Here is a 72,089-nt window from a genome sequence, read left to right as displayed (position 1 = left end):
TAAAATTACCGGCAACTCACCCAATCTCTCATTTTAAAGTTTTTTTTTTTCATTAGACATATATATTTCTCAATTGAAGAAGAACTGCAACAACAGTTTCAGAAGGAAACGCACGGGCACAACAACAATGGTGTTTTCCGAAGAAGACATAACAAAACTCTACAGAATCCAAAAAACCCTTCTCCAAATGTTATCCGACAGAAACTACCTCGTTGAGGAAACCGAACTCACCATGTCTCGAGAAGATTTCATCTTCAAATACGGCAAACACATGAAACGAGAACAGTTAGAAATCAACAAAACACATAGAAACAACCCATCTGAAAAAATCTGCGTTTTCTTCTCTGACTCTGATGATGCTAAACTTGGTGTTAAGATTGTTAGAGGTTTTATTACTAGGATATTGCAAGAGAATGTTGATAGTGGGATTTTGGTTTGTCAGAATAAATTATCTCATTATGCTAGAAGTGCTGTTACTGAAATGAGTTACATGTTGGTTCTAAGCGTCTTGAAGTGTTTATGGAGGATGAACTGCTGGTGAACATTACAAAGCACGAATGTGTACCTCCACATCAGGTTATCACTGAGGCTGAGAAGAGAGCTTTGCTCAAGAAATACACTGTCAAAGATACTCAGCTATCTAGAATTTTGACGTCGGATCCTGTTGTGAGATATTATGGACTAAGGCCAAGTGAGACTGCAGGCACATATATTACATACCGAATTGCTTCTTGAGCTTATCGGCTATAATATTTGCAGTATGTTATTATACCTAAAGTTTATGCCAAGGATGCATAGTGATTATATAACCTTTATTTTTGTTATTGCAGAACAACTACGTACAATGCACTCAATTATGCAGTGGTAGTTTTAATTTTCAGTTATGGTTTTCCCGAGAAATAAGGAAAGAGAATAAGGAAATATTCTTTTTTTGCTTCCTTAAAAAAAAAAATTATATATATATATATATATATATATATATATATATATAAGGATAAGATCAAATGACATCATGGTGTCAAAATTAGTTTGACGCCAAATCTTATCCATTCATTTCATTTAATCCAAAGGCTTAAAACTATCACCAAATTAATTAATATACACCAAATACTCTCTATCACCTAATTAAGAAACATATCTATCATCATTAATTCATAATCAAACAATACCTTCTTGTTTTTGTTCAAACCCTTTTTATTATCCCCTAATTTTTTTCTTTTGGCCATAAGCACAAACTCAAACTTTATAATTTTTATAAAATCATGATAAATCTTAATTCAGTTAAACATGAGACGCAACTGAGTCCTCTAAAAAAACATTAGACCTATGAGTGACAAAATAATTTAATTAGCATGAGCAATTCAAGAATCATTTGTCGAGCTTGTTGGTTTTTTTTAATACAATTTAATTAATTATTAAAAAAATATGAGTATATGAGATAAAGACAAAGAAATATCATTGATGGTGATGATTACTCAAACAACCATAGGTATATGAGTTCAACCATTCATTTTATAAAAAAGTTTAGAAAAAAAGTTTGCGTATGATTATAGAAATCTGGGAAAATTTATAAATTTGGAGAGAAAAAAAAAAGAAGAACAAATAAATTTGGGGAAATAAAAATGGAATGTTTGATTATAAATTAATAATGATAGATATGTTTCTTAATTAGGTGATAGAGAGTATTTGCTGTATATTAATTAATTTGGTGATAGTTTTAAACCTTTGGATTAAATGAAATGAATGGATGAGATTTGGTGTCAAACTAATTTTGACACTATGGTGTCATTTGATCCTATCCCATATATATATATATATATATATATATATATATATTTCTCAATCTCAAGTTTCTTTTTCATCTTCTTTATTTTTCTAGTTTTCATTTTTAGTTTCTCATGAAAGAAAAGAACATAAACCTCCTATATTAAATTACAATCAAATCGCTATTTTGACCATATTGTGCTTTCGTTTGATCTTACTTGACTATGTCACATTATCACAGACACGGAGAGTCGCACACTTGAAAGAGAGATGTTAATGTGTCAAATTTGAGTTTAATTTCTACAATGGATGGAACAATAGATGTTGAATAACATATAAATAAGATGATCATATACATAAACCTAAAGAATTCAAATAAAAATGTGGTGTCAATCTGAAATTTGATAAAATATGTATTAGATTGAGTCGACGAAATACGTGCTTATTAGATATTTGAAATTGAAGTTGAATTTGTTTAATGAGTTTAATTTGACAAAATATGTCTTACTAACTGCTAAGTTATATGGTATATCGGCTATTATGAAAACAAAGTGAACAAATAACAAAGTAGTTTGTCAAAAAAAAAAAATAACAAAGTAGTTAGCAATTATTTTTTTGAAACCGGATAAGATAGCATCTAAACACAAAAGTGAAAACAACAAAAAGAGAGATATAATTAAGCACACATTGTTTGATTGATAAACCAACAATAGTTAAACAAACCTATAGTAGAATAATATGTTAGTTTATAGTTACCACAAATCAACCATACACGAAAATAGAAAAAATAAGCAAAACCAAAAAATCAATTATCAACTATCACTAAAAAAACAGGTTGAAATTAGTTAGCAAGACATATAAAACTGGTGGAAGATAGATCACTATTCTATTTCTAAAATTGTGGATTAGTTAGCAAGACATGATTTGTGGATCGTAGAATAGAAAAAGTGAGGGAATCTGCTAAAATTAAAGGCTAATTAGGAAAGCTAATGCATTTATTAGCAATTAAAATGTACATAATACATTTAATTATTTCATTTTAAATAAATGGAATGAATGTAATATACACAAAATGTAATTAAGGCAACTTTCTCGATCAAATGTACAATGCATTGCAACATTTTTGTTAGAAAAGCAATAAATGCTTGAGAGAAACTTGAGACGCCACGTGTACTTTTGCTCAAAGATGTAAGCTTTTGTATTATATACTCCCTCCGTAATTTTTTATAAGCAAAATTGACCAAATCACATATTTTAAGAAATGATGTCTTTGTCATTTAATTTAAGTCAAAATACCTTATTTGCCCTTATGAATTCTGATTTTCTGTAACCGTTGATGTTCTCACCACATTAATTAAGGTGCTTGGTTATTTTTCATGTTCTTTCATTGAAGAGAGGAAACACGTTGCTCAATAATACACCAAAATTCAAGCCAAAATTTATTTGCCTCTTCAACTTCCAAAACTGCTTTACTCCTATAAAAAATTGGCGCAAATTTTTCAAGCTTTTCTTTCATTTTATAAAAAAATTGGCGGTAACAAAATGGCACACTAATTCATCTGAAATTTAAATTTAGAAACTGGAGTGTCACTTTGATTTCTATAAATTGAAGGTAAAAAATGCAAGAAAATTGGAGCTTCACATTGTTAATTCAAGATGACTCTTGATATTGATTTAAACACCCCTTTGAATGATTTGAACACATTTAACCACCTCTCAAATGAGCCTCTCAATATTGATTTGAATATCCCTTTGAATGACTTGAACACATCTAACCACCTCTCAAATGAGCCTCTCAATATTGATTTGAACATCTCTTTGAATGACTTGAACACTTCTAACCACCTCTCAAACGTGCCTCTTAATATTGATCTAAACATTCCTTTGAATGATTTGAGCACCTCTAACCACCTCTCAAATGTACCTTTAGAGATTAGTTTGAACATCCCCTGCAGTGTTTTGAACACTTCTAATTTGAATGCTACTTATTCAAGCAATGATTTATTCGACTATCTATCAGATGAAGAAGAAGATATTGGATTTGAGTCTGAAGATAGCGTCTCCGAAGATGAAGAAGATGTAGCTGAACTTTTTTACAATAACATCGAAGAAGATATAGGTACATGGAGTTTTTTTTTTCATTTTGTGAATGTTTATTTATATTAGTTTTGCACTTGTCTTTATTATATTGTGCCACTTTTTGCACTCAATATTCTCCACGTTTTATATGAACTGCATGTATATGACGTAGGAGTACACGTTTTGTTGCAACATGGTTACATGTACTCCACCTTGTTATTCTTTTTTATCAATGGACCATGAAATTTATGGCATGCTACTACTCCTGTCAAATGTCAATGGCATGCAATTTTATGTACTGAAACCAATTTCTATTTTTATATTTTTTATAACTATTTTGATTTTATATTTAATGAAACAGGAAACAACATTCATAGTGAGCCACAATCTAAAAGAAAGCGAACTTTTTTAGACAACTATCAGCGGCAAAATATTTGTGAGGTTTTGATCAATTCAAGCTCTGGTAGAAAAATTAATAAGGGGGTTGTTAAACGGTTGTCTTCTTCCTATCAAGTATCCGTAGATGTTATTTATGCGATTTGGAGGCAAAAAATTGAAACAGGTGATGTTTGTCACAAGAAAACAAAATGTGGTCGGAAAAAAAAAGTCATAGATATCGAAAAAATACGTGAAATACCGCTACACAAACGTAGTAGTCTTCGATCTCTAGCAGAAGCATTAGAGTGTACCACTGGACAACTAATGAGGTTAATAAAAAAAGGTGTTTTGCGTCGGCATTCAAGTGCACTAAAACCACACATGACAGATGATAATATGAAAGCTCGTCTTAGATTTTGTTTGTCCATGTTGGAGGAAAGTAGCATTCCATTTGAGCCAAAGTTTAAGTCAATGCACAATGTTATTCACATAGATGAAAAGTGGTTCTATGTGACCAAAAAATCTCAGAATTATTACCTTCTTGCAGATGAGGATGATCCATACCGTCCGTGCAAAAACAAAAATTATCTAATGAAGGTCATGTTTATAGTTGCAGTGGCTAGACCTAGGTTTGATTATGCAGGTCATGAAACATGGTCGGGAAAAATTGGAGTGTGGCCTCTAGTTGAAAAAGTGCCTGCAAGAAGGTCCAGTGTCAATAGACCCGCAGGGACACTCGAAACAAAACCAATCGGTTCTATTACTAGAGAAGTTAGTCGAATGTACTTAAGAGACAAGATTTTACCGGCCGTCAAAGAAAAAGTGCCACCAGAACTTGCATCGGAAACAATTTACATTCAACAAGATAATGCACCGTGTCATGTTTCTGTTGATGACGAAGAATTTCAAGCAGCGGCTTTTGAAGGTGGATTTGACATCCGTTTGATTAATCAGCCACCTAATTCTCCTGATTTAAATGTATTGGATTTGGGATTTTTTGCAGCCATTCAAGCATTACAACAAAAGAAAGTGACACGGACGGTTGATGAACTTATTCAAGCAGTGCAAACTTCGTTTGATGAATTTTCTAGTGTGGATTCAAACAAAATATTTCTTACACTTCAGTCGTGCATGATTGAAATCATGAAGGTTAAAGGGTCCAATAAATACAAGACTCCTCATATGAAGAAAGATGTCATGCTTAGACAAGCTACACTACCCACTACACTAAATTGCGATCAAGAATTGGTTGCTGAAATTAGTGAACTCTTGCAGGGTATGGAGTGAATGACTTGTGGAGTTCAAGAATTATTCATGTCACTTAACCATTTTTGTGTTTTATGCATTGTACGTGGCGTATTTTATTCTCATATCTCGTAGCTATCTTTTGTGTTTTATGCATTGTGTACGTCAAGTATTTTATTCAATAGAAAGCAATTTTGTTTTTGGTGATAGAAACTTCTTTATATTATTTTATGAAAGGCAAAAAAAAAAAAGGAAATATTAAAGTAACCGATTGGCATAAGCTAGTACATGGATAAAGACAAAAAAGAGTACTTCACGTTGCTTCTCCAAATTGTTAACATAAGCTAGTACATTAGGGGATAAAGACAAAAAATAAAAGCAGCAGCAAAAGTTGTAGTTTTTCACTTGTTCTTATCATTGTCGAAAAAAATCATGGAAACCCAGCTATATAAATCTTCAGCATATCATGAACCCATTTCTTTAACTTTTCATTTTTCTGAACCTCATCCTTTTCATGGTTTGCCAACTCCTCTTCAATCTCATTTTCAACATTCACGTTGGGCATTTTGTTTAGATCTAAATCAAGTTCAGCTTCAGCAGCACCTTCAACTGGATTAAGAACTTCATTAACATCATCAGCTTCAGCAGCACCTTCACTTTCATTAGGAATTTCGTTAAGATCAAAGTTGTGTTTGAAGCTTCTTTCTCCACCTTCAACATGATGGTGAGAATTCACTTCACCCTCAACATTTTGAATCTGTTCAACCTCCCCATCTTTCTCTAGCGAGTCTTCAACAATTCGATTCAGCAGATCCTCAGAATCTGAGTCAATTCCCAAACTAAAAGATGGTGCTTTTATAGCCATTTTCTTGAAAGCCATTTTCTTGAATTATGCAGAAGAATAGAAGGAACACTAAGTTTCTCTCTGAACAGCCTTTTTATAATAAGTGGAAGAAAACATTGGCTTGGGCTTCGTGGAGTTACTATAGAGGGAGAGGAGTATAGAGAGCCGTTTCAGTTTTTCAATACATTCATTAAAACCTGGTTTGGAGAATTGCATTCGTGTGGAAAACTGTGATGGAAATTGGAGTATTAAACTAAGGGCATTTTTGGTATATTAGCCTTAAATATGATGAAAAAAGTCAATTTTGCTTATATTTTGTCACAAGTAAGATAGTTGAATTTTGCTTATATTTCGATACGGAGGGAGTAGATTTTTTATAGAATATACTATAATGTTGCGCAGCAGATATGAATGCATTGAAAATTGATTTTCATATTTTTGAAAGCTCATTTCCTTGTAGACTTTCAAATATTTGAATTAGTATCATTAATTGTAAAAAACTTAGAGTCATGTCACGTGTACTTGAGAATATAAGAAGTCTCATTTGTTTATATTGTAGATGAGTATAAACAAATTTATAGCTTGACCAAAAAAAAAAAAACAAATTTATAGAACTACTCCCTCCGTCCCTATATATAAGATCCTTTTGCCAAAATCACGGGAATTAAGATAGTGGATATTTGTATTAAAGTTGTTTGTAATCACTATTGTTTTTACAATTTTATCCTTTAAGAAAGAATGTTAGTTTATGTTTTCAACATGTTATTTATTGTTGATTGAAGAAAAAGATGTATAATAAATAGGGGCATGTATGTAAAGAAATAATTAATGTAGTTGGAAATAACAAAGGGGTCTTATAAAAAGGGACAAAAAAATTCTCAAAATGGTCTTATAATTAGGGACGGAGGGAGTATCATTTAGTCAATATTGGTTTAAAATAGTATATAGTGAATTTTTAAATTCTGTTTGGTAATATTTTTTTACCACGAGCTTATAACTTATCTCACGAGTTTATAAGCTATTTTTCAGATGTTATTTTAGATAGCGTTTGAGCTTATAGCTTATCATTTTTTATTCCAAATCTACCCTCACTATTTTATTTAAAATCCAAGCTTAACCTTGCTTTGTTGTTTGTTTTATTTTGCAACTGGTCCTTGCATTTACGCTCGTAAATACCATGACAGATGAATTAGCTTATCAGCCACCGGTCATCAGCTATCAACTATGTGTTATCAGCTATTAGCTATAAGCTATCAGCTATTAGTCATCAACTATAAGCTCTCAACTATCAGCTATCCGCTATTTTTATCAAACAGAGCTTTAGGTAAAATACAAGTGGATGTAGCTTGCTAATTTACTCCTTAGTGTTTTCAAATGGGTGTAAATTAGTGGTCCCTATATATATCAACACATCATCGTATCAAACTCATCTTCATATATCACAAATTTACAAACATATTTCTAATTTCAACATCTTACAATTATCCATCATATTAACATCATTAAATGCACATCATTAAATAAACATCATTTACTAATTCGCCAATTCAATTCATCATTTAATTTCCAACATTCACTTTTGTCAAATTTTCATGTTCATACATACTCATTAACCATATACAATATTCTTATATCCATTATCTTACTAATTCAACCACTACTATCAATCAAAAACTTCCTAAAATTCATTCAACTTAATGTACTAGTTCAATCACAATTCAAGTTCATTTTTAAGTTTCACAAACAACCACATTTTACTTCAAAGTAACTCAAGGTAATCAATTCATTGTAAGCACTCATCACTAGTCAATAAATCATCAAAACATAAGCAAAACAGCATCAAATGAATTCCCAGAACCTACCCCAAGCACCCAACGCGCCAAAACAGCGAAAGTTTTCCTGGCTCTGGGCGCCTGGCGCCAGGAAGTGGCATCCTGGGGCACAATCTTTCTAAACATGGCGATGGGCGCTCCAATTGTAGCACAGTGCTGCGACTGTTACAGAAAACATGGTTTGGCCCTCGGGAATACACCAAAATTGTCCGAAAATCCCCTTTTTCGATCCCCATTGAACCCAAAGTGGTAGAAAACATTCTCCAAGGTTATTACACTTCAATTAAGCACTTGTAACACATCAAAACATTTATTATGTATCAATTCTCATGATTCTTACTCACTTAAACATAAAACTTAGAAATACAACATAACCACAATTGAAACATGAATTTAACATATCAACATCATGAATACATAAATAATTACATACCCAAAATCACAAAAACAATTTAGAGCACGGATTCAGAATCAATTCATCATAAGATCATGAAAATAAAGAAGAATTATACAAACTCATTAGTACTCATTTGTTCATATAATGAGTAAGTGAGTTTATATAATCACCAAAGCTAGCCTCTCCTATGTATGGATCTCTCTCCAATTTTCTCCTCTAGCCTCCTTGAGTTCTTCTCTTCATAAGCCTAAGCTTCCCTCTTGTCTCTTCTCTCAAAATGCTCCTTGAATGTTCTAACTCTAATTCTCTATTTCTCTTAAGACTTCACTATATTTATATTTCCTTATTGGGCTCGGTTTTTCTCACATCCCCTTACCGAGCTTACTCTCCACTTAATAAAACACTACTCAATTACTCGCTTAAACATCTTATTTACTAATACATCTTTATTCTCTTTAATTTCTTATAACCTCTTATTTTCCAATAACTAAATAACCTATCTATTTCAGCCATATTATAATGAAAACAATAAACAAATAAATTTCTAAATAATACTAATATTCCTAATATCACATAATAATATTAATAAACTAATAATACAAATTGGGGTGTTACACAGCGCGCTGCCACCGGACAACCGGTGCTCTAGCGTTTATCCCAGTTGTTGACCACCTGCCATTTTTTTTAAAAGAAATTTAGAAGAAAATGGAGAAAATAATATTATTGAAATACACTGCTTAGAAGCGTAAAGGAATAAAGAAGGAGAAATCAAAATGACTAACGCAATCTTTACCAAATCATGACCGGTGAGATCTTTGAGCCATAAATATATAAATTTCACTGTTTACTTCCATTGGCAACTTTTTTTTTATGGTGAAATTATTTCGTCCATGTGTTCATTTCCTAAATTTCCACTTATTCCTTAAATGCTTATTAGTTGTACATACAAGCATTGAGGCAATTTTTCAGTAACTAGATCCTTTTTCGAGTCACTCTTTGAATTATAATATCTTTTCAAACTAAGTTTGAGCTTTCATACGTATCCCTTTATTCGGTGACAAACAAAAAAAATATGAACTATTATAGACCTTCCGAATTAAATGTTCTCCTTATGTTTGAAATTTAGTTGGGGGCTGCTTCTGGAATCAACAATATTATAAGTTAGGGATGGGGTACAAGAGAATCAAAGAATTCAAGAGAGAGAACTAAAAAAATAGGTCTCTCAAAAAGAGAAAAAATAAAGGAAAAAGGCCTCAAAAAATAAAAATAAAATAGGTCCCTTCACCAAAAAGAAAATCATATTCTCTTTGTACCCATTATGAAATGATAAAGGCATAAATTGCTTAGTAGCGGTGGAAATACTTAATAGACCAGGAACAAGTAGTAGAAACCTAAATCTAATTTAACTCTACTTCTCCAAAAAAAAGAAAAAATACACCCATTACTTAAGCCAAATTAGAAACCATCAAATCGCTCTAATCATGTGTGTATTTTATATACTTTGATTCACGTTTAGAATACTTTCAAATTGTATGGTCAATTGGCATGTGCATGTCGACCTGAGAGAATGTCTTTATTGAATGATTAGGAAGTAGATTTAGGTAGAAAAAGATTGTGTTATGCTTCTCTTCAATGTGGTCATTCTTTTGGACCGATTAACTTCAAGTGCGAAGAACCACACTATTTTGAGCAAGAAAATGTATGAGACACCGACAACTACATCATCATCAGAGAGGTAAAGTTATTTTTTGGTATTTCTTATCATTCACGAAGGTGTGTTATTCTATGTGAATTTTAATTTACAAGTAAGTTGGCACGAGGACAAGCAAAATTTCAAGTGTGGGTTTTGATGACAAGAAATCGTATATAGGTTTTAGTCATCTTTTATTGGAAATTTAGAATAAAAGTATATAGTTTATATTTATTTTAGTCGAGTCTTGTAAAGATGCTGTTTAAAAAGTCATGAAAAGATAATGGGAGGGAAAAAGCTTTGAAATCATGGAAATCCACCTGAATTAGATAACTTTGTCACCGAACTATGTTTGTTGGGACATAGTGGTACGAACGTTTTGGTGATAAGAAATCGAGCAAGGAATGAAGATATCAAGGAAAAAGCTATTGCATATCTCACATTGTGGGTTATGAGCCCTGCATTGCATGAATACAATTGGAAATCAAGGTGATCACCATTGTCAATCATACATCATGGGCTATGAGCCCTGCATCGCGAGAATAGAACGTGAGGCCAAAGGGATCAGTTTTAATTTGTTATCCTCACATATCATGGAATAGGCTTTCCAACACTAGTACACTATTGCATATCTCACATTGTGGGTTATGAGCCCTGCATTGCATGAATACAATTGGAAATCAAGGTGATCACCATTGTCAATCATACATCATGGGCTATGAGCCCTGCATCGCGAGAATAGAACGTGAGGCCAAAGGGATCAGTTTTAATTTGTTATCCTCACATATCATGGAATAGGCTTTCCAACACTTGCCAAGTGCAAACCCCCCCCCCCCCCCCCCCCCCCCCCCCCTCTATCCTTTTACCTAAATAATTAATTTTTTTATTTTATAAAATCTAAATATTTGGACTGTTTTGAAACATTTAAAAAAAAAAAAAGTATTAAAAATAAAATGAAAGTTGATATTTTTTTTAATCAAAAGTAAAACTATAAAACATTTCAAAATTAATTTAAACTTTAGAGTATTTAATGATTTAATTTAAAGTTCATTTTGCCTCAAGAGTTTTATGATAATATATATCATATTATTGATGGTCTATCTCAAACACTTAATACAATAATATATCTATTCTGTACTATATATTTAAAGAAAATAACATCTTTCAACATTTTTAGGTTGGCTTTCTTTTATTTCAAAAATATCTTAAATTTTCAATACAAATAATAAATGTAACAAAGATAAGAATAAATTTCTTGTAAAAAAAAAAGAAGAATATATTAAAAAAGAGAGTTTAATAGTGGTGGATTGACGGTCCAAAACAGTTTTGCACATACAACCAATCAAAACATTCTGAATTGTCACATCAATTAGTGATTTTAATTTATGTGGGCCAAATGTGACAATTCAGAACGTTTTGATTGGTTGTGTGTGCAAAACTGTTTTGAACCGTCAACTCACCATAATTAAACTATAAAAAAATAACAAACACGATATGAATATATTTGTCTGATTTTTTTCCTTTATCATTTAAAAAGTGTAACAAACAAGATGTGTATATTTATACTTACTTTTTCATTATCTCAATTATATCATTAAACAATTTTTTCTATAATAAAGATTGATGTTGCTGTCATTAAAAAAAAAAAATTAGATTATAATTTTTTGTTATATTGTCAGTGTCATTGAAATACATAATTTAGTTTGGTTAGTTATAACTTGAAAGCAACAAACATTTATATTTTATATTTTTAGTTTTAATCTAAATCAAAATTTCGTAAAAAAACATCGTTCATAATTTTCAAACGTTAGCGCAATAAAAAGGGCGGGAAGACGGACACGTCTTTTCGCTATAGTATTAAATAATTTTTTTTACTAATATATATTAAATACAATATTATCAACAAAAATAAAAAACAAGATAGGATCAAACTTTATCATAAAAATAAAAACGCTTTTATCTTATTTGTCTCTGTCGTATCTTGTTTCACTATTTATTTATTTTTTGAATCGTAAATAATAATTAATTATTAATTGTTTTTTTGTTCGTGTTGAACCCACAACATCTTTTTTTTAAGAGCCCCATAACATCCTTATCATCTCCTTTCAGAAGAAAACCACTAGGTACAATCCTATATATTCCTCCCCATTATCCATAGTTCATCAATATATAAACCATCAATCAATATTTTTAAAATGGGGTTTAGCCAAATTAAACTCCTAGCTTTTTTTAAAGGTATTTGCCCTAGTATTTGGAATGGAATTGGTTCTTCCACTTGTCCAATATGTGTTGTCAATTATGTCACATCCAAAGTAACTTTAACTATATATTTTTTTGGGTTACAAGTAACTTTAACTATATTGTCTTTTGAGTATAAATAATTTCAATTAATTTAAAATCAATTTTCTCAGGTAATTAAAAAGTCAAACTAAAAATACTGAAAATGCCTATTTTAAAAAGTCAAAGTCAAATCCTAGTAAAACAAGAAACGGTTTCAAGAATTATATATATAAGGTATAAATTAAAATATAGACAAAAAAGTAATTTGTTGAGACCTTACCATAGTTTATTTTTTAGCAAAGCCTCGCTAGAGCTGTCAAAATAGGCGGTCCGGCCCTAACGGGCTTCGGGCTTTAGTGGGTCGGGCCAAAAAGCCCGGTTGATAAAACGGACTTGAAATATACTACCCGAGCCCGGTCCTACATGGGCCGCGGACTAAACGGGCCGGCCCGTATTAAAAATTATATTTTATTTTATTTTTAAAAAGTACTATAAAACACTGCTATAATTTTTTTATAAATAATATTTTTAATATGTTTAAATAATGTCTAGCACAAAAGTAAATTGTAAACATTTTCGTACAAACGTCGTAAACTAAAACGACGAGGAAAATGATTTTAAATAAATTAGATATGTTATGGTTATAGATATTTATATATTCGATCTTTAAAACTATAAATAACGAAATGAATAAATATAATTTTATATTACATTTATATTTGTGTTAATTCATTGAATTTTCACTTTTGTTTTTTACTTTGATAATCATTTAAGTAAATAATTATTTGAAAAATATATATAATTTATAGATTTTTTTTGTTATGTGGGCTAACGGGCTACCCGCGGCCTATTCGGGCCAGCCCTAACGGGTACCGGGCTTCTAAGGGCCGGGCTAAAACACCCTATTAAAATTTGAGCTCAATATTTTAGGCCCAAGCTCTATATTTATTCGGGCTAAACGGGCCGGCCCGTTTTGACAGCTCTAATTTTGATGCATATAAAATATTCTAATTCAACGTTAACGGCTAGATTTTGTGTAAAAAGGAAACTAGTTTAGATCCCTAAAATAAAATAAAAAAAGGAAACTAGTTTAGAGTACACAACTTTTTTTCTAAAAGGACACGTTGCATATTTGAGAGTGAGTTAAAAATATCAAAATTTGTAATATACTTTAATTTACTCACAAACTCTTTCTAAAACATGTTAAAAAATGCTTTTAAAGAAATGTAAAAGTGTTAAAATTATTTTAACCGTCAACAAATAAGATGCTTTTACCCCTAAAAAAAATTATGATTTTACTTGACCAAAAAATAAATAAGATGCTTCTATTGCAGTTGTATATCTTAAATCTATTTTAACACTATAGCACAACTGTTTACAACTATCATATGCAAAAAAGGTCAAGTTTGTGTTATTGTTAACCGGTTTCAATTTTTCCATATACTTCACTTACTCTTACACACTTTGATCATATCAATAAATCTGCAATTATAAGTTATAACCCTGTCAAAAAAAAAAAATTCTACAATTATAAAATTATTTTTTATTAGATACAAGAGTTTGCAGCTGTGAAGTCCCGATACTTCAAAATGGTTGACGTATCGTATCTCATGCGTATCCTGCACTGATACCTTCCCGATATTTTCCGATACGTATCAGAAGAGTATCCGAAGATTAAATTTTAATTTTTTAAAAATAATTATTCGATACTTCCCGATACGTATCAGGAAAGTATCCGATAATTATTCTGCACCTATACCTGCCCTAATAATTCCCAATTAACATTAAATAAAATAACTTAACTCTTGAGTATAGTGCTTCTTTTTTGGATCGATATAGTATAGCACTAACAATGTTTCTTTTGGATATAGTATAGCACTTATGGTGCTTTTTTTTGGGATATATTGTGTATGTAATTGACTAATCGTTACTCTCTTAATCGTCAATATTATTTATATTTATGTTGATGTGCTACGAGCCTATGACTGATTTCTTTTGTTTGTTAATATGTTTGCATATTAAAAAAATGGTTATAATTATATTGTACATTTAATTATATAATTTTTTTATTAACGTATCTCAGCCGTATCGTATCTTGATTTTTGAAATTTTCCCGTATCAGTGCAGTATTATATCTCGTATCCGGGCTTCACAGGTTTGCAGTATCAAATGTGAACTCCCCTTTTTTATTTAAAAAAACAAAAATCCTGATTTTATAATATTAATAATTGTTTTCTTCTCTTGCCTTAATTTGAGTTTCCAGTTTCATTTTCAATAATTTGCTACATACAATGTTTTTGGGTGACTAGACCAATAGATCATGAACGAGAAAAAATATACTGTGTACTAATTAATTAACTTGGACAGTTGTTTTTAATATATAATAATCTTCTTCTTAGAAGAATATATAATAATCTTAATACATATATTTAATATATAACATAATATTTAATAGTTAAAATAATCTTAAATCACGTTATTGCTCAAGCTTGACTTTAAACAAATGGTATTGTATATTTTCCTTAAAAGCTTGTTTGATGTTTGACCCTAAAATATGATTTTAATTTCATGTTTTTTCCTTGTATAAGTGGTTAATCCAATGATAAATACCCCCTCTCTAGCGATCATGAAATCACACAAGTTTATTTCTCACTAAAAACTTTGAAATCTCTTCTTTCTTTTTTTTTTTTTGCTTTAAAAAATGTCTGAGGACAAAAACCTCAAGCGCAAAATGATGGAGGACCCTGTGCAAGAGTCGAAATCGGAGAAGGAGCCAAAGACAACACCACCAACCTCTGGATCGGATGGTGGTGATTTCTTGACCTTGAGGCTTGGCGGTGGCACAAATCCCACTTCCAAACCCTTGGAGAAGGGTGAGCATTCAGGTTCATCTCAAAATGCTAATGTTGAACCTCCACCTGCGCCGCAAGTGAAGGAATTCTCTTGTACTTATTGTGACAAGAAATTCCCCACTTCTCAAGCGCTTGGAGGACACCAAAACGCTCATAAGCGTGAGCGTGTCTTCAAAAAAATGGAAGAACAAAGGAGAGAGGATGTAATCGATTCAGCCCTAAGGTATCAATCTAATATCCTTCCATACCCTTATCAATTTTCAAGCTCTCCACACTACCAAGGGTATTCATACTTCCGTGGTGCTAACCTATCCAACTCAATTGGTGGCCATGTGAATAATTCATTGCCTTCTTGGCTTGGTGGTGGTTCATCTTCTGGTGGCTATGGAGGGATGTATATGCCAAATACACCTCCTGCATCACGATTTGTGATGCCATTGTCAAATTCATCCCTTGCAACACCACAATTTGGGATGAATAATTTATGGGGTGGAGGTCAAAATGCTGCTGCATTACCAACTCCACAAAGATCAAACGCTGTGGGTTTGGCACTTTTAGCTCAAGCTAATCAAACCCCTCCTCCATCTTCTGAGGGTGTAGAAAGAAATTTCATTGATCAAATTCCTTCTCATGATCCTATTGAAGATGAAGATGAAGATGACATAAATGAGGCAAATCCCAATGAGGAGGAACTGAACTTGGAACTCACCCTTTAAGAGTTTTATCTAGCCAATAATAAAGTACTAGGAACATCTTGTGACATCATGTTTTCATGGTCACAATAGTTTAATTTCTTTTTAATTGTTATGTTGTTTTTGTTTTTTATTTATTTTCCGCATATCTTTATGTACTTTGTTTCATGAAATAATCAAATCTATGTATCCTTTATAAGTGTAGACTTTATTTTTCAAGTAGATAGATTACTGTGATCTTTTCGCTATGATTATTCATTTGTCCAAACATGTGCCATCGAATTTCGTAAATTAAGAATCCAATATTACGACTAAATTCATGAACTAATTTCGAGTGAAAGATTATTTTAGGGCTAAATTGCAAGGTTCGTAGCAAATTAACATGCAAGGTTGTAGCAAATTAACAGTAATAAATATAAAAGTGTATTTTTTTTTCATCCTTACTTTATGGCGTTCTCTTTAACGAATGAGGAAATAGATTGAAAGATAATTAGAAAAGAATTTAATTCATTTAAATAATTATCATAATAAATATTTAACATATGGCTTGTATTAAAAAGGAAGAAGTTGGGAAGATTTTTATTCAAACTTTGATTCATCCGATGTTTACTACAGTTTAATTTATTTCCATGAATAATTTTTCATTGTTTTTTATGTTTATAATAAATATAAGTTTGTAGATAGGATCAAATGATGATTCATTTAAATATAATTTTTTGTATATGAACAAATATGTTTAAAATAAAATAAAAACTATATGTACCATATATTATGTGTTTATATCTTATAACTTTTTTCTAATGGCAAACAAACACAGTAGAGATCTCTTAAAACGAGTTCAAACATATACAAATAATGAGTAGAAAAAATACTCAAGTCAAACCAATCAATTGAGTTCAATTGGTTAATGAGTTTCACTAAGAACGAATTGTTCAAAAAAACTTAAGTTTGATATTTTAAGAGAGCAATTTACTGTTAGACTATACTTACATCTCGATCGAAGTTCATACTATTAGAGTTTTTTCCGAAAACCAAGGATAAACACGCAAAAAAAAAAGTACACAAGAGTGAAAATTAATTAATTTTCAACAATTTAATTACTGACTTCCATGTATTCACTTAATTAATTTTCAACAATTTAATAACTGATTTTAATTCTCATTAAATCTTCATCCATCAATTTAACGAATCATTACTTTAGTTGTCTACGAGGAGTATGCCCGTGCATGTGCATGCATATATGTCAGCTTCGTTTAAGATTTCTCTCTCTTATATATTTTATATTCTTTCTTTCACCTTAACACTTTCAAACACATATACTCCATTTGATTTAATGGATCATGCTAGCAAAAATTTTAAGAACATTGTTTAAGTAATGTATAAAAAGAAAAATTTATCTTGAAAATACAGCTAAAAATTTGTTATATTGATAACTAAGTCATTTTCTATGCATGGAATATTTGTCTCTTTTGATTCCCCAAATAATGTCTTAATTATTAAAGGTGTCTATTAGCATTTTCCTAATTTTATATAAAAATATGTTTTATGATAATAAATTTTAAATTAATTAAAAGACTGTTTTAAGGGAAATTAATTTAAAAATTGAGTGTGAATGGAGTATGTCCATAAGGGAAATTATTTTAAAAAATTTATGAAATATTTAATATTGGTTGACTAATTTTTTACTAAATATACAATAAAATGTTTAAATTATTTACATACATAAAAAATCTTTGACTTTGTAAATAATTGACTCATTTTAGTCAATGATACATACCAAATGCCTACAAAATATAATAAAAAAATGTTAACAAAACTTTAAATAAAAAATAGGTTTAAATGCAATTTTGATCCCTTTAATTTAAATTTTGTTAACTTTTGATACCCATAGTTCTAAAACCAACTTTTTGGTCCCCCTATTTAAAAAATCAAAGAATTTTTTTGGTTCCCCTCCTCTCTGGATGATGTGTCACACTCATTAATCATTTGACACGTCATTTTCATGTCATTAATTTAAAAATATCTATTAAACAGTTGAAAAATTAGAATTTATAAAAAAAAAAATGAAAAATGTCTAAACAAATGAAGAGCCCTAACTTAGCAAAATCCCCATATTGATGACTTGATAATGTTACGTAGGATCCACATCATTAATAAGCACGCCACCTCATCTAATGTGAAGGGGTACCAAAAATTTCCGTTGACTTTTTAAATAGACCAGAGACCAAAATGTTGGTTTTAGAAATAGGGGTATAAAAAATTAACAAAATTAAAAATAGGGAGATCAAAGTTGTATTTAAGCCTTAAAAATAATAAACCTATCACCGTCAATCAAAAATCTCCTTGTGTCTGTCTATATCTAATTTTTTGATATATATATATATATATATAGACACACTCCATGTTAATTTTTTGTTTCTTTAAGGTTTGAGTTTTGACACACATATTAATATTATGTAATAAATGAAAAATTTATTTTATTTTGTTTTTGTAAGGGCGTAAAGAAAAAAATATCATTAATCATATTTGTGTTTCCTAAAGAACAAAAAAAATTGGAGAAAATTACAATAAATACAAAAATGAAAATAATTGGTAAATTTTACTTAGAAAAAGTAACTTTTAAAAGTTTCAATACATTGAATGCACCATTTTTAAGACAAAATTTCTTCTTTAGACTTCTTAGCAAGTGTCATAAGGGCACTTATTAGCATTTTGAGTTTTTCTAATTACACCATGTTTAATCCTGGTTGCACCCCAAAATGACAAAATTACTCTTCCATAAAATTAATTTTCAAAAAGCATCTTCCTTTTTTCTTGGTTACACCCAGTTTAAGTAGGTTCATGTAAACTGAGTTTAAGTGTACATACTTAAACTCAGTTTAAGTAGGTTATGTAAACTAAATTTAAGTAGATTATGTAAACTAAGTTTACATGAACCTACTTAAACTGCATTTAAGTTAACCTCAACAATGTAAAACTGAAACTGTCGTACAGTGCAGTTGAACAAGAAGAAGAAAATTGAAACCAGCGTTATTAAAAAAGAAGAAAAAATTCACTTATTTATATGCAATAGAGTATGAATGAAAGATGTTTTGATTCACTCTTTAATCTTGCATAGAGATTAATTGAACATCAAGATTTTTTGATCGTTGGTGGGTGAAAGAGAGTGGAATTTTAGAGTGACAATGAATGAAATCAAGATTTTAAAAAAAATTATATAAAAGGACAATTTTGATATTATCAAAAACTTTTTTAAAAAACTGGGTGTAACCAGAAATATATAGGGTGTGAATAGAAAAACTCTAGCATTTTCCATAAAAAAAAAAAAAAAAATGAGTGATGAATAAGGTAATATATTTTTATCATTTTTTTTTTAAAACTGAGTATCCAATTTAAGAACCGACTAATTAGAGTGGATCAATCTTACCGTCCACTTGCGAAGGCCCCATTTAAAGTCAAAGCTTACTCTGGCTGGGACTTTCCCACCGAAATTGACACCAAGAGGAATCGAACATGAGATTTTGAAAGGAGCAAATTCCAAGATCGCAAACCAACTATACTAAACCAACCTCAAATGGATTTATTGTAATGAATTTTACAAAACGGATGAGTTTATTGTAGATAAGGACCGGTTGTTCCTTAAAAAAGGACTGATTGTGATAATTTTGTAACACTGCCACATTGCTAAGATAAAATAGTAGTTATAAAAATCACAATATCTTCCCTTGAAATTCACGAGGCTTGGAAAAGAAACTTTTCTAAAATTATTTGTAGCTCAAAATATCCACTAATTAATAAGGTAAGGGTTCCTCCTCTTCTGTAAAATTTTCACTCGAGGGAGTTCAGTGCATATCTCAAGCCTTCATTTGTTTTTAATGCATTAAAATTGGAGATGGTATTAAAAGGAGAATGTTATCCGGTGTCTCATGGACATTGGTTAATCATTCAAAATAAGTAAGTTTTTAAGAAAAAATTGTATAATTATTATTTGATTAAAAATGACATTTTATATTTTCAAGACAAACTATACTTAAAGTATCTATTGTCTCACGAACTATACTTCAAATTTCAACCACGTTGCTATTAAAAAATTCTGATTTCGACAAATCCTGAGTGTCCTACAAAGATCCTCACTCTAGACATAAAGTTTCAAAGCGATGAAATATACATAAAATTTTAAGATTATGGCTAGGCAAAAAATTATGAAAATATGTGCACAAGTGTATATAAGTAACATCAACTAGTACACATTGATAGAATTTACATAACTAGTTGATCCCATTACAATTTGAATCACCGAAATAAAAAATTTACATAATCACACGTTATAGAAACCACTTAGTGTACAAATCTATTTTGATAAAGAAAGACAAATGCAACAAAGACATAGTTGCAAAATGGAATGGATGGCATTAGAAGCTAAACCAATCACTATTCCATCTTTGTCATAGGGTACTTCATATCTACACGACCTAACCCTAATTTTTTTTTTTTTTTTTTACAATATTAATAATGTACAATCAATTATAAGCGACAGTGATTCATCATCTCTTGCTTTGGTTCCCTATCTTCCTTGATGTTCTTTCAACTTCTTTTTCAATTCTTACACTTCTTATCCTCAAAAACTCCAATCACAAACATGTTAAAAATCTCCAAAAACATTTCCCATTCACCTTTGTTCATGTCACCAAAAGAAATGCCACCAATTCCACAACTAGTCTCTCCTTCATCTTCTTCTTTTCCATTCTCATTGTTGATACTAGCCTTGACTTTCAAACAAATATTTTCCAATTCACTTGACGATTCATCGCCGCTGCGAAATTCCCTTGTCATCATCTGTCCTATATCAGCAAGATTAAGGCCAGCAGCAGCAGCTTGTTTCAAGAAAACCGTGCAAACGATAAGGACGCGAATAGACGATTCTCTCAATGAAGGAACCTCGGATCTTAGAATATCAGCATCTTTGAAAGGATCAAGGTTTGAAATATACTCAAGTTCTGATTCAGAGAAAGGAATTGAGGCTTGTGGCCAATGCAGCCACTCAAAATAAGGATCATCCAACCACTCAGGTAAGCAAAAGCCGTGATCAATCGGAACAAGATCGGCGACAGCAACGCCGTTACCAAAACTATTGTGATCATGTTTCATAACAAGCATATTCCCTGCATGTCTATCAAGATTCATAAGCCTAATGTCTAGAATACCAATTTGGTGAACAGAATCAACTGAAAAGAAAGAAGGGCCTAACTCTCCTGCATCGAAACCGTGACCAACAAAGCGTTGGAGTGAGGCGAGTTTAACTGTGGCAGAAGAATCAGAGAATGTAGCATGACAGAATTTAACTAAAGCAGTTGGAGGCACACCAGAAAAGCCTCCATGATCAAGTAGATAAGCAGCTAATTCTCTTATACCAGTTTCACCGATTCGAATAGAGCGCTTTAAGCCCGGTTGACCTAGCATTTCATGAGTAGTGCTTTTTAACCCTTTCGGATTATTCAAGGCAAAAGGTTCTTCGTCGACTGGCTTTGCTACAGCAATGTTGTTACCATTTTGGTTATGAAAGACATAGGCACCACCAAGTCCACTAGGGAGAGGAATAGGTTGAATACCAGAGGCCATAGCAACTGCAACCTCGACGACTAGAGTATGTACCGGAACTCCACTTCCACGGACGATCTCAATCCTCGGATGAGGAGGATTGTGATCTTCTACCCCGGTTAAGGGTAGACATGGAGTGGAGAAACTGCGGTGAATATTATCGGCTTGAAATGCTAGAAAAGTAGTTTGGTTGAGTTCAAGAATGTTGTTGTAATCAAGGTGACCAAAGGATTGGAGTTTGCATCTTTGGGATCGACTAAATGGCTTAAATCCATGGTGTTGTTGATCAATGGCTACGGCCATTTCAAACAATCTCATCCAAGTGAGAATAGCAGCAGTGCATTCCAATTCCCCTCACAACAATGTTAGTTTTCTGAAGGCGATGATGACATCTGCAATGTTCAAAAACAATCATTCAAGTTTTTAACTCTTCTCTAAAATAGGTATAACACTAATATAGTATCTAGAAAATATTCAAACATTTATTATATCATTGAACAATTACTACTAGAAAACGTGTTTAATGTAGCACCAACATTTCTAATCAAAGACATGTTTGGTGTTCGTATATGTTGTAAATGTTTCATAACAAAAATTCATATTAAAGGAATGAAACACATGATTACATTCAATTTTCTCACATTACTATTCGTGTTTGTGTCGGTGTTTCTTAAGTATTTATCTTTTCTTTTCATACAAGAACATCGACAACAAAAGTAAACAGATATAGTAACAAATTTCTTACTGTGTATATTGATTTTAGGGGTAAAAATCAAATGCTAGCTGGACTCATCGCTTACACTTTGGATACCAAATTAACAGAAGAGCAGGCAAACTCTGCATATTTTTTCTTGAATCCCTTATTAACCTGCAAATTTCCCCAAACACAAAATGTAAACAAAACCAAATATTTGCGATTTTATTTCTCACATCATATCCATATAATGAAATACATAGGGAAACATAAACTGATTCAACAATCACATGTCTCACAAGCATCTAGAAGGCATTCGTTAAATTGTAACGAATGCCTTCTTGATCAATTTTAAAATGCCGAAAATAATCGCAGTACCATAATGATTTCAAAACAAAACCAAAAGAGAGAAACATACCCTGAACACACCGTTAAAAGGTATTCAGGGAAACAAGAAGCAACGGGAGCGCGAGAGAATCAAACCGTCGCCGAAGTAATATCGAAATAAAACTCGACTTTCACTCCCACTCTCCCACCGTTAATATCCTTCCTTCCCTACTTCTTCTAGAACACAAACAAACCCTTTCAACCCTTCCACCCTCTCCTCTTCATATCTTTCTCCTCACGTTATTTTTGTTACTATTTTTGGTTATGTAACCACCATAACGACATTTGGCATATTCTCTAACACAAAAGGTAAATTTAATTTTAATTTTGTATATAAATATGAAACGTTTTAATTTAGTACTATTAACTAACTAACAACCTTTAAACTGTTGTAACTGCTATTTATATTTCTTGGCCCTATCTGAATGTGACAACTGTTGAGACCAAAAAATAGGTTTTGGTTAAATCAAACCTCTTGATTCATTGACTACATATTTGAATTTTTTTTTCTTCTTTTTTTAGTTTGTGGTCGATGAAAAGTCTTCAATATAAAACTGCTCTTGATTTGGTGCGATGAAACCGCCTGATACTCTGTCTAATGAACACTTTTTAGACTTTTAGGGTTTGATTGATATGCACCAAAAAAAGAAGAAAAAAATTGATATGTATGATACATTTTTTTTCTTCTTACGATATGATATATTTTTTTTTAAGGAAACGATATGTTGTTAATCAATTATAACCGTTGGATCATTAATTTTAAAAAAATTGTTAGGCCATAAAAATAATAGTTGAGTTTAGTTGATATATCTATCATAACAATTATAAAATGGACGATTTGTGATTTATTGACAAAGTTTTACACGGACACTGCATTAAAATTTTACTTATAGCTTTTATGTGTTACATTTCATAAAACTGATTGTTAAATATTAGTTGAGACATGGGTATTCAAAACATATATTGGTAGGTTTATAAAATTTGCAGTTTTATGTTATTGACATGGATCTTGTGAGATTGCTAGCAGTGTCATCCTTTTCTTTAGTGAATTTGTATTGAATCGGTGTAATCTATTAATTTGAAAAAATAAATATCATTTAATTTTTAGGCAAAAAATATTATAACTTATATTCTTTGTTTTTAGTTTTTTAATTCGCTGAATCAGGAGATAGGACATACATTGCAAGGGAAAGCAGCGACATCACAACAACCAAACCGCGTTCTGGGTCGAGTGTCCCAAACTAGGTAACTGATCAGCACAACAATTGCCTTCTCAAAAAATGTGGGAAACCTGAATACCAAGAGAGCGTGCATTTTCCCAACGATTTCGAAGCAAAATCGGCACCAACGAATCCAGCGAAAAACGAGTAAGGAATCAAGAGAGAAAGGAGCAACTGAGAAAATTTAACATACAATTGTAGACCTTTGGATTAAGAAAATAAATGGTTGGGATTTGGTATCAATGAATCCGTTGACACCTAGTGTCAACGGATCCTGACTATATATATATATATATATATATCGTGTTTGTTACATTTTTTTAATATTGAAATTTCTTTTTATCTATTTGCCACATGTGTTATATGTATTGAAATTGATGGCATTTTGGGAGAGAGAAAAAGTCAATGCAAAGAAGCTGAAAGGAGTTATTTTCTTATATATATATAGTATAGATATTGATGTACCTTTATGATAATATCGCATTTTGTTTTTAACTTAAAAACTTTTCTAATGGATTAACTCAAAATATTATCATAAAGGTACATATATAACAATACTAATGAGTTAATTTAAATCCCAAAATTAAGGGCAAGTTTTTTAAAGGGCACTTTGAAATAATAATTTACCGGAAAATTAATATAAAACAAATATTTAAATACATTTCGTTAAAATTTAAAAGTCAAATAGATAATAGATGACATGTTTGATAACTTGAATTAATTTCTATTTCTACATTTAATATATATTTAGAATTTATAAAAAAAATAATAGAAAAAAATTATTTAACTCAAATATATGAGATTTGATATAATAAAATCAAAATTTACAGCTGAATTTATTAAGTGGTAAATAAAATGTTTATAGACATTGAATTAAATGACTTAGAAGCTCTTCAGATTCCTTGCATGTGATTCAGTTGGTTCAGGATCCACCGAATATGTTTCACAAATTTAGTAACTTGATTAGCTTAATTAAGATTAAGAATTGAGTCAAGATTGGATTGTTGATTTGTGTCATACTCTTCGGGAAGGCAACTCTGCTGCTGATTGTTTGGCTAAGTTAGGTGCTAAAGGTTCTAAGAAATTAGTGCTTTTAGATACAGCTCCTCCAGATTTATCTTTCACATGTTACTTGTTGATGCTCTAGGCATCTCTTTTGTTAGGCATTAAGTTTTCTTTTTAGTTATTTTTCTTTTTCATTTCTTTTTTCCGTTTGTAACCAAAAAAAATGACTTAGATTTTAAATTAATTTAAAATAAATGTGAACATGATTTTTTTTAATTAATTTAAAATAAATGTGAACATGATTTTTTTTATTATTTCTAGTGAAACTTCTATATGATAAATGGGAACATAGTTAATTTAGTATACCATTGTTGTTGAATTTTACTTTGTTTTGACTGAATATTGACATTTAGTTAAAAAATATTACTTTCTTAATAAAATATTATAAATGTTATGCAATTAATGTATATTACAACAACTACTATAACTTCTTTAAAATAAAAGCAACTACTATAACTTATTCCTTAAAAAAATAAAAACTACTATAACTTATGTAAATTCATAATATGATATATTAAATATTATGAATGTATATATTACGGCCCAATGCATTTAACTTTGAAATACAAGACATTTGTTAAATATTATAGTAAGTAAGTATATATAGTATAAAATTCAATAAAAATAATTTAGTGAAATTCATTCAGTATTGTTTTATGTTGGTTTAAATTTATCATTTATAATAATGTAATTATTAAATAATTTAGTTAAAAATATAATATGTTTAAAAAAGTTAAAAATATAATATCTTAAATATTAACCTAAATTTTTAAATTTAAAATAATATATATACATGATAATATCAAAACTTTATTCGGGATTATTTATGATGTATAATTGACATATATATCCATAATGGTTCAGAATGAGTATATCCATTAAATTTCATTAAATTTTAATTAGGGGAATAAATGAAATATTCATCCAGATGTCCTAGCTCAACTGGCAAAATGCCAAAATTGTTAGGTCGGATGTCATGACCGGGGTTCGAACCCCGGTACCTCCACTTGTGTGTGTGAGTTTATAATGATTTTGTCATTTTATCTATCTACCAAAAAAACAAAATGAAGTATTCAACGTTTTGACTCGTCTTTATTAGGGGTGTACCCTACAGAGGTTGAATTGGGCTGGGTTTGAAGAAATCTGCTGTCCAACCCGTTCAACTTGCAACGGGTTGGGTTCGCTACCCAACATGTATTTTTCACTATCAAACCTGAACCAAACCAACCCCAGATTGTAAATGGTTTGGGTTCGGGATTATCACTCTAAAATAAATAAAAAAGATGGAATTTTTTAATTTAAAAAAAAAAATTGCGGTTTAGAATGAGAATCTATTGTAAATAAAATAAGGTTGGGTTAGATTCATAATTGTTTTTGGTTGAGATTAACATTTCAGATAAAAAAAATAGACATGTATCCAGAAGTCTTAGCTCAACTGACAAAATGCCGAAATTGTTAGGCCGGATGTCATGATCGGGGTTCGAACCCCGGTACCTCCACTTGTGTGTGTGAGTTTTTAATGGCTTTGTCATTTCGTCTATCTACCAAAAAAAAAAAATAGACATGTATTTTTTAAGTTTTTTACTTAAAATAATAATATAATAATTCAATACTAGCAATTGGGTTCATTGGTCCAAAAGCTTAAACTCAATACACGAAACAGACTTTACGGGTTAGCTCAGGTTAGACCTATAAATGATTTGGTTTGAATATTTAGCAGGTAGGATCAGTTCGGGTCATCAAGTTCACGAGTCGACTCGCACCATGAGCACCCTTAATTGCTATACTATAGGCAAAATTCCATCAACGACAACCAATCAATTAGGTTCAAGTAGTTAATGAGTTTTACTAAAGGACGAATCGTTTGGATGAAACCCTAGTTTCATTCCTAGGTGAAACAATTGTTGATCAGACTATATTTACCTCACAGTCGAATTCTAGATTACCAAGACACACTTCTCCTAAAAATCGGAGGATTAACACCCAAAAATAAAATCCATCAATGACTATTAACTTAATTTCAATTGCCAAAACATGTCATTTATCTTCTATTTTTAAATTAGTTTTTTATTTAAAAACGTCAATAATGTTGCCAAAGTTCATTTTTCATACGTATATGTCACTAAAAGTCTTATTTATTTATTTTTGGTCAAGTAGCCTAGTGGTTAGAGCTCACACAATTTAATTGTGGAGAAGTGGAGTGTCCAAGGTTCGAACCTCGGCTCCTGCATATAATATGCAATATCCCTACCAACTGAGCTAAGTTCATGGGGATCACTAAAAGTCTTATTTAACTATTCAAAAATATAAATTACATCCCTTAAAAAAAAGATAAATTACATCTTCAGTTCATCAAAACTAACATAATCTTTTTAGTTTTTATTTACGATTGTGGCTCCGTTGTTAATGCATATCTTTTTTTTTTTTTTTTGATGTCCGAGATTTGAACTCTAGACATTGCATATATTATGTATTGTCTTATCAAGTGAGCGGAGTTCATGAGGACTGTTAATGAGTATCTAATATTGTCTACATGGGTGCTGAAATATTTTTTATGGTATATCATTTAACCTTAGACAAATTTATAATTGAAGTGGACCAAGAATGAAAGTTGATCAAACGATATAAACATTTTTAAATGAGTAACTAATTTTATGTAACCAAAAAAAAAAATTAATTTTACACAAAATATATATATATATATAGGAAGGGATATATTGACTCCAAGAGTAAGTCTAAAGACTTACTCCAAATTTAAACCCTTCATCTTAATAATAATTAATGGTTATAATTGATTTTTAATAATCCCTATGGTATGTTCTTTTCACATCTTCTTCCTGATTCCGACGGCAAATAACATGGAGAGATTGATTTTGATACAAACATGTGTGCCTTCAATCTAAAAGAATTAGAACCGTTCCACTATTTTATCACTGCTACAAATCATTATGTATAAGAAATTGGTTTCATAAAAAATTTCATTATGAATAATCGAACACATCATAAATCCACTAATTTGCAATCAACGACTTTCAAACAGTTTTTTTTTCTTCATAAATTGGTGTAGGCTTCTTTAGAATGTTTCGTTCAAATATTGAATTGGTTTCAATGCACCGATTGTTTTCCACACCACTACATGACAGTGATAAATGGTGCAGTTGCATCAATACATGAATGGTTCAAAATAAAACCTAAAAAGAATGAATATCTCCATTTGAGAAGAATAAAATGATATTGAAAATTAAAATTCAAAATTTTGAAATTTTAAAATCAATGGTGTTGGTATCTCTAAAAAAAAAATATCAATGGAGTTATTAGGCAAAGGTGTGTGTGCCATTGCCACGAAACTCAACGAGGTTGAAAGGGAAGGGATGAATTAACTTTAACTGCACCGATGTTATGCAATTCTCCTAATTTAACCACACCTAAAAATTATTAGTAATTAATCTTAGTCATTAATTATTTTTAAGATGAAGGGTTAAGATTTGGAGTAACTCTTTTGGGTTACTCTTGGAGTCAATATATCCCTCTTATATATATATATATATATATAAATGACAATTTATTTAGGCTCTAATATAACTGATATTTTAAAAGTTTGAATTAAGGTTTGTAAAAAAAAAACATCAAGAGTCGGCATCCTTGAAATGTGAGTGTACATTTAGAGTGAGTGGTTATATTTTGAGTGATGGTCTATGGAGTCTTAGAGCTCTGAATGGAGAATATAAACATGAGTTGACTCAATTATTTCAAGGTCATAAATATGCAAAACGCCTACAAATGGAAGAGAAGAAGCGTGTTCATGAATAGACATGGCAACACAACCCGCATCCGCTGGATCCCACCCGCACCCGCCCCAATTTTAACGGGGAAAAGCTGAATTAATTGGGTCCGGGTGCGGAGGTAACCCGAAATTTTAATGTGGGGCCGGCCTGGGGTCGGGAGATACTCACACCCGCCCCGCACCTGTATTGTTTTTCTCCAAAAAAAATTCATTAATTTTGATTTCAATCCATATTGTTCGTAACAATTCAAAATTCCAAAGTTTGAAAGTTAAATAGAGAATCAAAATCAACATTTATTTTAAGATTCTTAACTATGTGGTCTTTCTGACACTTTTCAATAAGAATATGGTTTAAATCAGTAGCAATAAATAACACAAAACACTATGGTCATACTTGGTGTATATAATATAACTGATTTTGTTAAACCGTTTTTTCAAACTTATGCAATGTTGTAGACTTCTTAAGGTGCAATTAATGCACCATTTTATTCAACATAAACTGTGAATTTTAACAGGCTTACTGTGAATATTTTTTATTTTTTTTGCTACACTTTTCGCGGGTGGGGGTGGGGGCTGGGGCGGGAAACCCGTCCCCATTGGGGGCAGGTCTGGGGGTAAAGTTTCTTTCCTCGCCAGATTTGGGGGCGGGATTGGGTACCGTGAAACGGGGCGGGGCCGGGTATGTTAAAACCCGCCTCGTTGTCATGTCTATTCATGAGATGCCGGGTATTATGGTTCTTCCAAGAAATATTCTTATCACTTTGAATAATAGAAATGATCGTAGTGCAACTATTATCAAGCATATGTATAAATTAGGCTTAAATGCTCTTTTGGTCCCTTAAGTATTTAATTGGTATCGCTTTGGTCTCTTAACTAAAAAAAAAGATTGTTTGAGTACTTTAAGTTTTTTTTAGTCTCGTTTTGGTCCCTTCTGTAAGGTTTCCGTTAAGTTTAATAAAAAATGTTAAGTATGGACATGTATCACCTTGTCATTAGCTCTGAGATTTTTTTTTATATAAAAAAAAAATCATTTTTTTTAATATTGAAATATATATATATATATATATATATATATATTATAGGAAAAAGATTGATAGACCACTCCTAACATATACACCCCTGTACCACTCCTACTTGGCATATATTTTTTGTCTACTCATTTTCAACCCAAAAATAAAATAAAAAGAAATAAAAAACAAATAATTGTTTTTCTTTCTCTCTCAATGAACTCCTCTTTCTCTCACTTCGAGCACCCTTTCTTCTTCCTCTAAGACAACCTCTCCCGCCGCCGCGACCACAACCTCTCACCGGCCGTTTTCTCTCTGACACCACTCGTCCACTGCTCTCTCGCCGATCTCAGTTCCGTTCATCGTCCTCCATTCTCCTCTCACCTCTGTCCTCTGTTCTCCTCACAATACACTGTTCATGGTTTAAAATTTTCCAGATCTGAGTTGATGCTTGATGTACGAACGACAGCGGTGTGGTTGTGTTGGCTGGTGTGAAGTAGAGGGTGGGGCGAAATGAAGAGTAGGATTGTCAATAACAGTTCTGATGTTTCTTCTTCTCTTTTCTTCTTCTTCAAATAGAACAGAAAAAATGGTGAATTTGATGAAGCTACCAACTAATTAACTATATGGAGTTCACCAGAAAATTGCCACTCTTTTGCTACAACTCTCTTCTCTTCTTTATCTGAAAAAAGTGAACTAAAACAGTTAAGATGAATGAAACATTAAACAATTTTCATTTCATTCAGACAAAAGGTAAAACAACATTCATTTTCAAGAGGGAAAGTGTAAGGACAATTTGATAGTGACTCTATCTTGAAAAATTATGCCATGTTGAGTTAAGCATATGCCAAAATAAGAGGCTAGTTGATTTGGAAATCACAAAATGTTTATTACAGTAACTGTTAATGATAGGGAATGGCAACGGTGGATGGTGGGAGACGGTGGAGAGAGAAGGCGGTGAGAGGAAAAGGGAAGGAAGGATTGTCTTACAAAATTGCCCCTGACTTTTTGTTGTTGGACAAAATTGCCCCCTAATTAATTAATAAAAAAAGCCACATAGAAGGTGTACAATGAGGGGTATGCCACATGGGGATGTTCATGTATCATTGCTCTATATTATATATATATTTTTGTAAGAAAATTCCAGAACCAATGACAAGGTGACACGTGTTAAATCTGGACACGTGCCACTTTGTCATTGGCTTTGAGATTTTTTTGTTTTTTGTTTTAAAAAAAAATTTGTAAAAAAAAAATTCAGAGCCAATGACAAGGTGACACGTGTTCAGGAGTTATTTTTTTTAAACCCTAACGGAAACCTAACAGAAGGGACCAAAACGAGACTAAAAAAAACTTAAAGTACTGAAACAATCTTTTTTTAGTTAAGAGACCAAAGCGATACCAATTAAATACGTAAGGGACCAAAAGAATATTTAAGCCTATAAATTATAATGCAACATCTCATGAAATGCTTGGTTGAAGATAAGTATGTTTATAACTATAGATTGCTTTTTGATTCCAAAATTGTCATAAAGATATTTTTTTGGGCCTATTCAGATTCAATCAAAATTGTCTAATGCTTTTCTAACTGTGTTTGTGATAGATTCTACTTATAAAACCAACAAACAGCGTCTATTGTTGCTTGAGTTTGTCGGTGTCACTTCTGTTGAGGAGAGGTATTGTACTATATTGCATTTGCTTATAATTTTTGGAAGAAGATTGCATTTGCTTATATGATATCTAAGGAGGAAGAAAACGTCACTTGAGCTCTAGAGAAGTGGCGTGATATGTCGAAATCTCTAGGTAACGCTCCCAAGGTAATTCTGACTAACTGAGATAATGCTCTAGATGAATGTTGTTGTCACAGTTTTACTTAACTCTACTAAGCTACTGCTTTGGTATCATATCTCAAAACATGTCAAAGGAAGATGTAAGACAGATTGCAAAGTCAAAGCTCTCAATTATAAGGAAGGGAAAGAAGTCAAATCAAAAGATGTATGGAAAACAATCATAGATGCATGGCAAGCTATAGTGGAATTTGAGTCAAAGGAAATATATCTTGGTTTCCTTCGTTTGTTCAAAATTGTATGTACAACTTTTCAACAAAAAAGAATCAAAATATGTGGAAGATACTATATCGGAGACGATGACGTAGAAAGTGGTAAGGGCTTGGAGGGACCGCGACATGCATATTGAAAATACAATGACACATATATGGCTAAATATTGAAGGCAAATTGAATATTTTATTGCAATAGCTACAAGTTATAGGCACATATATGCTTAGACATATACATACTTCTAAATTTATTGAATCTTTATGAAGTAAACATCATAGAAACATAGGGAACAAGTGCCACAACATGGATGAATCCTTATTGTTTTCTTCATTGTAGCAGGTTATGTAAATCTTAATTGAAGGGCAAATATAATGCAATCAACGGGCAGTCAATGATGGAATTCCATTATATTCAGAAGGATGACGGATCTTTTCTCCGGTACCGGCAAACTGTTGCTTCTCAGAGACGGTGTCTGCTACTGATGATGTTGAGATTAGATTTGCTTCAGCTTGTGAATCCTCTAGAGGAACTGATCTTCCGCCCCAACGTACAAGATCTTTAATGATGGTTTTCAGCTCATTATCTTTATTCAATGACTCCAGAGTCACATGCACACCTGAAACCAGTTCAAGACAGTTATATTTTAATTCTTCACCAGAATAGTTCAATGATCACAGATTATCTTGTCCTCCAAGGAGTTAGTTTTGAAATCATTGGAAGCTTTTAGATCATTAGAGAAAACCCAAGTCCTACATCAGCAAGAGATAAGACTTGAATTGAGCTTATAAAACATAAGCAATCTTCACCTTACAATACAAACCCTCGTTATAATCATTATTCATGCCATATCACTAATCGTTATGTTTTAAATAGAACTTGTCTTCCAAAAAGTTAGCTTTAAGATCACTGGAAAAAATCCAATTCCTATGTGGCCAAGAGATAAGATCTAAATTGAGCTTATAAAACATAAGCATTCTTCACCTTACAAATTACAAACTCCACATTATAATTATCATCCAATTCATATCACTAATCATTGTTGGACTCTTAAAAAAAAAAAAAACAAAGCACACGACACTTACGGTATCTCCAATAGTGCTTCGGATTTGTAGGGTCATTGATTGTCTCTTCTATTGCAGGGCGTGCTGTATATTCTTCTTTTAATGCTAACAAGTCCTGTCCAACAGATTAAGAATGTCATGATTTTCATGTGAAGGGACATAACTAAAATGGAAGAAATCCTCAACACCGTGAACAAACTAGTGCAATCTGTGAGGTCTTTGCTAGGAAATTAAACGAAACTTAGAAATCATGTTTTTCTTCATGTACCTGAAGGGGGAAAATTGCCCACATTGATGGGGATTCAATATGTTGCCTTATAATAAAATGTGCAACTTCTGGAACACATTGATCAGGTGGCAACTCATCAGATTCCATCACATTCTTGAAGAACCGTTGTCTTCTTTCTTCGTCTTCTTCCCACCAAGCACGCAAGGTGGAACAGTCATGACATGATGGGGCACATACCTGCACATTGGCATGACTTCCCAAATCAAATGACTATTTTACAAAAGCCCACTAAATTCAGAAACGAACATTATTTCTCGATTAAGCTGAACCCGGGTTTACCACGGTACAACAAAGAAACCCTAAATATTTGATTACATGCCTTCAGAACCAAATAACTACAAGAACTACACAAACCAGTAGCTTTTCATTATTTGCAGCATAAAACTAAAAAAGAGATTTGAATGCGGCATATATATAAATTATATCTATATAACAACCAGATAATGTTTGAGTTATGTTTTCTAAAGGCTTAATACAAAAAATATTTTTTCATAGAGTATTTATTATCAATTGGATTTTTTTTTAATATGGAACCATGAAACCTCAATAAAGACAGAAAAAGTCGCCACACTTCCTTTAGTTTGACCATAGGCACTACAAAATAAAATAAGGATAAGCAATAGTATGTAGAAAGTTTACCGTCATGTAGCTGTATTGAGAAGGAATACCAAATTCCAGATCAGATTCATTGGGCATCCGTTGAATGCGCAACCCAACTAATCCGAGTTCTTGCATAACCTGCACCAACAAATTATAGTCAAACCTTTCAATGTAACACCACCCAAAATGAAATAATTCAAATCTTTTTAATGTCTTAAGCATAATTCTGAACATGCATGTGTCTGTGTGTTTGAGGAGACGTGCGCACGAGTGAGAAGGAGGTTCTTGTTTATTAGAGCTTAAGGAATATAATTGACATACAGGATGCACACAAGAAGGAATGAGGCCCAAATCTTCCCCGCAAGCCAGCATCTCTGATGAATTTAGAAGTGCAGGTAGAGTCTTCAACGCATTTTGCCTCCAAAGATTCTCTTGACGATGGAAATAGTAGTCATAATACAATCTTTTGAGAACATTCTTGCTGTATTGCATGATAAACAGTAAGATATTGTAAGATTACATCTCAAGGAAGTCAGGAAGCAGAATATGAAAGGAACTTTTATTGGATGGAGATCAGTTTTCAGTGTCAAACAATGATGAAAAAGCAGCATAATAGTTGGAATTGGAACCAGTCCCAATGGTATATCCACACACACTGATATTATTAACGTACCTATGATCATCCAAAGCCTGGAAACTTGATGTATCTTCAAGGTTGAAACGCGGATAAAAATCTTTTGGATTCTCTGGGTCTCGGATTAGAACTATATTCTGCAAGACACAATAGCAAATAACATAATGTAAGATTTGCAAGATCAAGAGGACACAGATATAGTTCAGAAGACAGAAAAGGATACAACATAGGTTAAAAGAAAAGCCATATTAAAATTGAAGTGTGTCAATTTGATCCATTGTTTACTAATAAATAAGAAAGTACACGTCATTGTAGAAACTGGGTTTTCACAAGCAGCAGTGGAATCACAAGAGTATCTTAAAACGAGAGATCCATTTGGTTTACTGATAATGAAATACCCTTAATACCAGTGAATCAAAATTAAGTCAAAATATTCTGAGCTTTACAGTACCTTTCAGTGTAAATATCAATACATTACAGACAGATAGTGGGTGGAAGAGAAGAAGAATATAATCCATGAAACAAATTTGATAAAGCTACCTGTAAAAGATCGATCAGATTACGCCGCATTTTGTCTTCACTCTCCAACAACAGAGAACTTTCTCCAGAAGTTTTCAGTTTGGAAACAATTTTTTTCTCTGTGTTGCTATCCTCCTTGAACTATAATTATCATTCATGAAAAAAAATTACAACAGCATATATATAATGGTCATAACAGAATTTACAGAAAACTTATGAAAGAAAGGCATGCTTAGAAATAACCAACATAAATGCAAAAATATTATATTTTCACATCTTACATGATAAAATCCCTGAACCTGTCTTAAATTGGTGCCGTTAAGTGTTATATTGATTAGACATCTTTAACAAATAAAGCAAAAGGATTGACACTAGGAATACACTCTTGCCTAATTAAAACTAACCCAGCAACTTATAGCTGTACTTGCTTGATCATGAAAAAATACCAATAATCAATACATCAATCAAACATATCCATCTTCTTTTACTTAGACATTAAACAAGCTATGAACTATTACGAAGATAAACTGTCCATTGGATTTCTAAAATTGGATTTGAAGAAATTTGTGAAGTTAATATGGTTTACTCGCGAAATTAAGAATTTAAATACACACGGACACACAAATGAGAAGGAGAGATGAATTGAAGTATGATAACCAGAAAAGATCAGTGGTAGATCTAAATATTCAGAATCAATATGTTATCAAGCGGCTAAGCATCAATATGATATTTAGATAGATTATAAAAACTAGCAAAAGTGTAGAAATACATTACTAACATATATAGAACACAAAAACAATATTTAAAAGGATAAAGCAGATGTGATGTGATAGATATTAAAAAAATCTGCACAGAATAGTATGATCACCTCATAGCAGTTCTTGTCATATTCGTTCAGAAAAGCTGTTGCAATAAATGCCCAAGCAGACCCAAATTTTTCCTGAAACAAGAATTGAAAAATATATTATAACTAAGAAAATCAACAAGACATGATAGAAAAAAGCAGATGCATCAAAGGTACAATGCTAACCTGTAATATTTCTTGCCTAATGTATGGGCGGCTCAGGCGATTAAAGTCCCATATTCCTTCTTTTTCAAGTTCTTCCTACAATACATTTAATAAACTATAAATTGACTAAAAAAATAGTTTCTTTTGCCCGTTAGGGAATCGGGACAAATCACTGAATCAAGTGCCCTTTAAATTTCAATGAGCATAAGGATACCTGACTTAGTGGAATAGATGGTCGGAATTTTCCTACTAAACCTGTCACAGCATGATCTGGAAGTTCCCAAATTCTGAAGAATCCCAATATGTGATCAATCCTGTAAGCTGTGAAATATTTTCCCATCTGTCATACAAAAAGGAAACTTATCTTCAGCCTCTACACTAAAGTTTGCAGAGATTATTTTCCAGTGAAGAACAGGACAGCCAAGAATTCAAAACCAAAACCTGTGTTAATCGAGCTCGCCACCAACCATAGTTATCTTTTGACATCTCTTCCCAGTTATAAGTAGGAAAGCCCCAATTCTGACCATTTTTATCAAAATAATCAGGAGGTGCCCCAGTAGAAGTGTTCATTCGGAACAAATTTGGATAAACCCAAGTATCCACACTGTTTCTGTCAACTCCAATGGGAAGATCTCCCTTTAGAATCACTCCCTTCTTTCTTGCGTATTCTGAAGCTTCAGACAACTGTCAGATTAAGATGAAAGCAAACAGTAAGACATTTTGTGCTAAGTGATTTGACTGCAATGTAGAACTTAAAGTAGGGTTCAATATAACTAACTTGTAAATGTAGATGGTATTGAACATAGTAGTGGAAGCAAATTATCTCGTAATGCAGACTTTCCGTGGATACAAGTTTCTCTAACTGCAAAACAATGGGAAATATACAGTTTTAATAAGATATGTTTCGAAGTTGAATAGAAAGAAGAAGAAAAAAACCTAAGGTGTATACCTTATCTTCTGAGTATTGAGCAAAACGGCCCCATTGACTTCGTTCTGATGTTTCAAAGAAGTCTCTCAGGAAACAGAAGGCAGCATAGGGTTTCAACCAACCCTATCACCATTAAGAACAAAGCTGAGTTGGTGTAGCAATTTTAAAATGAAAATAAATAATCAATTATGATAATTCATTATAAAGGAGAGGACTAAAACCTCATTCTCAGAAAAGAACTGCTGAAAGGAACTCGAATTAAGTATCAAATCTTTCTCTTGATTGAAAACTTTCTTAGCAATTGAGAGTTTAGTAGCCACTGCAGCTTCATAATCAACTTCCTGTAAGGACCATATAAAATTAACCAACCATAAGGAAATTGTATTTTTTTTTAAGGAATAAGGAAATTGTATTTGTCTTCCACCAATATGTTGCAAATAGACATAGCGATGACGATAACAATATATTTACAGCAAATATCGCCAACAACAATCAAGTCATATTCCACTAGGTGGGGTCGGCTACATGGATTAACTAACGCCATAAAGTCTTATCATATATTTGGTCCAAAAATAGATCATTTACCACAAACTCGCTCTTAAATGGTGCTTCTACAAATCTTTCTCATGCATGTTCATATCACGTAAGACAAGTTTCTACCATCTCTACTATAGGGACTCCCCCAATTTTCTCTCTAATAACTATTTATAATTCTAAATTTCATATTTTGTGTAGCCACGCGTCCAACGGGCCGCTATCATGCCTTCAACACTAACCTTACTTTCTTGTTGGTTTTTTACCGCCTAAAGTTCAATGCCCTACAGCATTATGGGTCTTATAACTATTTGTTAAAATTTTCCTTTACGTTTTAGAAGTATTTTCTATCACTTACACCTAAATAATTCCACCTGTTGAGAGTGCAATTTTAAGGAAATGAAAACTGACTAAGTGACCCTGAGACTGAAAATAATTCATCACTAATCCTCACAAACTTAGTTGCACATCCCCTCTAATAAACAAAATGCAATCAAGTTATAATGTTTTTTGTTCAAATCTGATATTTTATTTTAAACAACAGCAATGTTGGGACTGTCTAGAAAGACGAATTATTTAGAGTTAGTAACAGCATTTTATTTAATGATGCACATGCATAAATCAGAGAGCCTTTCTTGAGGATGTCAAGATACATATAAACATCTGATCATTACCTTGCCATCTAATTGTTGTTTTGCCTTCTCAATCTCTTGCTGTTTAAAGTAGATGCAAAGCATTTCAAATATCAGCATTTTGAAGATGCTATGAATGCTATTCAATAGAGAGTGAAATTCCTAAACATAACCTTTATCTCCTCTGGTATGTTCTCAGAAAGTGCCTGCACTCTCAGGTACAACGGATGCAGCGCAAATACTGAGAGTGAACTGAAAGAAAACCATATATGAGATTAGGACTTCAAGCATCTAAAAATTAGTATATGACTTGTTTGAAACAACAATTAAACACAAGAAACATTTTTCCATCAGAAGTTTGATAATATTAACATCAGAGACATAGTGTGATATGCTGCGTGCTGTTTGTATCTTATCCAAATAAAATTTGATATAGTTTTAAAGCAGAAAGAAAATATCAAACTTAGAAAATCAAAGACACCCCAGCCCCAAATCTAAAAGGAGGTTGACAGGGACTTGGGTATCATGAGGCGCCTAAGTTCTCCAAAATTATGGGATGTTCGACTCAGTGAAGTACTAAAGTGGCTTAGTTCTTCCCCTTTAACAGAGTTCTTTTAAGGGAAGGTTCCTCATACTGATTCGGTGCTTGTCGGAGATCAAAGAAGACTTTTTAGCAACTTCGAGCTCATTTCGGAAAGAAAGAAACAAGGACTGCTCTCAACTGAGGTGAATGCGCAGAAAGAGAGGACTGGGATGTGTATTTGATATGAGAACAGCTGCATAATGAGTAGAGACGAGAAAGATTCTAGTATCACGATCACAAAGTGGAATATATAGGAAGGGAAGGAAAGTAGTGGAGAAGGCAGTTACTGAGAGAATGCAGGGCAATTGGGAGTACCCTTGGCATTTGGAGCGAAGCCTTCTTTTTTTCGTTAGATACTTTCTTGTTATTTCACAGCATTACAATTGGTTACCTATGAATTAAGGAGCTAGCATCCATCATGTCCATTATGTAATACCAGGTTCTTTCAGTTTCCAATAGCTGAGTTATTGCAGGATAAAAACCATGTTTGCATTTATGATATATAAGGTATTTACAAGTTTATCTAATGCCAATGATTTTGAAGGTGCTGCTATACCTGTATGGATAAGAATCCCACCACATCTGATGCACAGATGTATCATTGATAGGTAAAAGTTGAACTAAATGGAAACCAGATGCTACAGCCCAGTCAACTAGCAATTTCAGGTCGAGAAACTCTCCAACTCCTAGATCAGATTCTGACCTGATAGAGAACATAGGAATTGCTACACCAGCACCACGCCAGGGTGTTTCCTAGAAAAGAAAACCACCAACAAGTTAGAAACATCAACTTCTGGTAAACCACAATCTCCACTGCCCATAAATGTAAATTTAGCAACTCACACGTATCATGCCATCTGAAAGAAAAATATATTTTGCCTCTCTTCTTGAGGCGCTAATGGACACTTCTCGATTTGGACCATTTTCTATAGAAGCATTCCCAGACCTGCCATATTTACAATATCTGTATGTGGAAATAATTGTTAAGGAAGACTGTAAAGCTAGACCAGAGTACTGGTAGCAACATATGAAAATAATAACCCGACATTTTCATCTATAAATCGAGATGAAAAGTTCAAAATGGATATCTTATTGGAAAATCACTCCTTTGTATCACACATTCAGCTAACCAGACAAATTCACCAACATAGCTGAGTTTTAGTCCATTTTCAACTTTCCACTGCCCCAGTTTTGTATTGCTGCCTATCACGTATATCTGCAAAAGTACACGAGAGACCACTAATTCAAGGGTGCTTTTAATCACAAATTCTCGAGGTATCATTAAATGCTAACAACCATATTTTTTCAATGAATTCTCAATCCATGCAGATAAATAGCATGAGTCATACTCCCTCCGGTCACTTTTTTAAGCAAAAAAAACTGTTTACGCGGTGTTTAAGGAATTCAGTTAAGTGCACTTAATTTTCTTGATTTGATGAAAAACATGAGTGAAGTTTACTACATTACCCTTCTGAAATTTAACTGAAAAAATGGATCAGTTATATGCAAGAATAAATTGAGAGAGAGGAGTATATTGATGTGGTACACTGAACGAGATTACTAGAAACTCTAAAATTTCAACTGAAAGCAATAAAACTCTCTCCACGCGGTGTTTAAAGAAAAAGAAAAAAACTCACGTGGCCAATAAGAAGATGGAAGGTTTTTCTTGTTATCTTTTGCATAAAGAAGATGGAAGGTTTTTTTTTTTTTAATCCTTATTGGTTTGATGAGAAAGAAAACCGAAGGATAACTGCTCCTTGGAAGTAACACGTCGACGTGGTAGAGTTTGTAAATAAAAGTGGAGTAAATGCCTAAAAAAAGTAAAGTTGTAAAGTGGAATTACATAAGGGTATATTAGGAATAGTAGTATTAAATAGATTAAAAGTGGTTAACTTTTGCTTATATTAGTAACCAAGATTTTAAGTGTTTTTTTGCTTATAATTGTGACCGGAGGGAGTAAATAATATATAGATAAAAAGCCTTACGGATGTGTCTTTCTCAATATTTGGGCAGAAAACTTTGAATTGGATGAGGATGGATTCCGCTGGTCATCAGAAGTCAAAACAATATGGGATATTAGGAAAGAAATAAACGGAATACATTCATTATATAAGCCCCAAACAATAGGCTAAACATGTAATTTGAAAAATGATACCTTCTGGTTCGAGATTGATGTGGTTGGCTCCTGTAGTTGTCTTGACGCTTGAATCCCAGCTTTTCCGAAAAATGACATCTCTGAAAGCACTTCTGAAAGGGAGAGCATCTGAGCCAGTCTGAACTTGACGATAAAACAAGAAAAGATCTTGAGAATATATTTAAAAATATATATATATATATATATATATATATATATATATATATATATATCACTTTGCTCCTAACTAAAAACTTAGCAAATTATATCAGGAAAGAGAATTTATGTCCAACTTCTAGAAGTAATTTTCACACTAACAACTTTGACTGAGAAGCTGTGCCAACTGCCAAGTGAAGCATTTTGGCAAAACTCTGAGTCCTTAGAAAGTGCTTTTGCAACTGCAGTCTTATTCACTTCATTTCACAGCTTCTCCAGTCCTTAGAAAGTGCTTTTGCTAACTATTCTATTCAGAGAGCTTAGTTAGAATAAGCTACAGATAAAAAAATGCTACATCAAGTTTCGTAATCTGCACATTCTGATCAATATGATTCAAGCACCATATATTTGTAAGAATATGGTCTAGATCGATAGTATCTACTACTATATAATTTTACAAAACGAATCTAAGTTTATTGTTATGAATGGCAGTTAGACTAGGACATATTTTGCAGAAAGCAACAAAAAGCAACCTTATAAGAGTTACTTGAAACTTGAAAGAGACAGAGAGAAATGTGGAAAGAAAGAAAGGAACTAACCTGCCAAAGATCACGGAACTCAATCTCCTGGCCACTCTGAACACCATCAGGGAGCGCCAATTCGTGCTTCTTCCCCATCTCCCATCTCACAATATTTTTCTTATCATCCACAACATAATAGGTGTACTCACATTGGAACCCTTTTGGCACAGTAATGCTTCCACTCCAAATGAGCTCAGAACCTTCATGAAAGGGACTAAGCAACACACCCTTCTTCACATTCCAAGATCCAAGCACTGGTACAGAGCCACACACCAGCAAACTCTGACCCCATTGAGTAAGATAAGGTAACCGAAAGCTTATCTTGACTGAATTCACCGGCTTATTTCCAGAAACCAATCCCGGATTCACCATAGCTTCAAAAATTAATTTGACAGATCAAAAAACTCAAATTTCGGCATAAAAATTCTAAAAAAAATAAAAAAGTTTAAATCATATACACTGTCAATGTAAGAAGTTTTACATTGCCAAATAATCATATGTGTGACTCTGAAAGTAATTATGATTAAAGCCAAACACTTTTAGAGCATTTTGTTACAACTTTTTCATAAAAAAATCACTTTTTTAAATAATCACAAAGCAGCTTCTACCTTTTTTCAAAAATTTCCAAAAATTAATATCTAAATTATTGAGTATCAAAATCATTTTTTGTAAAATCTGTAACAAACGGGCTCTAACGATTGATTGACTTTGAATTAAATCTTTTTTGAATAAAAGTGTAACAATTATCATGATTCATGATGATGCAAACAATAGAATAGTCCACAATATAGAGAAAGCGTCAATGTTCTAAGTTTAAAGCTCACACTCTTGCATTCACAACAGTAAGAAAATGAAACAATTAAGCTAAAACTCAAATTAAATCATTATTGTTTCATTGAAGCATTTTCAATTTCCAACCTTTTTTCACTCACATCTAATCCAGCTATCATACAAAAAAAAATGAGCTTTTTGAAATATTAAATTGAATAGCACAAACCCATTTAGCAGAATTGAAGTAAAGTTGATTTGAAAGAAAAAATGGGTGGATGAAATTGATCCACAAAGAGAAAGAAAGGTTGAAGTTACCTTTGCTTCAAGTAGAAGATATGATGATATTGAAGAAAGAAATGAATGAAGTGTTGTTGGGTGATATTTTGAAGAAAAAGTAGTGGAAATTGACACTGAAGAAGACAAGAAATATAAGAGAGACGTTTCTGGCTATGAACAGAGAGAGTGTGAGGTAATAATGTTCAGATATTTTTATTTCTGAATATTTATTTATGTGGTCCGTTCATGGAAACAAATTTTGTACGTTTATGTTGCTTTCATATGTAATGTTCGTAAATCGAGTATCATCTGTGTGTATCTGCGTAATGATAGAGAATAATCTCTCGAGTCGATGCCTGCTAATTATATTTTCACATAATAATGCATGTGCAATGTAAAATATTATATAAACAAATCGTTTAATTTTAGTTAGTGTTGATCATGTTTTAAATGTCTTTAATTTCTCAATATGAATCTGAATAGTGATCAATATGATACAGTAGTATCTAAACAGAATCATGTTTCCCTCTTTGCCGCTCGTGTAAGATATTCGATTAAATTAACCGCTATGTTTGGAGGAGCAAGTACTTTAATCACAACTTTAAATAAAAACAATTTTTTTTCTCTCTTACCCTATGATTCCCATGGAAGGGGATCTGCTAATATAGAGTTGTAAGTATAATCAAATTAAAAATTATTCCACCCTGAAATTCAACTTGGAATCTTCCGATGAATTCAGAAAATATTTACATGGAAAGAAAAGATCAAATTATATGTAATGTTACACCATTCAATATTGTTTTATTCAATACATGTTTTTCAAATTTGATCCTGGGATTAGAAGTTTCTATTATAGTTTTTACAAAAATCTAAAATCAGTTGACATGTTATTGAGCTACATGAAGATTAAGGATGTTCTATTGAATTGCATAAATCGTTAATCTAGATTTTGATAAGGAAATTTTGTTATCCCCTAACTCCATTTTGATTTTATATTTCAAAACTTAAAAATACGCTTCGAAATATAAAATTCGAATCGTATCAATATATGTACGGTCGTCAACCGCTTTCCATTATTTTCTATTTTCTTATTTTACCTAAACCACACACGCACATGGTCGTTTCTAAGAATTTGATGACCTAGGACGAACCTATAATTTGGATCCTAAACAATGAGTATATGAAAAAATTAAATTCCAAAAGTTTGTTTGAAGATTATAGTTTTTATTACGTTAAGAAATTATCTAACAAAATATCAAAATTCATACAAAAAAAAACATTGAGTTTTTTATTTAATATTCAAATGATCATGCAATACATTTCATACGAGCATTTTTAGATGCAAAGTCACTAATAATTGGTTCAACATCAATATGTTCCAACATATCTTTTTCAATACATAAAATGGCTAGACCATTCAACCTATCTTATGACATTAACGATCTCAACTAGTTTTTCAATAATTTTAACTTCAAAAACTACTTTTGATTTTGACGTAAGGGTTTGGAATGGTGAAACTGTGGAAGGCTAGAGATTTGAACTTCCTTTTTAACATCACAGTAAATTATAAATGGGTCAATAAAGAACTTAGGTTTTTTTTAGGGATATAAAGAACTTAGGTTATTACTAACAACCACACCTCCGGTTAGAATTTAAGTAATTTTTCTGTGACTTAGTGAATCCCTAATTTAGTTTTTGTTGGGACTTAAATTTTCTACTTATTTTTTAAGGCTTAGGACAGTCGCTCTGTCTCATATATGGCCATGCACACGCGGCCCCACACACACATACCCGACCCCTCATTGTGTTCATTTTCAATTAAACTCGAATTCATCGGATTTGTCCTTGTGAGCTTATCTCAGTTGGTAAAGATAATGCATAATATAATATTAACCATGAAATCCTTGAAAGAAAGAGAGAAAGAAAAACAACAATTAAATCGACCCTCACAAGAGATGCACAGCCCAACTTTTTTTCCACGGTAATGAAACTTGACAAACTCGCAAAAGGAAATGAAAATCTGAATAGTGATAATGAAAATCCCATACAACAAGTTGTTTTCTCATCACCATAGATGAAGAATAAATCATTAAGTCATTCTCACGTTCTTAGGGATATTATTGACTGAGGGCCAACAACATTCATTGAGTACATGACATGGCAATCACGATAGTTTCAATTAGAAAGGATATGAAATGTTACTCTTAAGATACATCTCCACTTCACTGATGTAGGACCATGTATGTAACATAAGCAACAAACCTTTTTTTTTTTTTAAAGATATGCATATTAAAGTTTCTCAAGTCTAAGTTTATCATCATTTATCTTTTACTCAAAATTTGGACGCTAGTATCATTATTAGTATTTGAATGCTTCTTTTTAAGGAATGAATACGGTTAGGTATATAGCATGAATTTAATTTGTATATACTGACGTTTCAAAAAATAGGGTCCTGCTAACCGGTGCTCCCGGGGCACGGGTTAAGCATACCATAAAAGGTAATTATTACCATAAAAGGAAACTGCTTTTGACTTTATTATAAATTAATTTCACAATTTCAATGCATTAATTACTATATAATTTCCTTTTTCATATCCTTAACCAGTGCCCCGGAGGCACCAGTTAGCATTTCCCCAAAAAATATCACACAAATGTTCAATCAGATTTCAATATTTAATAAAATTGTTTCCTCAATGTCTAAATAAATATTTAATTCGTGAAATCTAACTAATTAAAGGTATATGTAAGATTATCTTACAAGTTTATTTTTTATATAAAAATAATTAAATTACTAACAAAATAACATGGAAAAGATTCTTAAGGTACTGAACAAACTATTTATCTTATATGATGTTTGTTTGTAAAAAAAAAAATCTTATACGATGTTTGATATATACAATATAAAAAAATAAAGTAAATTTTACTACAATACCTTTAATAAATATAAATGTTAAATAGAGTAGAGAAGGTTGGGGAGAGAGTGGAGAGGGAGTGACGAGAGAGAGGAGGGAGATATAGGAGACACAGTGGGAGATGAGATAGAGAGGGGTAGAATGATGAGAGATGGGGTAGAGGAGAGAAGTAGATATGGAGAGATGATATTTGTTTTTGATAAAAAAAAAAAAAAAAAAAAAAAAAAAAAAAGAGTATTTTGATATTTTAAATGATTGTGTTTCAGAAAGAAAAAAAAAAATATATCTCAAAATTTAGTGAAACTGAGAATTTTAATTTTAGAGTCAACAATCTTTATTCTTTTTGCTGAATTATAACATAAGAAGAAAAGAAAAGGTGTAATTCAAACTTTTCATAGAAGAGAGAAAAGTAATTTAATATAATTTTTATTCTATCTTCACCTCCAGTTACATTCAACTCCATGAACAGTTTTTTAGATAAAACATAATTTTATTTTATTTTTACGAAAGATCTAACACAATTTAATCTCTTATTTTTCGGCAAATAAACCAAACAGCGTCGTAAGTTTAATTCTTTCAAGTAACTAAATAATTTTATTCAAGTAGTTAACGAATTTCATCAACGACGAATTGTTCATAAAAACATAGTTCAATTGATTCTTAAATAAAACAATTTTCAATCAAAGATCTTATTTGAATTCCTTGAACGCGTCCTGTAATGACAATGAAGTTGAATCATCCGTGATTTCGGAACAAGAACAATCAAGTTGGCATCATCCCATTACATTACGCATTGAAAAGTGACTTCATTCAATCCTCCTAACAAAGTCAGAGCCAATTCACATGACAGGATCTTTTGCTTTGGTGTCATATCTTTACTATATTAGGCATAATAATAATAACTAAATATTGTACTCATTTTTTAATTCTTCACAAGCACAAATCATGTGCAACTTACTTCACCTCACATGGAAAAGTTGAGAGCTAGTACTATAGTTCATAAACCTCCTAAAAATAATCACAAATACACACAATAAAAATAACTTCAATATATTGCTAAAATTAACAAAATTCTGAATAATCCCCAAATATTTAAAATCCTATTAGTCAAGTTAATCCATAAATTATCCCAATAAACTAATGTGATTCGATATTTTTTTATTATTTTGTTTAGTAACGATATTCATTAATTCAAGTTGATAAAATACATACAATACAATACAAATTCGTTAAAACAATAAAAGATGAATCTACGAACAAAAAATATGTTAAGACATCGATAATTATAAGAACTAAATTGTTTAAACCCAACAATTTTACATAGTAAAATAGTGAGAAAAAGTATTTACTTTGGTGGTAGTTACAAGTTGGCTATTTAGCTCGTGAAGATACAAAAACAAGGTAAGAAATGAACTAGAAGCATTAACATTGCAACAACAAAAACCGTGACTTACATTGCCATCATTGGTGGAAAAAATTTCCTTGTTAACCTCATCCAACATTGACCTTTACTAGGCTAATAGGAACCATACATAGAGATTTATTGAAAAGGGTTGTTACTTTTTTTCTTCTTTCATTTTCATTTTTTTTTCATCTTACATCACAAAACAAAGGCAATGCATGTAATCAAGGCCTGCCACTTATGGACTTTGACCTGAAAATGCATACATACACCATCTGGATATTTTTAATCAACTATTTACACGCATGATGACAACTTATATCCACTCATATATGTGAAGCTCACACTTTGTGTAGCTCACATTCATAGTACTCTAGTTTATCTTCTCAAATGGTACAAGTTTAGTACTTTGTCACACATGTAACACAAGTACAAGAAATATTAAAGATGTCCATTTAACAGTTCCAATACAACCTGCAGAAGCTGCAATAACAAAATATCAGTGCACAAGAAATAGTACATAACAAAAATGAAAGATGTACTAAAACACAATTGCAAAATGAAAACAATTATCTTAAATTTGATCTTTGAATTTGTAATGTGAATATTGGTAACCCTTTTGGTGGTGTTTGTCTAGGGTTGAATCTTCAAGGCCATTTGTAATGGAAGAAAGAAAAAATAGAAACAAAATGATAGGCCAACTTGCATGTTTTACAGATGAGAGAATTCAAGGTTCCTAATTTTCAACTTCACATTAAGCCGATCTTTGTTAGGATAACTGTTAATAATTTCCTTCATAGACTGAGTAACCACTAACCACAACCAATTTTAATATCACAATAGATAATGAATGGCTTAAACTTGAAAATATGCATGTTTTAAAAAAAAATGAACAATAAGTTGTCTCTAATTTAACATTAACAAGTAATAACACATGCATTGAACCAAAAATTATAGTTATATCATTAAGCATACTCACATGGAGATAATGATAGCCCATGAAACTGTGTGCTAGGTTGTTCTGCAGCCGGTTCCCTCTTAGGTGGGGGCTCAGCATGGGCAAAAGCTACATTTGGCAAAGGACTCAAAGCAGGTACTGAATGAGATGCATGCGTAGGGGGTTCAACCTGTGGTTTTGGTGATGAAATAGGGACATGAGAATGATGTTCAATGCTAGGGGCAACAGCAGGTGTTAGATAAGTATGTCTCCCACCACTACGCCTAGACCTTTGTCTGTGCTCAAATGGACAATCAGGAGGATGAGCTTGAGAACTTTTATGTGGTGTAGGTGCCCTTTTTGTAGCAGCGGGAGGGACAACTTCAGGCGGAGTTGCACCCTCCCCAGGTTTAGGAGCAGGTGCAGGTATAGGAGAAGTTGCAGGAGTTAGATGAGAATTGTGATGGTGATGGTGATGATGATGGTGATGGTGGTGATGATGGTGATGGTGGTGTGGAGAATGAGGCACAGGAGCAGGAGAAGGTGACCTCGCTGGGCCATTATCACTGCCATTAAGGGAGTGCTGCAAGATGGATGAAAGTCTGACATGCTTAACCCTACCAAATTCAGTGTTATTCAAGCCAAGATTATGAGGTCCCATGATGGTTTGTGCCAATTGCTTTATCCTATGTTTTGATGAAGGAATCCCAACCGCAAGTAGAACAGAGGATTGAATAGTAGTAGGAGCATCTACTGTTGAACCTTCGGAATTCGATAAGATGACATGCAAGTTCTGAAACCAACCAATAAACCCAATCAAAATCAGCATGGCATAGCATATGATTAACATGTTATCAGAAATCTTCTAGAAGTCCCAATAACAATAAGTGGTATATTACGCAAGGTTAATGATAAATACATAATATGTGTGAAATGGTTAAGTAGGTCGATTATTGTGAAATGTAGGTAGTAACATAGAATCAGAATTGGAAGATGAACTCAAATGTATACAAATGAAACAAAATACAAGTGAGAAATGATTACAATCAAGAACATACCATAGAAACAGTAAGAAAAGAAAAGAGATTTGACAAACCTCATAGGATGACAGACGTAATCCAGACTTTAGCTGACTTGTCAGCTCATCGAAATTTGATTGTATTTGATAAATGGGAAAATTCAAAGAAAAGTTGAATCTTGTTTGCACTGTCTGCAGAGGAAATGCATTCTGTTGTGGAATTATTGTAATTCCTCCTTTAAATTTCAACACTTCAAAAAAGTGGGGATCTCCGAACAAGGATGAAGTGAGCTGGAGAACTGATTGGCGTATTACCAAGGACGTAAATAATGATCTTATCAAACTAATGGCAGACAAAGACATTTCCGGGTGTCCACCATCGGGATCGACCGCAAATACCACTTTTGTCTTGTTTGGCCCAGGTAAGGGGTCTAAAGACAAGATCTTCACCTGTATTTTTTTAAAGAAAAAAGGAGAATGACATCAATATGAGAAAATTGAGATAGGACATTAAAGGAAACTATTAAGTGAGAGGTGTACTTGAGTAGCGGCGGGAGCTTCTATCTCATCAAAAATGTCAGCCTCGAGCTGCAATTTGTTATCTTCTAGCACAGGGACCGACTTATTAACAATAAAGCTTGCAACAATATCATGGCCTGCAAAATTATTAAAATTATCATTAAGCAAATAGCCTTTATAAATTGTCATTATAAAAGAGTTTGATTTTGTCGGTATTTGTTGGTATAGTCAAACTCTTTTAGTGGTGTGGCATACTGGCAATTTACAACTAAGTGATAGAGCTTTAACACTACAACGGATCAAAACTTATTCATAAAATGAGGCATATAGGAGGATGCAAGCATGAGGAAAATTGAGTCAACTTTTTATAGAATGGAATAGATATTGAACAATGAGATTTAAAGTATAATGCTATACAGAGGTAAGGAACTACAGTTTCATCCAATATTGAAGTTGAAACTGAATAACCAAATTTATATTTGCCACTTGTTGATTATCCCTACTTCCACAACTCCTTTTCGTGATCCAATATTACACCACTTACATTGCTATTTCATTTCCTCGCTTAAGCTCTTGTTATTCTTCAAGCAATCATTTACGAGTTAAAACATATTTGGTAATCCCTAAATTTGTAAGAAAACTGTGTGGCAGTGCTGGACATTCTGAATCTCCTATGGTTAGAAAATGTGCTGAGTGCAACAGACATATAACGAGGTAGAAGTTTGTAATGAATGGAATAACAATGACAGCTGGCGGCGGATCATATGGTATCACAACGCCGCAATTGTTGTGAGGGACTCTGATAAGTATTCAAGCACTTGGGGAAGCCTCCCTTAAAAGCAAGTTATCACGGGGAAAAAAACTCATATCTTAAATACTCCACCAAGCATCTCATACTACTCGATGTGGCACTTGGCAACCCCATAATACCCGAGCCTTTATCATTGCACTGCCACAGAGAGCTAACATCTCGGCCGCTGCACTCTATGACGCTTTACTTGATCTTCTCCGGTCAGCCCCTCCATTGTTAGCCCTCACCGAGCCACTAACAACCAACTTTGATACCAATTGATATTAAGTATTTAAGCAATTGGGGAAGCCACTTAAATGCTCTGCCAAGCATCTCATACAACTCAATGTTGGAATCAAGCACCCCATAATGCCCGAGTCTCTATCAGACTCATCTTCTCAGCGATTCATAAGTATATGATAAACGATATCCAACCCATTTTTCTAGATAAAGCCTAATGCTATGAGACACAGCACAAATTCATGTTCAGAAGTCATAAACTTTGTGTCGCACTGTAAAATAGGAAAACTAATTCTATTCATAGACACTATTAAGATAGAATCTATCTCTTGTATATAATTTATAAGATATAACCAAGATTGATTTTAACGTCTTAGTATAACAATCTGAAAAATAGGCACTGATTTTGAATAACATTGTCAAAATACAATCACCAAATAAATTAAATGTCAAAAAAAATATATATATAAGAGCCTCTATCCGTTATGTAATGCATCCCCAAAACAATTTCAAAAGTGCAAAATCATCAAAACCTTACTAAAAATAGGTATAATGAAATTAATTACCAAAATAGAAAAAATAAATAAAAAACTTGATCCGAAAAACAAGTTTACCTCTTTAATTAGCTAATAAACAAAACTACCATAGTTAAAAAAACTAAACCAATCATTAAAACTTTAAATACCCAATTATTAAACATAACTTCAGAAGCAAAAATATCTAAAACATTATCCCTTATTAAACGCATCACAAAATTTAAATTAACCAAAAAAATTACAAAAACCACAAATTTATTACTTTTTTCAAAAAAAAATAATCAGATGCCCACAAATCACAACCACACACAATTAACACAATCAACATAAATATCTAAACATTAATTAATTCTAGTAAAACCCAAAACAGAAACAGATCTATATCCAGAAAACAATGCAGCCACCGACAAATCCAACAAAAAAAAAAATCACCTTTATATTTGGAATTATCGTAGAGATTGTTGTGATCTACAAAAGGGGGTAACCAAAACAAAGCAGAGAGGAACAAAGCAAGAGAGAAGATGAAAACGAGAATGCATCTGAAACCAAGGAGTTTCCGAATCTGAGAAGAACTGCACCGACACTGTGTTTCCGTGTTTTGTGGTGGATCCGATGATGTTACGCCACGTGGCAGGTGTTGTTCTTCTTCGGCTTTTCCCATTGGTTGAACAACAACAACAATGCTGAATGAAGAAATTCTTCAGTTTCCATTATCTAAGGAAGTGTTTGGGGTACCCATTTAACAACACTATCAGAAAGTGTTGCTAAAAAAAAAATAAAGAGATAAAATTTTTATTTTTTTTAATTTTATTTTGAGAATCTTTAAGAAAAATTTGAAGAATGTTTTAGGGTTTGAAAGAGGAAAGGAAGAGATAGTAGTGAATGTGAAGTAAGTTGTGCTCAACAAGATTAATAACAAGTGTCATTTTCTTTTTGGAGAGATAGTACTTTTATTCATTTTTTTATTTTTATTTTTTTGAAATGGTGGTAAAGATGAAGAAAATGTGTATTTTTTTTAAGGGTTATTTATTAATTTTGAAAGTGTCCACTAGCATATAGCACTAAGGTGTGGAAATTAAATTGAAAAAAAAAGGACTATGTGTTGTATTGTATGGTGTCATGTGGAAGAAAGTATTTGTGGGGTGGTGAGGTAAGGTTTGATGGGTTTGACTCTTTTGCTAAGTTGATAGGCACCACGTTTTCTTCTTTCTTTATCTTGCTTGGCGGGGTAAACTGATAGTAATAAGGAAAATTAAGATTTTTTTAATGTAAAGGAGGGGTAGAGGCCTACAAAATAAAAACTAACTAAAGATTTTACGACATAGTAGTAATTTAGTATTTAGGCAAAATTGTCATAGGGATTGGTTCAAATCATTTATCTCATAAAATATGTATAAGTTAGTTTTTTTCTTTTTTATTTAAAAAACTTGAGGTGTTTTTTATTACGAGTATTAGTAATGATTTTATTTTTAAATAGTTTTTCATTAAAAAGAAACCTTTTAAAAAAACTATTTTCGTGAGCTAATCCATATTTTATATGTTCATTATCATCTTCAATTTTGTCGTCGTCTATTCTTCAAACCCATAAAATTTAAGAAAAAAAAGATAAATGGTTAAAATTTAATTTTTTTAATAAGGTTTATGGTGGACCACCTAAATCTTGGTCCACCTTAGACATTTAAAGTTAAGGTGTTAATAGAGAGGACTAAAACATACAATAGAAGGAAATTTAATGACCATTTTGAGACGTTTTTTAGTTATGAGACCATTTTGCAAAAATCAATTAAGTTAAGAAACCACTGGATCAATTAAGCCAAAATTTTAAGTCATTTAGTTTATGAGTTCTCTCAACTATAAAATGTTAAACCTTTGTTTTTCCAAGCATCATGTGACTTCCAATTCATACTTGCAGTGCAACAATCTCCAATCAAGTGCGAGTCATTCCATTCTATGCTCTCCTTTTAGCAAAGCCTTTAATTTATCTGCATACAATTGTAATTTAACCGCTGATGACACCAACTGCATCAATGAAACACGCCTTGTAAACATTCTTAGTCATGAAGACTTTTGATGCACGAAGTTGGTTAAACCCTTCATCAAACCGTCAACTATGATATCTTTGTTGGGTCATGAGGAGAACACAATGACCATCCATGTTCGATAAAAAGCAACCATACACGTGAATTGGAGATCACATTTTTACCCTAAATCACAAGCATTATATTTATTGGTCATCTCACTGACAAAGTGTCAAGCCTCCGCTTTTCTAAGCCCTTTAAGACTTTTTAACGCACACTTTCAATACAACAATAATATATTTAGAGAAGTCGTTATGAATGTCTCAAGAACCATCAAGTCGGAAAGTTGTTTAAAATTTACATAGAGCATTTACTACGTAACAATCTAACTCTTGTAAAATTTACGTAGTGCATTTTGTTTTACAATGGTGATTAAATAAAGTAATTTTTTTAAAATAGAGTAGACTGCGAGAAATTGTGCATAAATTAATTTAGTTGTTTATCGAGTAAATAGTCAATTATCCACTGAAATTATAATGTTCGTCAAAAACCTTCCTGGAATTTTGAAACTTTAAAAATCCCTTTAAAATTGTCAAACGTCTGTCAAATACCCCCCCCCCCCCTCCATTAATTTTCTCCATTTAACATGAAGACATGGTTGTTAACTGCCAACGTGGCACTGCCACATGGTTAGAAAAATGATGCAACGTCATAGGGGGTAATTAACCATATTTTATATTTTTTTTAAATCTGATTTTTTTTTCAACCGTACTAAATATCCCGTTGAATTTTCGAAACTTCAAATACCCCCCTCAAATTTATTGCTTACGTGCAAATACTCCGCGCAAGTTAAAAATTTATGCATAAATATCCCTCTTAAATTTAAAACTTACATACAAATTGCACCTTGAATCATATTATGTTTATGCACGTGAGTTGGAGGAAATCAAAGCTATGGCAAGGTCATATTTAAAGCCTTTGGTATTTGGTTTTTCTTCTTTTAGATTGGACATGTTAAGGAATCAAATGCAGTGGAACAAAACATGCTTGTGATAACTACACTTGTTTTTAGATTGAATCGGTATGTTTCAATGTTTTGTGTGTATCATCATATTACAAAATGTTGATAATGTGACGTTGCTGCTGATAAATAGACACTTCTTAGTTAAAGCTAGGGACATCTTTCTTTAGAGTGTTAAACTTGACATTCTTGTTTATACCAATTTTATGTACCGATTCAATGATGTCACTTCAATTAACTGCTTTTGTTCTTCATATGCATGTTTCAGTGTTTTCATTGTGGATTTGTGGTCAAAACTAACTAGGATTAAGCTTTTGCATGAACATTGTTGGCTCTAGATGGAAGATATTAGTATAACTGATAAAGTATTAGAAAGTAAGCTAGGGAACATCATGCTTTAGAGAATTTAACTTTGACATTTTTGTTTTCAAATGTCATACTAATTTTCCACACTAGTTCAATGATATCACTTCAATTCATCGATTTTGTTCTTCCTTATGCATTTATCGTTGTTCCCATTATGGACGTATATTTTATGCTTTGGGTTTTTGATATTTAGTAGTAGTCATTAGAAGAGGATGCCTAATATTCCTTCTTTGTGATTTTTCCTTTTCCTTTTCCTTTTCCTTCACCATGGACAAATGGGTTATTATTTAGTAGTTGTCTTTGTGATTTAGGGTGTAATTTTTACATAAGTTTTAAATTTTAGAAGGGTATTTATGCATAAGTTTTAAATTTGAGTGGTATTTGCTACATAAATTTTAAATTTGAGGGGGTATTTGCACGTAAGTGTTAAATTTGAGGGGGTATTTGAAGTTTCGAAAATTTTCCGGATATTTGGTACTATTATTAAAAAATCAGATTTAAAAATAAATAAATAAAATACAGTGAATTATCCCCCTATGACGTGTCATCACTTTTCTGACCACGTGTCAGTGTCACGTTGACAGTTAACAACCACGTTAGCATGTTAGACATAGAAAACTAACGGAGGGAGGTATTTGACAGACGTTTGACAATTTCAAGAAACTTTTTTTTACAAACGTTGCAATTTCAGCGGTAATCGACTGTTTATTCGTTGTTTATTTTAATTTTTGTGCATGAATTATTCTTTTTTCCGTACATGTTTGTCTTTTTTTAATATATATTTTTATTCCAAGTTACAACCGGTTAGTTTTAAAATTTTGACCAAATACAATCTATGGTCCTTTAAGTTAGATGATTATAACAAGTTAGTCCTTAAGTTTTTTGTTGCAAATTGGTCATTTAAGTCATAAAATATTTGCACTATTATCCTAGTTTCATCGAACTAAGTCAAAAAGTGTTTGTGTGGATGTTTAATGTTAAGTTGATTTGTCCAAATTCACTGCTCTCAAAACTAGTGTCCGTAGGTGTGTTATTCGATCTTGATTCAAAATAAAATTGACGGATTACTTGATTTATAATGTTGTTGATCAAATATTTATCTTTAAAATTAAGCTTGAATTCAAAAATAAGAAGAAGAAAATGTGTATAAGTAATCATATTTGATGTCATAAACACTTTTGGACCTACCATCTTAATGTTAAATGGTCTATAAACATTTTTTTAATGAAGTTGGCTGAAAAGATGGATGATAGTGTATATATTACATGACTTACTTCTAAAAAAATAAACGTGCCCCCTCTCTCTTTTGAGCGCCGTCACCTAAAACCCTAATTTCTTTTTCTTCATCCACCAAAGAGGAGTGGTTTAGGGTCAATTTTCGACTCTAAATCACCACTCTACATCGTTTTTCTCCTTCCTTTTTATTGGCTTAAATATGAAAATGGTCCCTGTAAATATCTGACGTTTTGGTTTTAGTCCCTATAAAAATATTTTTTTGGCTTTAGTCCCTGCAAATATAGAATATTTGGTTTTGGTCCTTGGTATATTGTTTTAATCCTTGTAAAATCATTTCATATTGAAATTGGTCCCTATAATATTCATTTCAGTCCTCATTTTGAGGGACTAAATTCAAATATTCTACATATTACAAGGACCAAATCTAATATGAATCAATTTTACAAGGACTAAAACAAAATACCAAGGACCAAAACCAAATTTTTTTAATTTGCAGGGACTAAAATCAAAAAAATATTTTTACAGGGATTAAAACCAAAATTGTCAGATATTTACGGGGACTATTTTCATATTTAAGGCTTAATTACACTTTTGGTCCTCACATTTTGACCAACTCACGAAAATGGTCCTGCATCTTTTAAATCGAACAAAATCGTCCCTAAACTATCATGTTTTTGCAGTTTTAGTGCTACCCCCTTATTTTCAACTCCAGAAACGCACAGAAATGACAGTTTTAGTCCAACCACCCATGCTCAACCATGAAATAAACAAGGAATAAAGCACGTGGGTACACACGGAATCTACTTTATTCAGCACACTAACCTAATTTGTAAGACATGTTACATACCTGAAACATGTCTTAGAAATTAGGTTTTTTTTTGTTAGTGTGCTGAATAAAGTAGATTCCTTGTACCCACTTGCTTTATTCCTTGTTTATTTTATGGTTGAGCATAGGTGGTTGGACTAAAACTATCATTTATGTTTGTTTCTCGAGTTGAAAATAGGGGGTAGGACTAAAACTGCAAAAACATGATAGTTTAGGGATGATTTTGTTTGATTGAAAAGATGCGAGATAATTTTCGTGAGTTAGTCAAAATGCGAGGACCAAAAGTGTAATTAAGTCTTTATTTAAATAAGTGATTTTAACATCGAATTGGGTTTTTCTTTCGTGACTTCGTCGTCTTAGTGCGAAGTTGTTTTGTTTGTCGTCTTTGTGCGACATTGTTTGTCTTTTCTCTCTTGTTCAAGTGTTTGTTCAGTTCAAATTATCATATCAGCTTCAATCTAGTGCAGATCCAACCAATGACTTTGGTGTCATCAACGTTGTAGACCCGAAGGCATGACTATTCCGGAACTTTTAATATAGTCATGTTTGTAGGCATATGCACTTTGCCGTTTTATGCTATTAACATGGATGTTGTGAGTTTGTTCACATATTAATCATTTTTGTTTTTAGCGAATTTGTATTACATCGATGTACACTATCAATGAATGAATGTCGTTTGTTTTGTGTAAAAAAAAATTAAAAGATCAATTTGTAGCAAAAAATAATTTAAAAGACCAATTGATAACAAAAAAAAAAAAAACTTAAAGAAATAATATGTAATAAACATATAACTTAGAGGTATTTGGCCTAAATTTTTTAACAACATTTGGCCAAACATATATATTTTTTCCATCAATGTCCATGGTTAAATTTTTTACTTGATCGTGAAAACATGATTCTTTTATCCTCTGTTAAAAAAATGCAATCTAACTTACATTAAAAGTAATAATTACATTACATTGTTAATCCATCAAAATTAACATGATTATTTTCAATTTTATTTTAAATTGGTTTAAATACAATTTTTGAGCCCTTAACTTGTTTTAAAAGTTCAATTTGGTCATTTAACTTTAAATCTAGTTAATTTGGTCTTTTAATCACAGTTCAATTTAATCTCTTACCTTAATCACAACAATTTAATTTGGTCGCTCAACTTGTGCATCTGTCTCTATTTATTGGTCTACAATATAAATTAGATACATTATTTATTAAATGAACGTGAAAAATGAATCTTTTGTTATATTCGAGATCAAAGAGAGTATTTTAGATAACTTATATTTGAGACACAAGAAGCTCTAATGTGGTTTAGTGAGGAACACATTTTTTTTTCTTTTTCCGTAGATTTGTAAAGATTAAAAGCAAACAATATACTTTAAGTGACTAAAAATACAATGTGATATAATTACATGAGTCTTGTTAACGAGTGCCTCTGGAACACTCTTTAAGTACTCAAAATTAGGAAATACATTAAATACACATGTTTTTATAAAAAGTTACTCTTTAAGACGCTTAAAGAGTATCTCTGAAAACTCGTTAACATTTCCCTAATCATATTAGGACTAAAAAATAATTTAATTAAATTTTTAAACATAAATCAATAACCTTTTTTATTCCTTCCGGTGAGACAGAGTATCAAACTTAGGTCATGTTGAAGAATAAATTTTCAACCAAATAAAACTAGTTTAACGAGCCATAAACTACTAACTTACTCCTCCGGTCTCAAATGTAGAAAAAAAAAAACACACCAATTAAGAAAATGAATTGATTACATTGAAGTCATGTTAAAAAATATACAACTTTCCAATTTTGCCCTTGTCATGATTTAGTAATAATTAATGAAAATGACTTTTGACCTCATGGAGGTAGGGTAACATTGGAATAGTAGCATTTATTAGGTTGCTTTTACTATACTTTTTCTTACATTTGAGACCACAATTTTTTTTTCTCCCTACATTTGAGACCGAAGGGAGTAACACTAAAAAAAAAATGATAAAACTACGTTTATTACGTTTATTGTATCCCATCTCGGTTTATGAATGAAGTATTATTCAAATTAGTTTCTAGCATTTTCACGCAAACAAAAATTACTTTGTTTATTAATTTTGATACATTTTAATTTTAATAAAAGAATAAACAATTTTTTTGTCAAACAATCCAGCTACTAAAAATTAATTCTTAAGACGAATAAATGAGTAATTTATACTTTAAACATTGGTGTTTGTATAAATGTTTGTGCCAAAGAAATTTGCTCAATACACAAGAATTAACTTATGTAAATGATTAATTTAAATATTACTATTTTAAAATAAATTTACAGCTAAATTAGTAAAAATTAAGTAATTAGTTGAAGAGTTTTTCTATTTACACCCCGTTTTTCTGGTTACACCCAAATTTTCTTAATTTTTTTTTATAATACCAAAATTGCCCTTTTATATAATTTTTTTTTAAAACCCTAATTTTATTCATTGTCAGTGAGTTTCACCCTCTTTCACCCCACAAAGCGATCGATCAAACAATTTGATGTTCAATATCAATCTCCATGAAAATTAAAGAGTGAATCAAAAAATTTCATCCATACTCAATTGGATATAAGTAAGTGAATTTCTTCTTCTATTTGCTAGTTTCAATTTTTTTTCCTTCAACTGCAATGATGCACTGTACGATTACGGTTTTAATTTACATTGACAAGGTTAACTTAAATTCAGTTTAAGTAGATTCATGTAAACATGTAAACTAAGTTTACATGAACCTACTTAAATTGAGTTTACATGAACCTACTTAAACTGAGCTTACATGAACCTACTTAAACTGAGTTTACATGAACCTACTTAAACTGAGTTTACATGAACCTACTTAAACTGAGTTTACAAAATCGCAGAACTGTGAATCGCAGAACAAGGAAAACACAAAATCAGAATTGAGAACCCACAACAAGAAAAACACAATCGATTGAAGAACAACACTTGCTAACCTGATTTGCTTCGAATTTTCTTTGAAATCATGAATGGACGTGAGAAAGTATGGTTTTGAAAATCTTCGCAGAACACAATCGATCGATTGGAGAATTATGGTTTTGGAAGAAGGGTTTTGGGGTGTAACAAAAAAAAAAGGAATAGGCTTTTTGAAAATCAAATTTTATGAAAGGATAATCTTGTCATTTTGAGGTGCAACCATGATTAACTAGGGTGCAAGTAGAAAAACTCTTAATTGAATGATTAAATCAACGATATTGTAATTTGTAAAGTGTTTATTAATGACATGTCATGAAAGATATTAGAGAGGTAAAACTTGTTAAAAAATATAACATTAAAATCTAATAATATTTAGAGGAAGGAAACAATTAGAAATAAAAAAATCAGTGGAAGAATTTATATATATTCATCACAACACCTTCTTGCGATACATTGTTCTTCTTCACTTGCTTATTATAACTTATTCGTTCGATTCATTCTTCGATCGATTTCTGCATCGCGCGTTCGATTTCTCTATCGCTATGGCGAAAGGTGTAATCTCCGATGACGAAGGTAAACCCTAGAAATTCCTCCAATCTGCTTCTTCGATGTGATTCTAGGTTTTCTTACAAACCCTAATTTTTTTAATTTTGGGATGTTGAATGGGTGCAGATGAGGTTGAATACGGTATGGATGAGAGAGAGCCGATTGATGGTGAAGAGTTGGAGGAAGATGATGGTCGTGGTGTTGTTGATGATGATGATGAGGAGGAGGAAGAAGGTATGAATGAACTGCTTTGAATTTGATTGAGTTCGAATTTATGAAATTTGTCATATTTTAGCTTTTTTTTGTTCTTAGTGGTGGCGGTGTTTTGGGGAATTTTGAGATTATTAGGGTTTTCTTATGTTGCATTGTTTGATTTTGGTGTGAAATATGGCTTTTGGTAGGTTCTGGAAAGTTGTTTTTTGTTAGAATCATGGTTTAAGTTTGGAAATGAAAATAAATTTTCAATTTTGATGGTCAGAAACTGAAAATTAGAAATATTAATTTTGATGGTCTTTGCATGACCAATAGCAGATTCTCAGTTTTTGGGTTCTTTTCTTACCTTTTGTTCTCAGTGGTGGCAGTACTAGTGTTTTTTCTTTTGCTGCATTGTTTGGTTTTGGTGTGAAACATGGCTTGTGGTAGGTGCTAGAAAGTTGTTTTGTTAGATTGATGGTGTATGTTTGGAAACGAAAATAAATTTGCAATTTTGATGGTTTTGATGGTCTTTGTATAAAGAACTGTTGAAATTTGGGGCTTAACTCATCCTTACAAAACCGGTTCATAAGGTGAGGAGTGCCTCCTCTTTATAAACTCTTATGAAGAGTCTTAAGAACTTTAGGGATTTGACTTTGAATTATTTGATGTTTGTATACTATGAACTTTGGCTTGTGGTAAGTGCTAGAAAGTGGTTTTTGTTAGATTGATGGTTTAAGGGTGCGTTTGTTTCAGGTTTAGAATAAATAGATTTTGGGTTAATACTTAATAGAATCTAGAGATGTTTTTAGAGACTTTTTAGAAAATCTGAAGCTATTTCTGTTTGTTTACTATCATAAAAATCATTTTTTAAGATTTGAAGCTCTTACACTTGAGTTCGTTGTTTTTCGAAAAAAAAATAGATTTTGGTAAAGCTACTAGGAACAGCTTTTCATTTTGAGGCTAAAAATGAGTTTTTTTTTTTAACAAAATGGATTTTTAAAAATCTGAAACAAACACTGCAAAAATAAAATAAAATTTTTTTTGGTTAAAAAATAGATTTAATTTTTCTAAAAATCCCAAACAAACGGGCCCTAAGTTTGGAGAGTCCAGGTATGCTCCATTTAGGCAATATTCCATTTAGTCCATTTAAAGTTATGGATGCAAGACATGTGTCAAAATACCATCCAAGAGTTGATATTGAAAATTAAAAATTCACTCATCCTCTTCTTCCCTCACGGCTCCCTTTTCCTCTCCACACAACTATTCTTCCCTCTTCCTCCCATGGCAGTCGCCGTCAACCTCCACCTCGTCGCCGCCCCTTTCCACCAATCACATCGTTTAATTTGAGGAGTATTCTTGTTGTTTAGATCTGGAATTTTGATTTTGATTTATTCATTATGGTTTCTATGATCATAAAATTGAGAAATCCTTCTCTTTAGACAACCTCGTGAGAGAATTGAGGCACTGTTCCGGCCAAAATTAAGAGAAACAAAAGCAACAGTTTACAATGAAAGATAGTGGTGTTAATCATGCACTTTTGATAGAGATTAAGATGAAAGTGTTGATTTGTGACACTGATGGGTGGAGGAACGGTGCCAGGGGTGGAGGAATGGTGACAGGGTTGATTGATGACAGTGAGCGATGGAGGAACGGTACCAAGGGGTTGGAGGAACGGTGACAATTGTGGAAGATGAGGAGATGATAGCGTGCTTCAGTTTTTTATTATTAAACAAAGACTTATTTTTTTAATTTTAAATGTCATCCTTTGGATGTTGTTTTGCCACATGTCTTAAATCCATACCCTAAATGGACTAAATGGAGCATTGAGTAAATGGAGCATACCTGGACTCAAGTTTGAAAACGAAAAACTAATTTACAACTCTGAATTCTGATGGTCTTTGTGAAAGCTGAAAATATATCAACATGGATATGACCATGTTGGATTTTTCTTAGGATGCGATTTGTTATATCTGGCTATAAAAGGTGAAACTTAAGTTATATATACTGTGCAAAGATTAGTTCAGTATGTGGCAAACGGTGGTGTGAATTTATATATATAGATAGCCTGTGACTATGTTTTGGCTGGAAAAGTATACATCCTTATCTGCCTCATTTCTGTTGTATAAGATGTGATGTAATAATAACAATTACTTTTGGGCTTCTCTCACTGTAATCAAAGTTCGGAGTTGTGTCTAAGATGGGGTAAATACTCAAATGAACTGAGGTTGAGAGTCTGAAGGTTCCGGTTTGGTGGTTACATACGGAAATAATGGGGCTTATTTTCGATTTTGGTTTTAGTTAGCTAGTTTAAATGATGGTGGAGTTTTACTGTTTGGTCCCTATTTGCTCTGCAGTGTGATTGTTGGTATAGAGTTTGCATTCTTTTGCCTTTGTTTTTTGTTTACCTGTTTCTGGTGCTTAATATATTTCATGTTGTTTTTGCTGTTATATGAATTTTTTTATTCCAGATGATGACGTGACTGGATTCTCTGCATGGGGTTTATTTGATGCTATCTTATTGTGCTGATATTCTTTTTTCTTTACCCCATCATTTCAGAAGGGCAGGATGAATATGAAAAGGATGGATTTATAGTTGATGACATTGAGGAAGAAGAGGAGCAGGATGATGAAGAAAGAGCAGAGAGTGATGAAGAGCGTCGGAAGAAGAAAAAGAGGAAAAAAAAGTTGATACTCTATCCTTTATGTGTTCTTTTCACTTCTGCTTATGGTTGATGTTAATAAACATATGTTCAGAAAACAAAGAACAATGCTTGAAAATTTGTAGATAGTTTTTCAATTAATCTAGATAAGTTGTGTGCGTAATACATATTTGGTAATCTCTCCTGCATCATGAAGCTGATAACTTTTTTCTCTTCTAAATTTTTTGAAGTGTTTTTTGTATTATTTATAAATCTCTGTCCTACTATTTAAAAAAGCATGCCATACATGTTGATAGCAATGCACATGGTCTGGCATCTGCCCTTGTTCTTTTTCTCTCCGTCAAGATGGACACGTAATTGAATAAAGTTGGATGTATATTTTCATATGTACTTTTTGTTTAAAATTGTAATACATACGTGATGCTAAAATCTTCATCTTAATTTTTATCAAATTTATTCCTGCTATTTTAGGGAGGAGTACGTCCTTGATGAAGATGACTATGAATTGCTGGAGGACAATAATATCAATATTCACCGTCGGAAGGTTTTTTAACTTTTGTATATATTTTCATCTTTTATTAATGTTGGCCATTAGGTTGCTAATACTTTGCTTTATACACATTTTATTGAAAATAATTTTCTTGAGTTTATCAGGAAAATAAAAAGTTCAAGCGTCTGAAAAAGGGTAGGGGCACTGAGGAGGGGCACTCTAGACAATCCGACGATGACGAGTTTTTTGGAAGTGGTAAAGGTGGGCGAAGTGCCAAGGAGAAGGAGCTTGAATACACTTTATTTGACGGTGAAGAAGGTATGTGCCAGTCGTGGTTTGTGTTTTTGGTTTTATTGACATAATTTAATAGGGATCATATTAGTGAGAATGCTATTTTTATCGGAGAGCGACAGAGACTCTTATCAGCCATAAGATCAAAATATACGGCTGAGATTGAACGGTCATTTTAATAAGCTCATTTTGTATTTTTAAAAAGCTTATTATACCTCTATTTGAAGTTATTAGATGAAGTATCAATTAGTTTTGAAATATTATTAAAATTTGTAGAGTTGATGCACTCAATAAGAAATTTTAATTCAATGGTTGGGTTGATGAAATCTAATGTTTTGAATATGTAGTATAACTTTTGAATACGAAATTACTTAAACAAAATTAGTATTAAACTTATATTTTGAAATGCATTGGTGAAATTGTATGCTGAAAACTACACCAAAAAACGAACATGCTTTTCAGGAACCCATCTTGAAGACATTGGTGAAGAGGAGGAGCAAGGGGAAGAGGAGGAGGATGCCGACATCGGGGAAGAAGATGAAATGGCCGACTTCATTGTGGATGAAGAAGAAGTTGATGAGAACGGAATCCCTTTGAGGTATTTAAAATGCACACTTTATTCTTTATCATTAAGAATCTTATTATTTGATCTGATGTTCTGTTACTGCAATTCTATGCAGGACTAGGAAGCTGAAGGGTGTAAGAAGGTTTAAGCAGGCACCATCCACAGCTTTACAAGAAGCTCAGGCATTATTTGGCGATGTCGAGGAGTATCTCGATGCTCGTAATCGAAGTCGAGAACAGACTGATAATATGGAGACTAGGCTTGAAGATGAATTTGAGCCTATTATTCTTTCTGAGAAATACATGACAGAGAAGGATGACATGATTAGGGAGCTCGATATTCCAGAGAGAATGCAGGTCATATGAGATTTCTGTGGAATAAGACGAAATTTCCGAGTTAACTAGGTGCATTCTTGTATTATAATGAGATATTTCTTTCCTTGTAGATATCAGAGGAGAGTACTGGTGCTCCTGATGGAAGTAGTATAAATGAAGAGACTCAGTGGATAGTTAAACAACTTAAACATGGGGCAGTCCCTTGGATTCGCAAGAAAGATTCAAGTTCCCAAAATAAAGAGCAGGAGCTACCAATTAACCAGGGTGATATTGTCAGATTTTTGGAACTGCACCACGGGCAAAGTTTAGATGTCAGTATTATCTGATCCCTGAGATGTGCATCTGTAGTTTACATTACCCTTATTTTCCTAATATGGAGTTTTCTGTTTTTTAGATTCCTTTTATTGCCATGTATCGGAAGGAGGAGTGTTTAAGCTTATTGAAAGACCTAGAGCGACCTGAAGCCGGTGATGAGAATTGGGATAAGAACAACAAGACACCTATTCTGAAATGGCACAAGGTCTGTTATGATTTATTTTTGTGCCTTTAATTTTGTTAATATATTGTTTGATACCTTTAACATCTAAAAACTCTCCAATTTTATTGCCTGTGCATTCTTTAGATACTTTGGGCTCTACATGACTTGGACAGGAAGTGGTTGCTTCTTCAGAAGCGGAAGAGTGCCCTCCAGTTATACTACAACAAACGATTTGAAGAAGAGTCTCGTCGTGTATACGACGAAACAAGACTAAACTTGAATAGGCAATTGTTTGAATCAGTTATGAGATCACTGAAGGAGGCAGAATCAGAGAGGGAGGTTGACGATGTTGATTCCAAGTTCAATGTACATTTCCCACCTGGTGAAGCTGGTGTTGATGAAGGACAGTACAAAAGGCCGAAAAGGAAGTCAATGTATAGCACTTTCAGTAAGGCGGGCCTGTGGGAGGTTGCAAGCAGGTTTGGGTGTAGTTCTGAGCAACTCGGATTATGTCTATCTCTAGTTCAGCTGGTAAGTATGCTTGAATTTCATACTGCTCTTTTTTTTGACCATCAACTAAAGGTTTTGTTTTGTCTTTCCTCTTCTACAGCAAGAGTTGGAAGATCCAAAGGAAACACCAGAAGAGGTGGCTTCTAACTTCACATGTGCTATGTACGATACCCCTGAAGAAGTACTTAAATGTGCTAGGCACATGGTATGTATCTGTAACTTTGTTCATAATCATTAAAATCCATCCTTTGTTTGATCATATGGTTATTTTGTTCCAGGCAGCTGTTGAGATAAGTTGTGAACCTAGTATAAAGAAATATGTTCGTAGCCACTTCATTGACCATGCTGTGGTGTCAACCTCTCCTACTGCTGATGGAAATATAACCATAGATTCGTTCCATCAGTTTTCTGGGGTGAAGTGGCTGCGAGAGAAGCCTTTGTCTAAATTTGAGGATGCCCAATGGCTCCTTATACAGAAGGCAGAAGAGGAAAAACTCATTCAAGTTACTATTAAGCTTCCTGAAGAGTATCTTAATAAGTTAATAGACCAATTCAATGAGCTTTATATTAGTGATAGTGTTAGCAGATCTGCTCAACTGTGGAATGAACAGAGGAAGCTGATACTGCATGATGCATTTTTTCGATTTCTTTTACCATCAATGGAAAAAGAAGCAAGAAGCGTATTAGCAAGCAAAGCAAAGCATTGGGTACTTATGGAGTATGGGAAGGCCTTGTGGAATAAGGTTTCTGTGGGGCCTTATCAACAGAAGGAAAATGATCTTAGCTCGGATGATGAGGCTGCACCTAGGGTTATGGCCTGCTCTTGGGGTCCTGGAAATCCACAAACAACTTTTGTCATGTTAGATTCATCAGGAGAAGTGCAAGATGTGCTATACACTGGGTCACTTACTTTAAGGTCGCAGAATGCCAATGACCAACAAAGGAAGAAGAATGACCAGGAACGTGTGCTGAAGTTTATGACAGATCACCAACCGCATGTTATTGTTTTAGGAGCAGCTAACTTGTCTTGCACTCGTTTGAAGGAAGATATATATGAGGTTAGATCTTGGTTTTATGTTCACATCTATATTTTGGAGAATTTTGTGATGCAATACCTGTACTAACATCGTTAGGAATGCTTATTTCCGTTTATTTGTGTTCCAATTTCAGTCACCTTACCAAACACGGAAATGATATTGATAAGTTGTCAGTCTTATTCCCATTTTCATATTCATTACGTTCTGTTCCCTTCAATCTATGTTTCACTCAGTCTTAATTACCAAACTTAACTAACCTAAATATTCTCAACCACTCTGTTTCTACATCCAAAATGGTGAAACATCATACACAACCAGATATACTTCTACATTGAATTTTAAAATGATTTTTTGGGTCGGTTGGAGTTGGTATAAATTTATCTGATGAATGAAATCAGTACATGTTTTACCTTTTGCTGGGTAACTTGAGATGAATTTCTGCTGTTTTTGTATTGTGGGTCTCATCTCTTGGTTTTCTCTTCTTCTATTAGGTTATTTATAAGATGGTCGAGGAAAACCCTAGAGATGTTGGCCATGAAATGGATGGGCTCAGCATTGTGTATGGAGATGAAGCTCTGCCTCGTCTTTATGAAAATTCTCGAATTTCCTCTGAACAACTTCCTTCGCAGCAGCTAGGTAAATATTGTGTTGGGTGTATGCTGCCCCTCTTCAATGAATCCTGTAACTAATCCTATTTTTGTTGCTTGGACAGGTATAGTGAGGCGGGCTGTTGCTCTTGGTCGATATCTCCAGAACCCATTGGCAATGGTCACGACATTATGTGGACCTAGAAAGGAAATTTTATCATGGAAACTGAGCCCTTTGGAGAGTTTTCTCAACCCGGATGATAAACTTGGGATGATTGAGCAGGTTCTGGTAGATGTGACCAATCAGGTTGGTTTAGACATTAACTTAGCAATAAGTCATGAATGGTTATTTGCTCCGTTGCAATTTATTTCGGGGCTTGGTCCACGGAAGGCTGCATCCTTGCAGAGATCTCTGGTTAGAGCTGGCTCAATTTTTACCCGGAAGGACTTTTTGACAGAGCATAAACTTGGTAAAAAGGTGTTTGTCAATGCCGTTGGTTTCTTGCGTGTCCGGCGAAGTGGATTGGCTGCTAGCAGCAGCCAATTTATTGATTTGTTGGATGATACACGAATTCATCCAGAATCATATATTCTCGCACAGGAGTTGGCCAGAGCTGTGTATGAGGAAGATGGCACAGCTGATGCAAATGATGACGATGATGCACTGGAGATGGCCATAGAACATGTGAGAGATCGACCTAGTTATTTGAAAAACCTGGAGGTTGAGGAATATGCTCTTGCCAACAATCGTGAAGACAAAATTGAAACTTTCTACGATATAAAAAGAGAATTGATTCAAGGTTTTCAGGATTGGCGTAAGCAATATGAAGAACCAAGTCAGGACGAGGAATTCTATATGATTTCAGGTGAGACTGAAGAGACTCTTGCTGAAGGTAAAATAGTCCAAGTTACAGTTCGCAGAGTGCAAGCCCAGAAAGCAATATGTGGGCTTGAATCGGGAATGACCGGAATCCTTATGAAAGAAGATTATACAGATGACTGGCGAGATATAATTGAATTGTCTGATAGGCTACATGAGGGTGATATGCTCACTTGTAAAATCAAGTCAATTCAAAAGAACAGGTATCAAGTCTTCCTTGTTTGTAAAGATAGTGAAATGAGAAGTGATCGGTTACAGAACAACCAGGATCTTGATCCCTATTACCATGAAGACCAAAGCTGCTTACCAAGTGAGCAAGACAAAACTCGGAAAGAAAAGGAGCGTGCAAAGAAGCATTTCAAGCAAAGGATGATTGTTCATCCACGCTTTCAGAACATAACTGCAGATGAAGCGATGGAGGTTTGCTTTTTAATAACTCCATGTCATACCTTGTGTTGTATTGACCTTGTTTTTAGAATCATTATATTTTCCAATATTGTGAATTTTATTTAATTCTGGTATACACATTCAACCTGTCGTGCAAGATAGCACTGTATCTTTGGTTACACAAAGTTCATTTGACTGATAGTTGACTCCTAGACTTGAATGGGTAGAGTCACCTTTGTATCGTAATATTCTTTGGATACTTACAACAGATTGGTAATTTCAGTAATATTGGTTTGGATGTAGCCAATTTCAATAGATTTATGGAATTTTAAGGAAGATGAATACAAATGCCACCCAAGGCCGTTGACATTATTTCCCTTGATACATGACTGTACAACGTCAACAAGAGGCCTTCCCTGTCGTCTCCTTAGTAATTATTCTTCTATTAGGAATGCTAACAATACATTTTTTAGACATGCTTTTTCACTAGAAATTCATATTCGTCACGTTTAATAAGAGGGGTCCTGCTCCCTATCTGGTCAGACTTGGTACATATTTGGTTAGAAACCTACATTGATTTTACCCAATAATATGAAGTATGTTGAAAAGCGTATTTGCTAGCATTGCTTTTCTTTCTAATATTCTCTCATATTTTGTCTGTATTGAAGAATACGCCGCAATATTTTCTGAAATAATGATTTTTCTTCTCTCGAATATTGGTAATTAGATGCCGTGCTTGTTTGAAATCACGGTGGGCATGACAAAATCACGGTGGTTTGCCAAACTGTGAAGCCAAACATACATGTCATAGATTTGAATACATCATTTGTAGTTCTAGTTCCTAAAGTGGGTGTATGTTCTTGGTGTGAGAGCTATTATTAATATATAAATGAATATAGGTGATAAAAAACTAATAAAATTTAGTAAAAACATTTATAAATACAAGGATTTGATCTCGAAAACACTATCTTCTAAGCAAACATGTATTAGTTACAAGGAAAATGGATAAGTTGGATTTTTTGTTTAATGATTGATCATGCACATGCTTAACTATATCTTTGTCTTAATGCAGTTCTTGTCGGACAAGGATCCTGGTGAAAGTATTTTCCGTCCTAGTTCCCGTGGTCCTTCATACCTTACTTTGACTCTTAAAATTCATGAGGGAGTATATGCCCACAAGGATTTAGTTGAAGGTGGGAAGGAACATAAGGACATTACGAGCTTACTTCGAATTGGAAAGACACTAAAAATTGGAGAGGACACTTTTGAGGATTTAGATGAGGTAAGGTTCTCCCCTGCCTTTCTGGATACCTTTCTTGTGACACTATGATTTACTTTTTCCTATTCATATTGACTAGGTTATGGACCGTTATGTTGATCCATTGGTGACTCATTTAAAAACAATGTTAAATTATCGCAAGTTCAGGACGGGTACAAAAACAGAAGTTGATGAACTTCTGAAGATGGAAAAGGCCGAATGTCCCATGCGTATCGTTTATACCTTTGGGATCTCTCATGAACATCCTGGTACATTTATACTGACTTATATAAGAAGTACAAATCCACACCATGAGTACATTGGTCTTTATCCTAAAGGATTCAGGTTCCGGAAAAAGATGTTTGAGGATATCGATCGGCTTGTGGCATATTTTCAAAGACACATTGATGACCCTCAAAATGATTCCGCGCCTTCCATTAGATCTGTAGCTGCAATGGTACCAATGCGAAGTCCTGCAACCGGTGGCTCATCAGCGGCTTCTGTGGGTAGTGGTTGGGGTGGTTCAAATGGTGATGGTGGTTGGAGGGGTCACTTGAATGATAGGGATCGATCTTCTACTCCTGGTTCTAGAACAGGTATACGAAATTTTAAATTCAGTTCTATTTTTATGTTTTAGTGCATTATTGGTGAAGAACCACTGAACATAGTATGTGCTTTTGCAACTTTGCTGTGTGGAGTGAATGCTTCCTCTTCCGTGAATTTTGTTTGTTCTATTTCTACCGATTCTCCTTTTGCAGTTCAACAGTCATCCAACTAATTGCTTCCACTTGTCATTTTTTCGATTCTTTTTTATTTTAATCAAAACTTTTACTCTTATTATAGGACGACCTAGTGGAGTGCCTCGTCCGTATGGTGGTGGAAGAGGGCGTGGTCGTGGTTCTTATAACAATAGAGGACACAACAATGAAAGGCAGGATGGTGCGTCCGGATGGGGATCTGGATGGGGATCTGCTGCTACAAAAGACAAAGATGATAGTTTAAGCAACTTTCCAGGGGCTAAGGTTCAAAATTCCCCTGGAAGGGAAGCATTTCCTGGTGGTTGGGGGGGAGGCAGTGGTTGGGGAGGTGGAGCTAGTACTGGTGACAAAAGTGGCTGGGGAGGTGGAGCCAATACAGGTGACAAAAGTGGCTGGGGTGGAGGTAATGGGTGGGGTGGTGGAGCTAGTACTGGCGCTGAACATGGAAACTCTGGCTGGGGAAGTGGATCAAAGAAAGCTGCCGACATTGGATGGTCCGGAAACTGACCGTGGTGGCTCGGGATGGTGGACCGTCCACGTAGATTTGACTACCGAATAGAGAAGAGTGTATTATAAAAAAAAAAGAAGATGGTTTTGTTATCCTGTTGGTCCTTGCCAATATTCTCAATTATGGTTTTAATCCATTGTTTCTTTTATTTACGCAAATCAGGAATTATCTCTTTCGGTCCCTAACGTTAGTTCTCGGCCAAAAAAATAAAAGAAGCAGATGTGGCTGTACAATGATGGTTCATATATGATATGACTTTTCTTAATGAGATGTCATTACTTGTATTTTTGACTCACATTTTATAATTAAAGAGTTAATTGAAAATTACAATTAAATCTTCATAAGCTTCTTCCTCGTCACCACGATATAGGTACAATCAATATTTTGTTGGTGGATGTATTAACCAAATTAATAATTTGATTAATCAAAATTTTCATACAAATTAATTAATTGTTTTGTATTTTTCCTCATGTTTTTGTCTAAACTGAATCAAATCAAATTGATTTAGCTTCTATTGATTTTGATATAAATTTTTTCATCTAAAATTGATCATCCAAGTCATGGAAATAAACATTTAGGCTCTATAATTACTTATTTTCTTTTAAATTGTATTAGTAGGGTTGTCTGAATAAGATGTATGCACTCATTTTATAGTTATTATGCACTATTTTTTTCATTGTAATTTATAATAATTTGATATTTTTAAAAATATTCATTGAAACAAACCGAACTTTTTACGCGACATAGTATTTTAAAACGGTAAAAGTATAAAATATAGGCGTCATTTCACTACATTTTTTTTAATAGGTATAAATATGTCATTGTTTCCTGCACTTTAACTATCTTTGACATTGGTCCCTGCAATTTTTTTTATTGGTCCATAAATTTTATAAAAGTTTTGCTGTTGATCCTTCTATTAAGTCCAAGTTAAAAATAATCAATACTAACGATGTGCCTACACTTTTGGTATTTTTTGATATGGCTCCATGCACTTTAGTATTGACTGGGTTTAAACCTTTTTAATATATGTGAAAAGTTTGAAAGATGATCATAAGAAAGGATCGACAATGTTTATTAAATAGTTTATAAGAAAATAGAAGTACATTACAGTACAAAAGTTAAATAAAATAATAAATAAAAATATAGATCACTAACCATATTAAAACAAAAGATTTCGCGACTAAACAGAATATATTACAAAGATTCTTTTGAAAAAAGAAGAAGAAAATATTACAAAGACAAATGACATATTGTCATTAAA

General features: G+C 32.6%; 5 protein-coding genes and 1 pseudogene across 7 annotated transcripts; 3 read left to right on the top strand and 3 right to left on the bottom strand.

The window, feature by feature from the left end:
• Window positions 1-92: 92 nt before the first annotated feature.
• LOC120576798 (DNA-directed RNA polymerases II and IV subunit 5A-like) lies at window positions 93-761 on the top strand (annotated as a pseudogene).
• Window positions 762-15,210: 14,449 nt separating this feature from the next.
• On the top strand, window positions 15,211-16,077 carry LOC120577075 (zinc finger protein GIS). Its single transcript, XM_039828000.1, has one exon. The coding sequence runs from the start codon at window positions 15,211-15,213 to the stop codon at window positions 16,075-16,077; it is 867 nt and encodes a 288-aa protein (XP_039683934.1).
• Window positions 16,078-20,649: 4,572 nt separating this feature from the next.
• Window positions 20,650-21,954, bottom strand: LOC120577074 (phosphatidylinositol 4-kinase gamma 8). The gene has a single exon (XM_039827999.1). It carries the CDS (start codon window positions 21,952-21,954, stop codon window positions 20,650-20,652), a length of 1,305 nt encoding a protein of 434 aa, XP_039683933.1.
• Window positions 21,955-31,997: 10,043 nt separating this feature from the next.
• LOC11415020 (4-alpha-glucanotransferase DPE2) lies at window positions 31,998-42,774 on the bottom strand. Of its 2 annotated transcripts, none has more exons than XM_024770508.2 (23): window positions 42,611-42,774; window positions 41,543-41,898; window positions 40,809-40,926; window positions 40,639-40,697; window positions 39,742-39,869; window positions 39,497-39,623; window positions 39,210-39,406; window positions 38,244-38,322; window positions 38,113-38,151; window positions 37,126-37,245; window positions 36,926-37,027; window positions 36,755-36,838; window positions 36,418-36,660; window positions 36,191-36,316; window positions 35,998-36,072; window positions 35,836-35,907; window positions 34,989-35,108; window positions 34,488-34,585; window positions 34,136-34,295; window positions 33,854-33,952; window positions 33,194-33,391; window positions 32,947-33,040; window positions 31,998-32,480 (listed from the first exon to the last, which is right to left on the bottom strand). In XM_024770508.2, exons 2-23 carry the CDS (start codon window positions 41,894-41,896, stop codon window positions 32,242-32,244), a joined length of 2,931 nt encoding a protein of 976 aa, XP_024626276.1. In that variant the 5' UTR covers window positions 41,897-41,898; window positions 42,611-42,774; the 3' UTR covers window positions 31,998-32,241. The 2 variants fall into 2 exon arrangements, with proteins under 2 accessions (XP_024626276.1, XP_039683410.1); XM_039827476.1 differs by lacking the exon at window positions 42,611-42,774 and adding an exon at window positions 42,443-42,566.
• Window positions 42,775-46,783: 4,009 nt separating this feature from the next.
• LOC11413293 (uncharacterized) lies at window positions 46,784-51,845 on the bottom strand. Its single transcript, XM_003624839.4, has 5 exons — window positions 51,358-51,845; window positions 49,381-49,496; window positions 48,919-49,290; window positions 47,865-48,615; window positions 46,784-47,368 (listed from the first exon to the last, which is right to left on the bottom strand). Exons 1-5 carry the CDS (start codon window positions 51,584-51,586, stop codon window positions 47,298-47,300), a joined length of 1,539 nt encoding a protein of 512 aa, XP_003624887.1. The 5' UTR covers window positions 51,587-51,845; the 3' UTR covers window positions 46,784-47,297.
• Window positions 51,846-59,755: 7,910 nt separating this feature from the next.
• Window positions 59,756-70,904, top strand: LOC11433787 (transcription elongation factor SPT6 homolog). 2 transcript variants are annotated; one of them, XM_003624838.4, is made up of 17 exons: window positions 59,756-59,916; window positions 60,016-60,123; window positions 62,642-62,768; window positions 63,216-63,288; window positions 63,399-63,552; window positions 63,988-64,123; window positions 64,206-64,446; window positions 64,536-64,736; window positions 64,820-64,945; window positions 65,048-65,434; window positions 65,514-65,618; window positions 65,692-66,471; window positions 66,942-67,086; window positions 67,163-68,337; window positions 69,377-69,586; window positions 69,663-70,158; window positions 70,406-70,904. In XM_003624838.4, exons 1-17 carry the CDS (start codon window positions 59,886-59,888, stop codon window positions 70,825-70,827), a joined length of 4,917 nt encoding a protein of 1,638 aa, XP_003624886.2. In that variant the 5' UTR covers window positions 59,756-59,885; the 3' UTR covers window positions 70,828-70,904. The 2 variants fall into 2 exon arrangements, with proteins under 2 accessions (XP_003624886.2, XP_039683488.1); XM_039827554.1 differs by having other exon boundaries at window positions 62,639-62,768.
• Window positions 70,905-72,089: the final 1,185 nt, after the last annotated feature.

The sequence above is a fragment of the Medicago truncatula genome, chromosome 7 (assembly GCF_003473485.1).
Source record: "Medicago truncatula cultivar Jemalong A17 chromosome 7, MtrunA17r5.0-ANR, whole genome shotgun sequence".
In the NCBI taxonomy this organism is placed as follows: Eukaryota; Viridiplantae; Streptophyta; class Magnoliopsida; order Fabales; family Fabaceae; genus Medicago; species Medicago truncatula.
This window is presented reverse-complemented; position numbering and strand designations above follow the sequence as displayed.

What these genes read in the sequence shown, in the direction of transcription:
- LOC11413293 (XM_003624839.4), bottom strand. Translation starts at nt 51,586, where the DNA reads ATGGGAAAAGCCGAAGAAGAACAACACCTGCCACGTGGCGTAACATCA. An exon ending in AAGCTCCCGCCGCTACTCAA is followed by an intron (nt 49,291 to 49,380) that starts GTACACCTCTCA and finishes AAAAAAATACAG; the next exon opens with GTGAAGATCTTGTCTTTAGA. An exon ending in TACGTCTGTCATCCTATGAG is followed by an intron (nt 48,616 to 48,918) that starts GTTTGTCAAATC and finishes GGTTGGTTTCAG; the next exon opens with AACTTGCATGTCATCTTATC.
- LOC11433787 (XM_039827554.1), top strand. Translation starts at nt 59,886, where the DNA reads ATGGCGAAAGGTGTAATCTCCGATGACGAAG. An exon ending in ATATTCCAGAGAGAATGCAG is followed by an intron (nt 64,447 to 64,535) that starts GTCATATGAGAT and finishes CTTTCCTTGTAG; the next exon opens with ATATCAGAGGAGAGTACTGG. An exon ending in CTGCAGATGAAGCGATGGAG is followed by an intron (nt 68,338 to 69,376) that starts GTTTGCTTTTTA and finishes GTCTTAATGCAG; the next exon opens with TTCTTGTCGGACAAGGATCC.
- LOC11415020 (XM_024770508.2), bottom strand. Translation starts at nt 41,896, where the DNA reads ATGGTGAATCCGGGATTGGTTTCTGGAAATAAGCCGGTGAATTCAGTC. An exon ending in AGTTCCGTGATCTTTGGCAG is followed by an intron (nt 40,927 to 41,542) that starts GTTAGTTCCTTT and finishes CGTCAAGTTCAG; the next exon opens with ACTGGCTCAGATGCTCTCCC. An exon ending in CAGGCTTTGGATGATCATAG is followed by an intron (nt 34,296 to 34,487) that starts GTACGTTAATAA and finishes CATGCAATACAG; the next exon opens with CAAGAATGTTCTCAAAAGAT.
- LOC120577075 (XM_039828000.1), top strand. Translation starts at nt 15,211, where the DNA reads ATGTCTGAGGACAAAAACCTCAAGCGCAAAATGATGGAGGACCCTGTG.
- LOC120577074 (XM_039827999.1), bottom strand. Translation starts at nt 21,954, where the DNA reads ATGGCCGTAGCCATTGATCAACAACACCATGGATTTAAGCCATTTAGT.